We start from the raw sequence: 60,948 nt of genomic DNA, 5'->3' as shown, positions 1-60,948 counted from the left end.
AAAAGTTAACTCTTTCTTAGAGTTCCTATAGCAGGTAACAATAGGTAACTTCCTCAAACCCGCGATGATCCATGGAAAGTAGGCAACCTTAATATCTATAGAATTATAAAAAAATACAGCTTCATGAGTAGTAAATTGCATCCTCATGTATGTTTTCAATGTGCATGGTCATGTTCTAAGTGACTGTGTGTGTGTGAATGTGTTAATATTGAATTAAAACAAGGAAGAAGTGAAAAGTTGAATGGTGTCTGTTCTGTTAATTTGGGTAAGTTCTTCTTTATAAGCTATATTTACTGGATGCATTTAGTTTACCCTGATAAATCCGATAGGGGCCTCAGTCATTAATGGCACAACATCTAACCCCCAATATGACCTGCCTATGAGGCATAAATAGAAGATCATATGAAATAACAAACTTAACTGGATCAGTTTCAATAAATATTGTGTTATCATCATAACCTTTAGCCAAATCTTGTGGACACACGCAAATAGTAAATGGAATAAAGTTTCATATGGGTGTGTGGGTATCTTTAGTGAGTAAAGTTTCATGACCTTATAGAGCAGCCAGTTTTGCTGGGCTGGCAAAATGTTCTTAATAAAACCAGAAGCGCAGAGCCTTCACCCTCACTGATAGGCATGTCAAGTAGTGGTAAGTTGCTTTAGGTTTAAGTGTCTGTATTTTTCTGTAAGTTGTACTTTGATGGCAGCCTTAGAATAAGCAGCACAGCTACTAATACAGAGTGAATATGTTAATATTAGAAACATATATGGATTAGCATTTAAACATGATTAGGACAGAAGTGTTTACATGCTTGGAAGAAGAATCTGCAGACATAATGAAGTCGTGCAGATTACTAATTTGTTAAACGGTAGAACACGATGAAAGAACTGAATCTATTTAGCCTAAAACAAAGAAGATTTTTAAAAAGCAGATATAAATAGATAAACACATAGATGTATCTCACATTTTTATAATTAATTTATTAAACATTTGCAAAATAAATTAGATTTTTAAGAGAATGATATTTTGAATTTATAAAATAATGAAAACTCTTTCAATACATTAAAACAAAAAATAAAAGTATATATATATAATATATAGCAAATTATTGAATTTGTGGAGTAAAACTGCAGGTTGACGAGACAAGAAGAGGTAAGTAATTAAGTTTAGCAACTGACTTTCAGTTCTCTGTTCATATGCAGCCTATTCATATAAAGATGTTCAAAATGCAGAAACTCTGAAACTTTGCTTGATTCTGAATTTAAATAAGTATGCCAAAGCCATATTCATAGCTTTACAATTGTATATGAAACTTCTGGGATTCATCTCTGCCAGGGAATGTTAAGTTAGAAAAAAATATGTATCATTTTTCTTTTTTTTAATCTATAAAAATTTCACTCATGAAAAATGATCTAGACAGCATTCAGAATTGGGCAGACACATGGCAAATGACATTTAATAGAGAAAGGTGTAAAGTATTGCACGCAGGCAATAAAAATGTGCATTATAAATATCATATGGGAGATACTGAAATTGAAGAAGGGAACTATGAAAAAGACCTTGACTCAGGAATGTCTTCATCTAGACAATGTGGGGAAGCTATAAAAAAGGCCAACAAGATGATCGGATATATTGTGAGAACTGTTGAATTTAAATCAAAGGAAGTAATGTTACAATGCATTAGTAAGACCTCACCTAGAATATTGTGTTCAGTTCTGGTCACCTTGTTACAAAAAGGATATTGCTGCTCTAGAGTTCAAAGAAGAGCAACCAGAATTATCCCGGGTTTAATGTCGTATGCTAAAATAATTGAATCTATTCGGCGATCTGATTCAAACATTCGAAATCCTAAAAGGTATTGACAATGTCGACCCAAGGGACTTTTTTGACCTGAAAAAAGAAACAAGGACCAGGGGTTGCAAATGGAGATTAGATAAAGGGGCATTTAAAACAGAAAATAAGAGACACTTTTTTACACAGAGAATTGTGAGGGTCTGGAACCAACTCCCCAGTAATGTTGTTGAAGCTGACACCCTGGGATCCTTCAAGAAGCTGCTTGATGAGATTCTGGGATCAATAAGCTACTAACAACCAAACGAGCAAGATGGGCCGAATGGCCTCCTCTCGTTTGTATCCTTTCTTATGTTCTTATGTTCAATATTAAGTCCCTTGGTTGATGATGTTAATATTAATTGGGATTTATAACACTGCCGTGTTGTCTTCATTTCAGTGGTCTACTGGACTCCAGTGAAAACCTCTGTTGAGAGTTATCTACAGTGACCGGGAGTTTTAGTCACTGAATAAATGCTTAGGGAAGTCCAGAACGCGCAAGATAAAAAAAAAATTATAACAGGATGAATAAATTGCTTTTCTCTTTTTATTTGCAGTACTGTGGACTATTAAAATCATCATCTTCCTGCATGTGTTGTGAAGGAAGGTAAGGAATATTGGTAAAATCTGCCTTGTGAATGATATCATTATTATTATGATTTATTTCTTGGCAGACGCCCCTGTCCAGGGCGACTTACAATTGTTACAAGATATCATATTATACATTATTTCACATTATACAGATATCACATAATTTTATACATACAATTACCCATTTATACAGTTGGGTTTTTACTGGAGCAATCTAGGTAAAGTACCTTGCTCAAGGGTACAGCAGCAGTGTTCCCCCACCTGGGACAGAACCCACAACCCACCGGTCAAGAGTCCAGAGCCCTAACCACTACTCCACACTGCTGCCCTAATAAGATCATTGGTGAGCCTGTTCCAGTTCTATACCCCCCACCCCGCCCATTTGGTAATTGGATCGTACATTTTTGTGATCGTACATCACTTTAATGCCACATGTTCTTGGAGTCCTTGGGTGGCTGAAGGCATGTTAGCCACTGTGACGATCTAAGTCGTTGATGTACAATTGAATTAACTTGTTACACCAGCTGTACTCTGTACTCCAGATATAATAATGACCAACATATTCAGTTTACTGTTTTCATTATGCATTCCCACAGTAAACCGTCATCATGAGTACGGACGCAGAGATGCAGATATACGGGGAGGCGGCCATCTACCTCCGGAAGCCCGAGAAGGAAAGAATTGAGGCACAAAGCAAACCCTTTGATGCAAAAACTGCCTGCTACGTAGCAGATGCCAAAGAGATGTACTTAAAAGGTGTTATCCAGAGTAAAGAAGGTGGCAAAGTCACTGTAAAAACTCTGGAAGGACAAGTAAGTCACATTAGAGTAAAAACAGCATCTTCTTATGTCTTAGATTTCTGTTATTTACTACTGCATTGTATAAAAAAGGGTAACCTGCTCTTTCCCATTATTTGGGTAGCATGCAATTTCTTTATACTAGAGAAATGCTTCCAATTACGTGGATAACCTTATTTTTTTTTATAGTTTTCTAACATTGACATTTTGTTTAAAAATACATGCAAATTGCATATTAGTGAGGATATACCCCAATATTCTGAGTACCAGCAATTATAATATCTTGATATGAAACACATAAAAATAGTTATAAATGTACATAGGCATTTACTCCAATTGTGTTGTAAATATGTATGATGTATTAAACCCTTGCCTTTCAAAAACTTTTGTTTCTCAGGATTTAAGTTTTTCCTTTTTTTGCATTTCAGACCGTCACTGTTAAAGAAGATGACGTCTACCCTATGAACCCTCCCAAGTATGATAAAATTGAGGACATGGCCATGATGACCCACCTCAGTGAACCAACTGTGCTGTATAACCTCAAAGAGCGTTATGCCGCATGGATGATCTACGTAAGAGTGTTCATACAAAATAAATAAATACAATCAAAAGACTATTTTCTTATGAATGAACTGTATGTAATATTCCATTGTACAATTTCAGACTTACTCTGGGCTGTTTTGTGCTACTGTGAATCCATACAAGTGGCTTCCAGTGTACGACCAGTCTTGTGTTAATGCATACAGAGGCAAGAAGCGTATGGAAGCTCCACCACACATCTTCTCTGTCTCTGACAATGCCTATCAGTTCATGCTTACTGGTAAGTATTTCAAAAACAAGCTGATTTTATCTGGGGTAAGTACATTAAATTAATTCCATCTGTTTCTATATCTCATGCCTTTTAGTGTAGTAATGGATCTTATATCATGCAGTTCTGATCCTAAATGGAATGAGTTATGAAAAGCATTGTTTTTGTAAATTCTAATATCATGACAGGGGAAAGAAATTAAAATATGGACATTGATTTACTGTGACCCCACACTGGATCTGTTACTCATTATTATCAGTTAAACTAAATAATAATTCAGATACCATCTTTAATCAAATTCTTAATATAATTACCTTTACAGATCGTGAAAACCAGTCAGTCCTGATCACGTAAGTATGGGTATAATTACAAACATTATTAAAACATAAACCTCTCAAGAAATATCATCTTAACATGTTTTTCTGTTTTATTTAGTGGAGAATCTGGTGCAGGAAAGACTGTGAACACCAAACGTGTCATCCAGTACTTTGCGACAATCGCAGTGGCTGGTGGTGAGAAGAAGAAAGAGCCGGCTCCTGGAAAAATCCAGGTTGGAAACTACTGCCATTGACATCAAATAGTACGGAACATTCAATGGGTTCCAGTTCCATTATCTAACTCTAGGATTGTGTCTTATACAGGGAACCCTGGAGGATCAGATCATTTCAGCTAACCCTCTGCTGGAAGCTTTTGGTAATGCCAAAACTGTGAGAAATGACAACTCGTCTCGCTTTGTAAGTGCCAACCCTTTTGTTTCCATTATATTACTACATGTTAGGACTTTCTTAAACCATTAACCGCGTATTAGCATATTTATGTGATTTAATTTTATTTTCATTAAGGGTAAATTTATCAGAATTCACTTCGGAGCAACAGGAAAACTGGCTTCTGCTGATATTGAGACCTGTAAGTTTATTTTTTTTCTACTGTAGTATATCTTTTACATCTGTGTCTCATTTTTGGACATTTCAAATTCTGACTGTAATACTTATTCATCACAGACTTGCTGGAAAAATCCAGAGTCACGTTTCAGTTGAAAGAAGAAAGGAGCTACCATATCTTCTATCAGATCATGACCAACCACAAGCCAGAGCTTATTGGTAGGTGAAACGAAATCATTCTGTTAACTGGCTGATTGATCTGTCTGTCTTGAAATAATCAATTTTGTGTTGCTGTTGCTGTTCTTCCTTCCAGACATGCTTCTCATTACCACCAACCCCTATGATTTCCCTATGATCAGTCAAGGGCAGATCACCGTCGCCAGCATTGATGACAAAGAGGAGTTGGATGCCACAGATGTAAGTTCCATCAACTAGCTTTGTTTAATGATTTTGTTACCCTTTTATGTGCCTAATGTTCTTTTTATTATCCAGTCTGCCATTGACATTCTTGGATTCACCAATGAAGAGAAAATGGGCATCTACAAACTAACTGGTGCGGTGATGCACTATGGTAACATGAAGTTCAAGCAGAAGCAGCGTGAGGAGCAGGCTGAACCAGATGGCACTGAAGGTAACTTTGATTTACAAGCACAGGCAATATGTGTGCTTTAAATCATACTTAAAAGCATTTGCTATTCTTATCATATCTATCTTAATTCATGTTAATTTTCATATAGCAGTAAACTGAATATGCATTATTTTTCATTGACATTATGTTCTATATAATTACTTCCTATGTTGTGATCACAATATTAAAGAAAGCACTGCTTGTTCCTGCTCATAGATGTACCATATTTGGCGTAAGATCATTTGTTACACATTTCAATACATCAATATGTAACTACAACATCAATTTATATATTAAAATGGATTTAGGATCTAAACTGCAAAGTACAGAAAATATAATATCTTCTGTTTCACTGGTTGATAAAGTCAGTTATCTAGTGGGTCTAAACTCAGCCGACTTGCTGCAAGCCTTATGCTAGCCGAGAGTGAAAGATATCGCTATTGCTTTATTCGTGTACTTGATGGAACATTCATTTGTATCATGAGCCTTTGGATGAAAAGTAAAACCGAGGTCCTATTGTAAGTGACTTTGCAGCAGCAGTAGTTGTGATGCATAGTTCTCACCCTGGTCTCTTGTAAGTCACTTTGGATAAAAGCATCTGCTAAATGACTAATTAATAATAATAATAATAATAATAATAATAATAATAATAATAATAATAATAATAATAATAGAAAGTTGGAAACTAAAACAACCTGACTGATTACTGAACAGGTGTGATTCTCTACAAATGCCCTACACAGCCCAAAACATTTACACCACAAAACATTCAGCTTACATGACAGTTAAAAAGAGTTTGAGAAACACATGGGCTATCAGCTATGAAATACAGATGTAGATATTCTAACGATATCAACCCATTTAAACATCGAAGATTACCAGATGTCATTAACATGATTCTGTGTTTTATTTCAGTGGCTGATAAAGTCAGTTATCTGTTGGGACTGAACTCAGCTGATTTGCTGAAAGCCTTGTGCTTCCCGAGAGTGAAAGTGGGGAATGAATATGTGACCAAGGGGCAGACTGTCCCCCAGGTAATGTGTTTGCTCTCAACCTCCATGCACATTGCACAGAATTCAACTTCATATTATATTCATTTAACAATTAATCTTTCATCTTTTATTAGGTAAATCATGCTGTTGGTGCTCTCTCTAAATCTGTCTATGAGAAATTGTTCTTGTGGATGGTTATCCGTATCAACGAGATGCTGGCTACAAAGCAGACAAGACAATTCTACATTGGAGTCCTGGATATTGCAGGGTTTGAGATCTTTGATGTAAGTTTAATTTGTCATACTGCTGATATATTTTTTACTACTTTGTTTTATTATTGCTATTGTTAATATTCAAATATTTCATACATGTATTTAGTACAATAGCTTGGAGCAGCTGTGCATCAACTTCACCAATGAAAAACTGCAACAGTTCTTCAATCATACCATGTTTGTACTGGAACAAGAAGAGTACAAGAAAGAAGGGATTATTTGGGAGTTCATTGACTTTGGTATGGACTTGGCTGCTTGCATTGAGCTTATTGAAAAGGTTTGTAAAAACATAATCATCTTTGCACCATCCTTGGCCTCTCGCTATACTATTTCTAACATTTACATCTTAATTTCCACTAGCCTATGGGAATATTCTCCATCCTTGAAGAGGAGTGCATGTTCCCCAAGGCCTCAGACACTTCTTTCAAGAACAAGCTGTATGACCAGCACCTTGGCAAGAGCAACGCCTTCCAGAAACCTAAACCCGCCAAAGGGAAAGCTGAGGCCCACTTCTCCCTGGTGCACTATGCTGGCACTGTGGACTACAACATCACCGGCTGGCTGGACAAGAACAAGGACCCACTGAACGACACTGTAGTGGGGCTGTACCAGAAATCATCCGTGAAACTCCTGGCCAACCTTTATGCCACTTTTCCAGCTGCAGGTGCTTGAAAAATGCCATACCTTCATTCACCTTTGAAATCACATTATGTGTGACTCATTTCATTACAGTAACACTTTCAATTATTATACTGAATGTTCATTGCTGTTTAGGGCTTTGAGTGGTTTTCCTTTTTGACAGAGGCTAAATGCTATTGTTATTCATAATATCTAAATGTGTTTCAATGCATCTTAGAAAAACAGCATTATTACCCCTCTTTTCAGGTAGACACTTGTTCATTTCAAGCACCCCCCTAGAAATAGGAACAGATGCTAGGAATCAATCTTGGAGTATTAAAGATTGTTTTAGAATCATTTTTATTTTATCAGTCTGAAGATTATTCTTTGTATTTAAAGAGGCTGCTGCTGCAAAGGGGGGTGGAAAGAAGAAGAAGGGTGGCTCCTTTCAAACAGTGTCAGCTCTTTTCAGGGTATGTGTTTTTGCTTTCTCTTCTGCAGTCTTGTCAGTTTATTTCTGATCCTCCCACCATTTAAAGTCTGTGCTAGTTATTAAATTACAAATGTTAAATATATCATATATTTGTCACTCTATAGGAGAACTTGAACAAACTGATGACCAACTTAAGAAGTACCCATCCACACTTTGTGCGTTGCTTAATTCCCAATGAGACAAAGACTCCAGGTAATTATAATATGATCATGTATGTCTGTGACAGGTATCATGATTTGAAAATAAGTTTGTGACACACTTCTAATTCTAATTGTAGGTTTAATGGAAAACTTCTTGGTTATCCACCAGCTGAGATGCAATGGTGTGCTAGAAGGTATCAGAATTTGCAGAAAGGGATTTCCAAGCAGAATCTTATATGGTGACTTCAAGCAAAGGTATCAACACCATTGAGTTTACCCTCTCATTAATATGTTTTCTTTCTTTTACATTTGTCTGTGCAGCTATTAAACTTGTATAATCACATGTATTTGCTATTTTTGACAGATACAAAGTGTTAAATGCAAGTGTTATACCTGAGGGTCAGTTCATGGACAACAAGAAAGCATCAGAGAAGCTTTTGGGATCAATTGATGTAAATCACGAGGAGTATAAATTTGGCCACACTAAGGTTAGTACACATAATATGTCTTTACAATTAGCATCACCTTGAGAATAGTATTGGATAGTGTAACAGGGTTGAAGCCCTGCACATGTAAATGGTGTGTTTGTGTCTGTAAATAAAGATTGTGTATTTTGTATTTAAGGTTGGCAGGGACAGGGTTAATTCCATCCCTGCCAAATACAGATGTGAAATTTGGCCATGTCTTGATTTGATAATTGATCATCAGTCATGTCCCAGCCACATGGTACAAAATGGATTCCAAATCCTGTGTTTGCAGGAGGGTTCAGTGAAGGTGAATGCCCAGCCTGAACAGGAGGCATTTAAAAGGGGAACTTCCAGTGAAGCTTGGATAGTAGGGATTTGTTTTGTTTAAGCCTTTTATTGTGGTCCTTGTTCTTGTTCTTGTGTTTATTTGTTTTTGCTTGTTTCATTAATAAAAGTGTGTTGAGAGCCCCCTTGAGATTCAGACTCGGGAAGCTGTAGTGCAATTGCTAATATGCATGTTTATTAATGAACAAACAAAAACACAGGAACAAGATCAAAATAGGTTTAAACAAAACAACTCTCTTCTTTCCAGGCTGGGCTGTGCCTTGACTGGAATTTCTCTTTGTTGTTTTCCATCTGCAGGGCTTCCGACCTGTCACATAGAGTAACAATTCATTTAAAGGTCAATGTAAACCACATTACACTTATGAAAATCAATCATTTTCAAGATAGAGACTCTTTGTTTATTACCTGATTAAGTGAACTCCCTTCTCTTAATTGAATGCTGTGCCATGCTGAGACAAAACCATATTTTACCTTAAATCTCTTGAATACAGGTCTTCTTTAAAGCTGGTTTGCTGGGTGTACTTGAGGAGATGCGAGATGAAAAATTGGCCGCACTCGTCACTAGTACCCAGGCTCTCTGTCGTGGGTTTCTGATGAGAAGGGAATTCCAAAAGATGATGGAAAGGAGGTGAATGAAGAAATACTGTAACCTCGGAATAATTGCAAAAACATTTGAACTGCTTGATATATTTGAGTTACTGAGCAAATTGTAAACATTTAGAACAGTTCTGAATCCCACACCACTTCAGGAGATAATTTTAAAAAATAAATAAATAAATAACTTTCCAGATCAATGCAATTATGTAATCTGACTGCAAGCAGGGCTTAACAGGTATTAATATTACAGTCATGACTACAGCACCCCTTGTTTCTCAATAGAATCAAAAATCAGTTTATCTAACGGTTCCCCATGCTTGTTTTTTAAAATTTAGTAGTGATCTTGTTCACAACAGCCTAGCTTAAGAAGTAGCCAGATCGTGCATTGTATTATTCATATTGCATGTAGTATTGAGTCAGCATGTGCACTTACATAAAATAATTATAGAAGTAGTCTAGAACTGAAGTTATTACCTTGTTCTTGTATTATAGGGAGTCAATTTTCACCATCCAGTACAACATTCGTTCATTCATGAATGTGAAACACTGGCCATGGATGAAGCTCTACTTCAAGATCAAGCCACTCCTGAAGAGTGCAGAATCTGAAAAGGAAATGGCCAACATGAAGGAAGAATTTGAAAAGTGCAAAGAAAATCTGGCCAAAGCAGAAGCAAAACGAAAGGAGCTTGAGGAGAAAATGAATTCTGTGATGCAGGAAAAGAATGACCTGCTGCTTCAAGTCCAGTCGGTACGAGTCTGTTTTGTACTATGGCTTTTTAGTCCACATACATGATGTTACTTTCGATGTCTAATTTAGTCACAACCTAGAGAAATGAATGATGTACTAGATTTAAAGTGTCTTCTTATGCATTAAATAAGTACACTTTATGGACAGGAGCCCGCTATCTGAAGACTGTGGAGACCCATAAAAAGTATTAAGTCACTCAATTAAGTGAAGACAGGTTATAATTGAACTTTATTAACTACTTTATATACTTTCTCTTAATGTAATTCAAGCACTTCCATTAGCAACATAGGCCACAAACGTGCAGTTTTGAAAGAAACACATTATAGCACACAGGAATTTTCTATTTAAAACATGAAGCTGGAAGCTCTCAGTTTCTAAGCCGTATTCTCTGGTTATCTGTTTGCACTTCCTGGGTCATTTCACCTCAATAGTGTTTTCTGGGCTAAAACAAGTTACAGGCTGAAAGCATGTCAATCAATAGGGGCAGCCGCTGATTGGTTATTTACAGGAAAGAAGCCAGTGAAGATGAGAAAATATACATTAGAAAACAAAATTCAATTGTTGAGACAGTGAATCCCAATCTCTAGCAAAGATGCTCTCTGTGGATTTAATAAAGTGTCTTCTGTTACAGTTGCCTACTATTAAATGGGTGGCAATGTTTGCATCAGCATGATCCCATTATTAGTGCCATGTAGTGACTCAGTATTTAAAGCACAGAAATGAAGATTCATTTTTGGAAGTGGGGAATGGGCCCATTTTAACTGATATCTCAGGAGATTGCTGGGGATGAGAGCACCACAAATAACTTCGCTGTTGCTAATCATTTCAGGTATTCTCAGTATTGTGCAAATGTGCTGCACTAAATAAGTTATGCATTCAAATCTACATTTGTTGATAACAATACTTTGACAATGTCTTAACAGGAATCGGAAAGTCGCTCTGATGTTGAAGAAAGATGTGAAGGGCTTATCAAAAACAAAATCCAGCTTGAGGCTAAAGTTAAAGAGATTACTGAGAGATTGGAAGATGAGGAGGAAATGAATGCTGAGCTGACTGCCAAGAAAAGAAAACTGGAAGATGAGTGCAGTGAGCTCAAGAAAGACATTGATGACCTAGAGCTTACATTGGCCAAAGTTGAGAAGGAGAAGCATGCCACGGAAAATAAGGTTAGGATTTTAACAAATGACATAAAATTATTTGTTGAAAAAACTGGACAGCAAATACATCCATTTGTTTGGTTTCTAACCCTTTCATATAGGTTAAAAACCTTACTGAAGAAATGGCTGCTCAGGATGAAAGTCTTGCAAAATTAACCAAGGAAAAGAAAGCCCTCCAAGAGGCACACCAACAGACCCTTGATGACCTGCAAGCAGAGGAGGACAAAGTCAACACTCTGACCAAAGCAAAGACTAAGCTGGAACAACAAGTGGACGATGTGAGTGAAGCCGACGGTGCAGACTCTCAATGGGGTTTAATTTAATAAAACATATTAATATAATATAATTTGCTATTTCTTTCATTTAGCTTGAAGGTTCATTGGAGCAAGAAAAGAAACTCCGTATGGACCTTGAGAGAGCCAAAAGAAAGCTTGAGGGTGATCTGAAACTAGCCCAGGAATCCATAATGGATCTGGAAAATGACAAGCAGCAATCAGATGAGAAGATAAAGAAGTAAGATTGTATTTTGTAAAATGTATATCCTAAATAAACTTTGGATGTTTAAAAAAATAACCATGTAATATATATATATTCATTTTACATATACATATTTAAACTTTACAGGAAGGACTTTGAAACAAGTCAACTGCTGAGCAAAATTGAAGATGAACAAGCTTTGGGTGCTCAACTTCAAAAGAAGATTAAGGAGCTACAGGTATTTTGCGGAAATCAAAATCTTTTAATTCACAGATGAGAAATGATTATAAATGTTTAATTCATCTGCTAATTCATTTTTATTTTCTAGGCGCGCATTGAAGAACTTGAAGAAGAAATTGAGGCCGAACGAGCTGCTCGGGCAAAGATTGAAAAGCAGAGAGCTGATCTTTCCAGGGAACTTGAAGAGATCAGTGAAAGGCTTGAGGAAGCCGGCGGTGCAACTTCAGCTCAGATTGAAATGAACAAGAAACGTGAAGCTGAGTTTCAGAAGCTCAGACGTGACCTAGAGGAGTCCACTCTGCAGCATGAAGCTACTGCCTCTGCTCTTCGCAAAAAGCAAGCCGACAGCGTGGCGGAACTGGGAGAACAGATTGACAACCTCCAGCGTGTGAAACAGAAGCTTGAGAAAGAAAAGAGTGAATATAAAATGGAACTTGATGACCTCTCCAGCAACATGGAATCTGTAGCCAAATCCAAGGTAAACAACACAAGTGTGTGATCTCAATATACAATAAAGAATTGAGTTCTTGTACACATCTTTTTCAACTTTTAATTAAAGGCAAACCTGGAAAAGATGTGTCGTTCTCTGGAGGACCAATATAGTGAAATTAAGACGAAGAACGATGAGAATATCCGTCAGATCAATGACATCAGTGCTCAAAGAGCCCGTCTCCTGACAGAGAATGGTATGCTTTTACTGCAGTTACTGCATGATGTTATTCTACATGTTGTAAAGGAAGGACTGTTTTTAAATAGCTATGAATATTTTTACTTCAGGTGAATTCTCTCGCCAACTGGAAGAGAAAGAATCTTTAATTTCTCAGCTCACAAGAGGAAAACAGGCTTTCACTCAGCAAATTGAGGAGCTCAAGAGGCACATTGAGGAAGAAACAAAAGTAATACATGTCTCCTTCCTTTTTATATACAGTGTTTTTGTCTTTTAAATGTAATGTGTAACATTCCCATAATTCTTTAAAGGCCAAGACTGCCCTGGCTCATGGTGTGCAATCTGCCCGCCATGACTGTGACCTGCTTCGTGAGCAATATGAGGAGGAGCAGGAAGCCAAGGCTGAGCTGCAGCGTGCAATGTCAAAGGCTAACAGTGAGGTGGCTCAGTGGAGATCAAAATATGAAACTGATGCTATCCAGCGCACGGAGGAGCTTGAAGAAGCAAAGTAAATAATCATAGTTAACTTACAACTTTATATTCATTTAAATTCTATCATTCTTTAACCGTTTTCTGTACTTGAACACTTTTCCCAGGAAAAAGCTAGCACAACGTCTTCAAGATGCTGAGGAACACATTGAGGCTGTGAACTCAAAGTGTGCCTCTCTGGAAAAAACAAAACTGAGACTCCAGAGTGAAGTGGAAGATCTCATGGTTGATGTAGAAAGAGCAAATGCACAAGCCTCTGCTCTTGACAAGAAGCAGAGAAACTTTGACAAGGTACCAAAAAGATGTTTATCACAAAGGCAGCTATAGAGGGATAAGATATTGTCTGCTGTTGACCATCAGTTTTCCACAAATACATAATGACAGCTGGAGGATTGATTGTTCTCACACATACGTTGATGAGTAGATTAATGTGTTTTACAGGCACGAATGATCATTAATGCCCAGTAAAACAGACAATGAGTTATCTCTTAAATCTAGAAAGGTTCCCCTTATACATGTATTTAAAAGACTCTCACACTAATCACTTCACTCTGCAGGTGTGATTGAATAGTTTTCCATTTAGTTTAATTGTGTACCTGTTTGTTTCACTGGCCAACGTGCTGTTTTAGAATTAGCATGAACTTCTTGATTGTTTTAGGTTGTTAAGAATGATGACAAACTAAAAAATCAAAAACTCTGTGTACTTGGAGAACCGCAACCCCCCTCCTCCTGAAAACAAAGAACATTCATATTGTTATTGTAAACCTGTTGCAATCCCAGAGCTGAATTAGTTTGCTGAATTCAAAGGAGTTGACATAGTTAACCCGAATCAATACTTTAAGCATGGTACAGTAACAAGGACAAGCGACTTAGTCGGAAAATAAGCAGAAATAGACTTAGGACTGTGTATTAAAAAATAAAACTGATAAACAAAATTATCCAAGTCAAATATATGTTTATTTGTACAGCTTAGAAATAATAATTTTAAATGAATGGAGTTATAGGCCACAGGATACAGCGAGATCAACTGACTCCGAGAAATACATTCAATGCAGTTTTATAACTTTCAACACACGCGCTTGTAGTGACATCATTTATGACCCTTCCTTCCTCTATTTTTGCACACTTGGCCCCTATTGCATTCCTGGCTCAAACTCTCCAAATATCTATGTAATATATATATATAACAACTTCAGACAGAGAGTGGTGAGGGGATGGCATGGACTACCTAGTCATGTTGTTGAGGCAGAATCATTTGGATCCTTTAAGACCAAACTTGACAAAGTTCTGAGATCAATCAGCTACTAGGACTATTAACAGAAATCTATTGATGTATATTTATGACACATATTCATTCAGGTTCTAGCTGACTGGAAGCAGAAATTTGAAGAAGGCCAGGCAGAGCTGGAGGCTGCACTGAAAGAGACTCGCTCTCTCAGCACTGAACTTTTCAAGATGAAGAACTCCTATGAAGAAGTTTTGGACCACCTTGAAACCCTTAAACGGGAGAACAAGAACTTACAGCGTGAGTCCCAACTTCAACACCCTGTCGTGGTCATCGAAGGTTATAAGATTCCAAGGAAATGTATAGAATGCTGTGAAAATCCCCATTTCTGAAGGAATAATGTAAATATTTTTAGCACTTACAAAGAGATACAGCAAAGGTTTGCTTTACTTATGCACTACCGGTAAATGATTGAACACATTGCATAGAGCTGCATGATTTAAATATTTCAAATTTAATTAACTGTATCAAAGATAAAAAATATGTATATCTTCTGGAATTTAGCATTTACTGTTGTTCTAGTAAGTATTTAACTACTGTATGTAAGAATATTCGTTGTATAATGACTGTAAAGAAAAATGATCATTTTGAATGCGAAGCTGTTCCTTTTTAGATTTATTGGTGATGCGATGAGGTTTGGTGAACTTCACACTTTCAAGAAGCCTGGAATCTTGTATGGTACTAATTGTGTGAGGATATTGGATGATGAGACAACATGTAGAGACAACAATATTAACTGCTGCTGTTTTAAGTAAAATCTGTGATATTTGTGAATCACAGAACATGCCAGAAACTAAGCTTAAGACTACACTGTTTTCTTAAACTTCAGGGCAGTTTCCTAACAGCAGCTTGAGAATAGTACAACTTATTATCATGTCAACACAATGACCCTCTACACAATAACCTTCAAGTCAATTAAATAAATCTCCCTTTGAATTCAATAGGATTTGTTTGTGCTTGATACTCTATGAAATGCTGAATACACTCCTAACTATAAACACTGTTAACTGAATTTGGTTTATAGCGTGACATTTCATATAAGCAAAGCATGCGTAGGCTTTTATGACATGTAATTCTCTATAAACCACACGAGTCCTGAGTTTGGTATCAAACAGTGCAAATAACATGTTTTGACAACTGAATATCATTTACCATTTTTAAACAATTTGTTACTCAGTGTCCTGCACTAAAAACTGTAGTGTGTCATTCCCGGCTGTAGGAGCCAGCAGCGTTATAGTCGACACATGTTTTACAGTGCTCTGATGTGCTCAGAACCTGCAATCAATCTGATATTATATATTAAAACCACCCAGTTAAATCTTGGATTCTGATATTAACAACATTCTTCATCTTCTTTATCTTGTAGAGGAGATCTCTGATCTGACTGAACAGATTGGTGAGGGTGGGAAGGTTATTCATGAGCTGGAGAAGTCAAAGAAGCAGATTGAAACTGAAAAGTCAGAAATCCAAACCGCCTTGGAGGAAGCAGAGGTAATTCTTTAAAAACACACACCTTCTCATCTCCATTTTCATTATCTCTATACTAAGGCAAAGGTATTTAGTTTAAAACACACACACATATATAGGAATAGGCTGTATGACCGTTAAAGAACTGAAATAGTGTCCATTGAATAATCCCAACAACTGACCATTTAAAAGGTGTCTCTTGCCAACTATTAGTAACTTTACATCACAAATGTATGGAGGACAATCTGATGTTTTACCAGCAGGAATTCAGGTCTGCCTGTCCACATGAGATCTACAGTTTTGATTTATCTATCAAAATTGGCAATTGTTGAGTCCTCCCAAAGCAATCATCCCATAACTCAAAACCAGTATTTCATGATCACCTGGTAACCAAAACAACAATGGCTATCACCCCAGATATAAAATAATAGATCACATGGTGGTGTGTTTAATACAGGTGTACCAACTGTCATATTTTCTGAGACATTACCTTTAAGAAATTAGACATTGTTAGGTATTAATTAAATGGAATATAACCTATTAATTACTCAACACAAAACAATGCTCGGTCGCCCTCGTTTACAATTATTGGGTATAAATCAGTAACAGTCAGTGTGATTTAATATAGAACCTGTCATGATCAAACCTATTCATATTTTCCAAGTTATTATTTGTTTTACCTTTGTTTATTCGTTTGATATGAAATCATTTTGATTTCACCTTTTCCTCAGAAATATGTCATACATGCATTGCATTGTGGGGTTGTAGTCCTAGGCAAGATGTAATCTCTGATTAAACTCAAAGAAGAAATACATATCCCAGTTTCCACAGCTCTAGCTCTTCAGTTAGGGCTACAGAAAGCTCATGTTTACATGACGAATCAGTTATTTGCTAGTCTTGCAACATATATTCATTCTGTTTACTGCCATGTAAAAATGTCAGCACACAGGATTAGAGAAAATGTTGCTTCAAAACGTATTTTAAATCCTCAGAGCGGAATGTAATTGCCATGGATTGTTACTCAATTGTAAAGGTGAGAGAAAGGCAACATGTTTAGTTTTAAAATCAACATTTATTAATATATGTGTTGGTAATTACATGGAAAATACAAGTATAGCCACACCCCTACTGTTTAACATGTGCAAATGCAAGAATGGGTGAATGATGCTTACATTCAAAGAACTGAAATAGAGTCCATTGAAATATCCCAGAAATTGAGCATTAATAAAGGTTAGTTAGTTTTTTATGGAGGACAATCTGACAAATGTTTTATAAACAGGGATTTGGGTCCACAGGTCTGCATAAGGACTACAATTTAAAACACAGACACAACAAATAGAATGTGAGTCTGGTAAACTATATTAAATTAGAGTGGGCATATCGGAGTGCTCCCAAAGCAAGCATACCATAATAAAACACTACCAGTATACATTTCATGATCGCCTAGCAACTACAACAATACATATTTTACAAAGCTGTGCAAGGTAAAGCAGAGTATGAAACATTAAAAAATTATCATCAGGAAAAGGTAGCTTGTTAGGTGTGATTGTCATTTCCAATCATATGCTCACTATTATCACATCTGTTTGCATGTGCTACTGTTAAACAAATATTTTTCAAGTAACCAACGCTGTTGGAACACATTTAAAAAATATATCCCTGCACCACATTGGTATAGGAGCAGTCTCATGTAAGTACAATTATTTTAAATTAAATATTGTATAATTGGTGATGACTTCAGCATGATGTCTTGTTTTCACATACGATATTGCAAAACAATCTTTTTTCTTACCTTAGAAATGTTAATGATTCAGTGATAACAAAAGCTACTGTAGCTGAACCAATGTATTTCCTTCAATTGGAGTAATGTAAACACAGACATGTTTATAACAACTTTTACAATGCTTATTTTTTTATTTCTCTTTTTTTTAATTAAAAAAAATGTATAGGCCTCATTGGAGCATGAAGAGTCAAAGATTCTTCGCGTCCAGCTTGAGCTGAACCAGGTGAAGTCTGAGGTTGACAGAAAGATTGCAGAGAAAGACGAGGAGCTTGAACAGCTGAAGAGAAACAGTCAGAGAGTGATCGACTCTATGCAGAGCACTCTCGACTCTGAGATTAGGAGCCGCAACGATGCCCTGAGAGTGAAGAAGAAGATGGAGGGAGATCTGAATGAAATGGAAATTCAGCTGAGTCACTCCAACCGCCAAGCAGCTGAAGCTCAGAAACAACTGAGGAACGTCCAAGGTCAACTCAAGGTGCGGACTATTTCTGTCATTGCAGCTATTAAAGTACACTTCCATTGTATTAAAAATGTTCCTAATGATTTTACTGATTTCTGTGTTTTGCCCAGGATGCCCAACTGCACCTTGACGATGCTCTCCGAGGACAGGAAGACATGAAGGAACAGCTTGCCATGGTGGAACGCAGGAACACCCTGATGCAGGCTGAAATTGAAGAGATGAGGGCTGTCCTGGAACAGACAGAGAGAGGCCGCAAAGTGGCTGAACAGGAGCTCCTTGATGCCAGTGAGCGTGTGCAGCTGCTGCACTCCCAGGTTGGAAGATTTTGTTTCCCACCTAGTTTTTAAATTCTTGTTCTTTTTATATTTATCAGTTTTCTTCAACTTACAACCTTTACCTTGACAGAATACCAGTCTCATCAACACCAAGAAGAAGCTTGAGAATGATATTTCTCAGCTGCAAGGTGAGGTAGAGGATGCCATCCAGGAAGCAAGAAATGCAGAAGAAAAAGCCAAGAAATCTATTACTGATGTGAGTCACAGCGTCTGTCCGTATGTCTGTCTGCCTCTCCAATTGTGACCAAGCTATTCAACACACCAGTGTAAGGTATACATTTCTGATTATAGTGTTCAGGGTCAGAGCTCTACCATCAAGCTATTGAGGTTAGCACCAGTAGCTAAATCCCTTACAATCCCCCCACTCCTACTGCTGCTACAGTTCTAAATAACTTGAATCCATTCATCTACTTTCTTCAATTATCAGGCTGCCATGATGGCAGAGGAGCTCAAGAAGGAACAGGACACCAGCTCTCATCTGGAGAGAATGAAGAAGAACATGGAGCAGACAGTGAAGGACCTGACCCACCGTCTGGATGAGGCTGAGCAGCTGGCCATGAAGGGTGGAAAGAAACAGCTCCAGAAACTGGAGAGCAGGGTGAGCTGAACATACAGACTAATAATTCCCTTGTACAAGAAACTGAACTGGGTTTAATATTTACAATAATTTCCAGGTGCGCGAGCTGGAAAATGAGCTTGAAGCCGAGCAAAGACGTAGTGCTGAGTCAGTTAAAGGAGTCCGGAAATATGAAAGAAGAGCCAAGGAGCTCTCCTACCAGGTAATACACCAGCTTCTGAAAGTTCTAATGAAGTATCAGCATTCATAGGGTATTGTGCATTATTATTATTATTATTCTTATTATTATTATTATTATTATTATTATTATTATTATTATTATTATTATTATTATTATAACTACTGCTGCTATAATCATACATGGTGAACGATAAGATTCCTATACACTTCAGTGTTTTACAGTCTTATACACGGTGGTGGAACGCAGCCTCTGTATAATAAGATTGCTCATGTATAATAAGGGTTGTGATAAAACTGCAAGCCTCAGTTGTTTTAAAGACAAACTCTACCACCAGTACATGAACACAAACAAACACTGTCAATCCAAAACAAACAACAGTGGCCTGTGATTTTAAGTTGTATCTGCAGAAGACAGAGGGAATTTGTGGAAGAGCAGAATACTGCAAGCACTCTTAAAAAAAATAATAAGCAACAGAATTTTACCTACAGATTACCTCAGCCACATGCCCTCTGTGGGATGTTAGCTGGTTTAGAGTGATGGCTCTCTGAAAGCAGAGGCTCTTGAGTGACACGGAAATCATCCAACTCCACCCTCCAAAAAAGTCAAGTGCAATAAAACATAATAATACATGTAGTTTTCTCAGGTTTCTGGTGACACTGATAAATCACTTGCGCTAGTTCCCTTTTATTATGTATTTCTTATATATGTCACCTGAAACCCTCGACAGAATTGCAGACTGATAATTAGGGCTTCTGTTTTTCAGTTTTCAAACATTTCATTTTTTCATTTTTTTTTTGGGGGGGGGGAGCTTTCCCTTTTATTTACTGTTTGAAATTATTGTTTTTGGTTACTATGGTTTTTTCTTTCTATCACAATATGTATAGTAACTAGACAGCACTTGCACACTCAATTGTACCTTCTTTTCTTTATTTGGATTTCACCACAATTTGCAATTCTGTTTTAAATTCCACAATCATGTAAATACAATGTGTACTGTAATATATATTATAGATTATATTATATTATATATATCTCGTGAGCAAGAACATTTCATTGTAAATCTCATCAGCGTGTTACAATCCTCCAATAAAATGTAGGAATTTGCTGCCACTTGGTATCTGGGTGGGTTTAAACTATTCAGAATGAATCAATGCGAAATACAAGTCAGTAAGGACATTGCCCAACTGCACTGGTGTAGGTATTTTACAGTGTTTATTGGATATACACCAATATAATGTTTTTGTATCTGTCGTGTTTTATTGTTTTTTATCATTTCAAGCCAGAATTCAGAAGCTCAAATAATGCACAGTTGGAAGTACATAATAATAATAATAATAATAATAATAATAATAATAATAATAATAATAATAATAATAATAATAATAATAATAATAATAATAATTCTTTATTTTATTATCTGCAGGCTGAAGAAGACAAGAAGAATGTGTTCAGACTCCAGGATCTGGTTGATAAGCTGCAACTGAAAGTGAAGGCTTACAAGAGGCAGGCTGAGGAAGCTGTAAGTCACTCTTTTTTTGTTTTGATATATCCCCTTATTTTAGGACATTGTTGTTTTCTTGAATTACTAACCTTAACCCTTTGCAGACATATCATTATAACTTTTATCTAATTAAATCAATGAAATATGCATGCAATGTTTTTTTTTTTTAAAACATAAAATACTTCAGCAGACTTCAGACAATCCACCAAAAAGACTTAGTTGGGTCAATAAACCATGGTGATATTTTTAAACTATTTAATATTAAAATCTAAATCAAATCAATGCAGGGTAGGGGTCCCCGAGTGGCTCACCTTGTAAGAAGCGCAGTCGCATGGTGTGCAGGGTGAGTCATACAGTGCAGGTTTGCTTCCTGGCTGTGCGAAGTAGGCTGATCTCCGAAGGGAGCGTCGCATTGGCTCTGGCGCTCCCGAGGATTCGGATGGCAAAATCGGCACAGACTATTTCTCCTCATTGCACCATAGCGAACCCTGTTGGCCAGGTGCCCGAGTTGAGAGCGGACACCTGCAGGGCTGGCCTTTATCCTTCAGAGGTCGGTAGCTTGCTGACATCTGCTCTCAAGTTCATGGGTGAAAAAGGAAGCTGGCTTTGTCGTGGGATCGGCAGACACCCCCTGAGCCTTCAGGTCGCTTGAGCCTTGTGGGGAATTTCTGCAGTGAGGGGGAAAAGCGATTGGACATTCCACATTGGGAGAAAATCAGGGGTAAAATATTAATTGGACACACTAAATAATAAGAAAACAATAAATAAATAAATAAACATAAATAAAAAATATATTCAATTCTTTATGATTCTAGTTACTGAGGGTTGTGGCTACCACTGGTAATAGTACAGTATTTAGGTAGGAGATCACTAAATTGCATTTATGAGACAAGGAAAATTGTTCAGTAATTATTTGCATTTTTTTTAACTTTCTTTTCAAATTCAAAATAGGTACTCGTAGAGTATCCTTCATCAGAGATTGAAAATGTAATTTTCTTAATACTCTTCAGACCTTTAGCATTTTAGAAAGGCAGGCGGACCTGAAAAGGGTAGAAATCTTCACGGTCTGCAAAGGGTTAAACCCCTATTTGATTAGGGGTTTAAACCCTTTTCAGCTGTTTTAAAGAGCGTTGATTAGTTTAATAATGTTTAACTTGAAAGCATTTTTTAACAAACCATTCTTAAAGTTTCAAAATAGTCTTTAAAATTTTATGATAAGTGTGATTCCTTTTTCTTAGGAATTTATTTACTTGTATGTCAAAACATATTCAACATTTAAAATGGCAGCTTTACCTACTAGTTAATTTGATTTTAAGAAACTGAATTCAAATGGATACACTCAGTGTTCATTTACACTGGCTAGTGCATATTGTTCTTATCAAGTTATGTTTCCAATTGCTCCGGCACGCTCCTGAGAATGTGTTATAAACAGAAAACATGATCCATGGCTTTTGTGATGCAAATAAACTGATAATTAAATCTGTCCATGTGGATATGCACAGTCACAAGATCTGACAGTAACACATTACTTTTCATTGTAATTCAACCCCTGATGTATTTAATAGGCACTGGCCCTCACAAGTAAAACAAATGTTCATGTTCATTGTATTTGCCTTTCAGGAGGAACAAGTCAACACCCACCTGTCTAGGTTCAGGAAGGTGCAGCACGAGCTTGAGGAGAGTGAGGAGCGCGCTGATATCGCTGAATCCCAGGTCAACAAGCTGAGGACTAAAACCCGTGATGTGGGAAAGGTAAGTTAAAAGATGAAATTACAGTGGTCGGGATGTCACACACAGTTTCTGGACTACAGTCTCACTACACCACCATGTTTTATGATATGAGATATCTAAACAATTACTGATTACTCAAAGGAGTAGCCGAAACACAGTTTACATCTCAGAACTCTATTCTTGAGTGTAGTGTTACACACTATATAAAGTAACCTGTAACCTAACAGAGGTGTGCCTCAGGGTGCATACTATGAACAGGGTCCATGCCTGACTGTATAGTCTTTGCTGTCAGGTAGTGACACAAAAGGATTTGTCTGTTACACAATAACAAACAAAGCTGGCATAAACAGTGAACTCTGGAACAGTAACACAATTAAAATCATTAGCAAAGGTAGTACTGCAAATGAAATATGATTTATAAACAACCATTTATGCTTTATACTTTACCAAATAGAACTAGCCTGCTGTATTATGGTCAACACTCAAAAATGAAATCTGTCCTGTTGTTTCTTGAAGTAAAATAAGACTCTTAAAAACTTGTAACAAACTTGAAATGTATTTTTGTTTACGACTGTAAGTCGCCCTGGATAAGGGCGTCTGATAAGAAATAAATAAATAAATAAATAAATAAATAAATAAATAAATAAATAATAATAATAATAATAATAATAATAATAATAATAATAATAATAATAATAATAAGTAACAAATGAATCACAGTGTTTTCTGAATGCAAGGTGGATGCGTCAATCAGACAGACATTGTTACTATAATCAATTATCAAGCCAGTAATAATGTTACATTTTTTATTGTGATAGCAGTTATTTAACTAATGTCTTAGACATACAATATACGATATGAGGCGTTGTGTAAATGCTGTATACAGTTTGCAACAGTCCTGTGTTATGTTCTAGCATGTTTCAGGTTTTTAATTACTAGTTCAACAGTAAATCTGTGTTTGTGTTTTTCCTCAGTATTTAATGATGCATTTATTTATTTTTCAAAAGGTTAAAGAAGCAGCAGAGTAGAAGAGCAGCAGAAGACTCAAGCTGAAATGTAGAGAGATTCATAAAATATGAATTTCACAGTGAACTAGTTCCTGTAATAGCGCTGGTAGTTTATAGTGTTGAAACAGTAATTGATTATTGTGATGTTATCGATCATGTTTTTGCATTGATTATTTTATTGCGTTGAGACATTATTATCGATAATCATATTATCATCTGTTACCCAATAGGATACATTAGTGGGTAACAGTAGCTCTGCATTGAAGCAGTAAGCATCATTGAACTTCTTTGTGAGGCGCAAATGTCCTAAAAGGCAAGGGTAACATTATTATCTTTAGAAAAGACCTGGAAAGCATTTTTTGAAACAATGTTTTCTTTTTTATTGTGTAGCCTACATTTTGAAATTTGAAAAGCTACCAAAGAAACTTAAATCTGGTTGTGTTATTTTTGCTAAACAAGTTAGCAATAACATGACACGTTACAAGAAGTGTTATTTATTTTATTTAATCAGCTGATAATCATGATTATTGTTATAATTTACAGCCGATAATCGAGAACAGAAAATGTCATTATTGTCCAGCACTAGTAGTTTTGAGAATAAATGTGGCATGCAAGCATCTACTCAGGCTTTGTGGTGTGTGTTTTTTTTCTGCTAGTCTTTATTCTGCACATGAATTATTTTCTTTACTTATCGACAGTTTTGGACGAGCCGCTCAATATGAGAAATATTTTGTTATTAAAGAGTACATTTGATGATAAAATCTATTGCTGCACACATCAACTAAATAGACTACATAGACTACAAACTGGTAGCCATGCAGACTCCTGCCTCACTTACTTTAACAGGGAATCGAAGAAAACTCAATATTTGAGCAGCTGCACTCAGACCTACTTGGAACAATTGCAGACATCACAAAAAAGAGAGGGGACTTTGATAGGGTAGCTGATTCAGGAAATCACACCAACACTGAATGAGCTCAAGGATGTCTGCTTACATTTATCTCCTAAAGATTGCAACGATGTGTTATCCAGTATAAAAAAGAAATGCATCCAGCAAGGCTGCTTTTAGAATGAGGCTTAAAGCCTACCTCCTTGTCTCAGGGCATTTATCTGAAGTAGTCATTTCATTTCTCAGTCAGGGTCAATTAACTGATCACCCCCAATCTACATTGCACAGGAAATTCTTTCTAAAATCCTTGTGCATACTGGCTGATTGCAACCTATTCACGAGACTGGGCACTTCTATATCCAGCATTCATCCCCATTATTAAACAATAACCAGCAAACGTTATACCAGGATTCTTGCTATCCCATCAAATTCCCTTTAAAAATAACATAAACCTGTTAAGTATGTTAATAATAGTACCCAGAACAGAGGTGTGTCTCATTTAACCTATACAATTATTGAGTACCAATCAATCAAACAGCACCTTCTCTGACAGCAGGGCTACTATTATTGTAAGCTTGAACTACTGGAGCTGGAAGTCATTTAGGTAGACCAGAAGCCTCTTCAAAAAGATATTAAATCAATCAATCAATCAATCAATCAATCAATCTTTATTTTTGTACAGCGGCTTAAACGAGGTCCACCACAAAGAGCCTGTAACAGGGCCAGGAGCTCTGTACACGAAGAGGGGGCAGGGCAAAGCCCTGCCATAAAATATATTTTCACTGCCAGAAGGGGAGGAGCCCCTGCCGCCTTTGCCGCCAGAAGGGAAGGAGCCCCCGTCGCCTTTGCCACCTGGAGGAGAGGAGCAGGAGCTGCCTCTGTCACCACCACGAGAAGGACCAGGACAGGATGCTGGTGGTCCTCTGCAGCCCCTATATATGGCGCACGGGGGAAAGCCACCTGGCCGGAGTGGCCACAAAGCGGGCTAACCCCAGCACCACCAATAGTCCTGACTTAAAAAGTCGATATACCGCATGTTAAAAGTTTAATCTGTAAAACACATAAATTTACTACCCCGGGCAATGATCCAGGGGGGAGGATACCATTAGAGACTAAATAATTCATGAGCAGCTAACCATCATACCCCTTTGAATTATGGTCCAAAAAGTATACCCCTTGTATAGGGGACACCTGTACCTTTCAAAAAACGTTGCTTTACATTCCCATAACCCGACAGTGCTATCCATATGCAGACTGAAAAGATCATTAACACTAGAAGGACCAGAGATATACTCATACCTAGAAGCCCAGCAGCAGTCTTTCTGACGGCTTGTGACAGGCTGGCTGTAGGGGTGACATCAGACCAGAAAGGAGTACACAGACAGACAGTTTTGGGGATGAAACCGAGATGCAATGGCTGCGCTCAGTGTGTTTAATAAGGCTGCTGGGGTTGGTGGCCTCCAGAACTCCCCCCTTTCTTCAAAGCCGGCAGTTCCCTTTTGTGGGACTTCAGCCACAGTACTTCCAGCAGCAAAAGTCTCCTGACCTCCCCCACAATCTCCAGCAGTGACACTGCTTCAGGGGTTGGTGGTCTCTGGACATCTTCCCCCTTCTTCGTGGCCGGCAGCTCCCCTTGGTGGGGTTCCGGCCACCATACTTCCTGCTGCCATGCAGGGCTGGCAGCAACCCCAGGCGACGCAGAGCAACAGGCAGCCCCAGGCACTGTGGAGCAACAGGCAGCCCCAGGCGACACAGAGCAACAGGCAGCCCCAGGCGATGTGGAGCAACAGGCAGCCCCAGGCGATGCGGAGCAACAGGCAACCCCAGGCAATGCGGAGCAACAGGCAGCCCTAGGCATTGCGGAGCAACAGGCAACCCCAGGCGATGCGGAGCAACAGGCAACCCCAGGAGATGCGGAGCAACAGGCAACCCCAGGCAATGCAAGGCAGGCATCCTTGGGCGAAGCGAGGTTGGCATCCTTGGGCGAAGTGAGGCAGTCATCCTTGGGCGAAGCGAGGCTGGCATCCTTGGGCGAAGCGAGGCTGGCATCCTTGGGCGAAGTGAGACAGGCATCTGGGGCGGTGCGAGGCAGGCATCTGGGGCGGTGCGAGGCAGGCATCCTTGGGCAGTGCGAGACAGGCATCCTTGGGGGTTCGAGGCAGACATCCCCGGGCGGGGACTTGAAGGCACCCCCGGGCAGTGACGTGAAGGCATCCTCGGGTGGTGGCCAACTCAGCTGTAGTTCTTCTCCCTCAGGTGGTGGAGGTAGCTCCAGCTCCTTTGGTGGTGTAGTGAGAGCAGCAAGCAGTCCTCCCACATTGGTGGAGACGGAACTAGCAGATATTCACCCTCTGCTGGTGGAGCTGGCGGAGGCAGAAACAGCTCCTGCTGCTCTGCTCCTGCCGGTGGAGGCAGAGGCAGCTCCTGCTGCTTTGCTCCTGGTGGTGGAGGTGAGGAAAGCAGAGGCAGCTCTGCTCCTGGTGGAGGTGGGAGCAGCGTGTAGTTACCTGGCGACGGAGGTGGGAGTAAGGCGTGTAGTCTCCTGGCGACGGAGGTGGGAGCAGCGTGTAGTCTCCTGGCAACAGAGGTGGGAGCAGCGTGTAGTCTCCCTCTCTTGCAGGGGACTGGTGCGGCGCTCCCTCTCTTGTAGGGGACTGGTGTGGCTCTCCCTCTCTTGCAGGGGATGGGAGCGACTCTCCCTCTCATGCAGGGGACAGGTGCGGTTCTCCCTCTGTCTCGGAAAGGGAAACCAGCAGGCATTCTTTCTCTGCTGGTGGAGATGGGGACAGCAGGCATTCATCTTCTGCTGGTGGAGATGGGGACAGCAGACATTTTTCCTCTGCTGGTGGAAATGGGGACAGCAGGCATTCTTCCTCTGCTGGAGACCCTGCTACCTGGGCTGCTGTTATGTTTATAGCTGCCTCCAGGTAGCTGAGGACCAACTCCACACCTTCCTCCAAGGTGTTTGGGGTGTGTTCCCTCTCATATGCCTCCCATCGCTCCCTGTCCATCAGCCACAGGACCTGGATGGCTATGGGTATAGACTGGGCCGCCAGCCCAGCATTGTCCAGGATGCAGTCCCGCAGCCTGATGGCGTCTTCTGCCATTGCCCCCTTTTTTCCCGCAGTACTCTTTCTGGACTGAGTCCTGGAGGCACTGTTGTCCCGGTTCTGACACCACGTGTGACAGGCTGGCTGTAGGGGTGACATCACACCAGAAAGGAGTACACAGACAGAAAGTACTGGGGTTGAAACTGAGACGCAATGGTTGCGCTCAGTGTTTAATAAACAAACACAAATAAAAGGTTGAGCAAAACACAGGACACGGCACGACACAGGCCAGAATAAATAGACAAACAAAATGGATTAACACTAAACAAACAGTGGATGAACAGACAAACAAACACAGTGAGTCGAAACAACTTATATTTACTTTATTATACTTTTATTTACTCCTTCTCCACACCAGTTCTCCACTCACCAAACACACAACCCTGAGTGAGTGCTTTGTGCATCTATATATACTGTTGTGCCGGGATTCAATTAATAATTAATTATTCACTTGAATCCCAGCACGTGAACTAATTCTGTGCAACCCCATGCTCACATATTACATACTTTAAATGCACATGAAGTGCAAACCCTGTGACTAAATACAATTATACATTTTAAACACTTGTGCTCATTACCCACATTATACCCCATGTACCAACTAGAAAACAAAAAAACAGAAGGGAGACCACATCAAAACAAGGGCAACAACTTAGATAAGACAACTATTAAATGTATTTATCTAAATGTTAGAAGTCTCAGAAACAAAATTTTAGAACTTGAAGATACTGCACTAACAAGTAACTACAATGTGATAGGTGTTACAGAAACTTGGTTGTCTGAGAGTGATGGAGACGAATATAATATTAGTGGGTACACACTATATAGGAAAGACAGGCAGGACAGAAGAGGCGGAGGGGTAGCGCTATACATAAGAAATAGTCTTGAAGCCCAGGTGTTAAATCAGGACAAAGAAAACATTGCAGAATCAATATGGGTCAGAATAATGGACACAAATTCAAAGGGCATAATAACAGGAGCATGCTATAGACCGCCAAATTCAGACGCTTGACATTCAAAATGCGTGTAGAAAAGGAGAAGACATACTAATAGGGGATTTCAACTTTCCCAGTATAAAATGGGAGAACCTGGTGGGGAGCATGACGGACGAAATTGAAATGGTGGAAATGACAAATGACTGCTTCCTAACGTAATTTGTCAAGGCACTGACTAGAGGGGAGGCATGCCTTAGTCTTTTCAAATAATGAAGACAGAATAACTAAAACAGAGGTCAGAGAGCCATTGGCAAACTCAGACCACAATATGGTCTCATTTGAAGTATTTTTTAAAACCCCAAAAGTAATGACTAAAGCTAAGGTTTACAATTTTAGAAAAGCAAACTATGAAGGTGTGAAACAGAGACTAGTAGAAGTAGATTGGAGTAAAATAGAGAAAACATCCACAGAAAAAGGATGGCTGTTTTTTTTAAAAAATGCAGTACTAGAGGCGCAAAACAATTACATCCCAAAAGTAGACAAATCTAAATCTATAGATCAATTTTAAAAAATAGTCAGCGAAAAAAGGCACTTTACAGAGCGTTTAAAAGGGACCAAAAACAAAATTCACAGAAAGAGTACATGGAACTGCAAACACAAGTCAAAAAGGAAGTTAGAAAGGCCAAGAGAGAGATAGAAATGAACATTGCAATATTATAACAGCAAGAGAATATTCAAAGAAGAGGTTAAATGTCTAAGAGACACAAATGGCAAAATCATAGATGAAGAAAAAAAAATAGCAAATATATTAAATGATTACTTTTCACAGGTTTTTACAAAGGAGGACACGGACAACATGCCCCACATGTTGACCTGTTCCTATCCAGTTTTAACCCTTTGTGGTCCATTGTCGGACCTGGTCCGACATTGCAATTATTCCTATCAGTTCCATTGTCAGACTCTGTCCAACATCATTATAGAAATGCAAAACACGGGTTTCTAGTTGTTTTTTCTCTGGAAAAAGCCGAGAAAACCATTCAATGGCCGAGTGGGAGCGACAGGAGCCGAGACAAGTCCAAAAAAAAAAAAAAAGGCGTATCTCATGAATAGTCATACATGGCCCTGGTATCAGATAACGGGGCAGTCATAAGTAAACAAGCTGGCTGACAGTGCATCAGCGCACACAGAACACGGACATTTGCAGAGCTTTTTTGAGATGTTATAGTAATAAAATAATGACTTGGATCGCATTATTGAGGAGTTTGGTGATAAAACGAGTGATCAGGAGATGATTGATCGGTATGTACGACTATTATTATTATTATTATTTATTTCTTACATATGTGGAAGCTATAGCAAACGAAAGGGTGGGGCGGGGCTGGAGATGCCTAGTGAGTGCTTTGTTGTTATGCAGGGCCTTTTAAACCCGTTTGACTGTGAAAAAAATACTTTTAAACAGCGCGTCTAAAATTAACTGCGCGTGTGAAAATAAATTGGACCTGACACGCCTGACGTGCATTTAATAAATGGACTGCAAAGGGTTAACTTTTGTTTTTGTTGTGAGAACACTTTATTACTTTCTTTTGAAGGACATTTATTCATTTTATGCAAGTTAAGTTACTCACCTCTTTTTTTGTTTGTATTGCACGGAGCACTGTGATTGAGGAGAAGCAGGAGTGTGACGTCATCAGCCCGTGCCTTATATAGACATTTCCTGTTAGATTTTGGGAAATGTAGTTTTTTGAGCCAGTGCTAGTGCCAATTGGATATTGGGTGTGTCTGATTGGTTTTGAGCAGGAATAGGAGTGGCCAACTGGGTTTATAAGCAGCACAGCATGAATTGGGAGAGGGACACACCAGGATACAGAAGGAGACACACCAGGATACAGAGGGAGATGGATGTCAGGATACAGAGGATGAGAATTGGGGAGAAGAATTATGGTGCACCATGGGATTGCTGATTGAAGTACTGGAATACTGGAGTACTGGAACTGGAACTGGAACTGGGATTATTGTTTGAGGCTGCATTGGATTGTGACTGCTACCTAGATAAATGGGTGTATTAAGCAAATCATTGGGTAATGGAAATTGCGGTATGATTTTATAATTGTCAGCAACCCTAGTTGTTACAGTGGTCCCTGGTGCACCCTTTCTACCTATTTTTTTATTGATTCTGATTGGAAGTGTTTCTATTCTTTGTGGGATTTTAGATATGTTTTTAATTCACTTCCTTTATATTGCCATTGTTTTAATCTGGCAAGGTGTGTCATTGAGAAGAACTAAGTGCTGTTGGAACAGATTATTGCTGCTGTGTTTCCTTTCCTTCCCTTTTCTCCAGCACATGTTAATGGGGGATTGTCCCGGTTGTGGTACAGAAGACAGGGATTTTGTGGAGCTGGGAAGACGTTGTTTACCTGCCCCTGGGGACTCGAGTGGAGATTGAGTGAATTGAAGCGATAGCTCTTTGGCTATTACTGGAGGGTTTCACTAATTATTTTGTTACTTTGCTCCTTAGTCACTGTAGTGGGGGGGTTTATTTTGCTACTTTACGCCCTAGCCACCAACGTGGGTGTTATGTTTTGGGTTTTTATTTTGTGATTTTAACTTATTGGTTTATTGTGCTGTTTTAATAAACTGTTTTATACCGTGCAATTTGTGACTGCCTCTTGGTGTGGTCAGCATCTGTGCTGGTTCTCAACTTGTCACATTTTAAAACAAACCTGTGTAAGCTTGTTTAAAATTTGGGTCCTGGTGCCTGACCATCACCACGTGGCGTAGTTGGCTACTGGTAAACCAAAAGTTTACTATAAATAACATATCAGATTAAGCAGCCTCGTGCTTTGACGACTGGTGACACTAGGAAGCAGTCATTTGTCATTTCCACCATTTCAATTTAGTCCGTCGTGCTCCCCACCAGGTTTTCCCATTTTATATGGGGAAGTTGAAATCCCCCATTAGTATGGCTTCTCTTTTGCTACATGCATTTCTAATGTCATTGTATAACAGATTATTTTGCTCGGCGTCTGAATTTGGCAGGCTATAGCATGCTCCTGTTATTATGCCCTTCGAATTTTTGTCCATTATTCTGACCCATATTGATTCGGTGTTGTTTTCTTTGTCCAGATTTAACACCTGGGCTTCAAGACTATTTCTTATGTATAACGCTGACCCTCTGCCTCTTCTGTCCTGCCTGTCTTTCCTATACAGTGTATACCCACTAATATTATATTCATCTCCATCACTCTCAGACATCCAAGTTTCTACAACACCTATCACATCGTAGTTATTTGTGAGTGCAGTAGCTTCAAGTTCTAACATTATGTTTCTGAGTCTTCTAGCATTTAGATAAATACATTTAATGGATGTCTTACCTGAGTTGTTGCCCTTGTTTTGATGTGGTCTCTGTTCAGTTTTTTTTGTTTTCTCCCCCCTTCCTTTCTAGTTTAAATGCTTCTGGACCTCCTAAAGGATCCTTGGTCCGAGCAGATTGGTTCCCTTTTTGTTTAAGTACAGTCCGTCCTGCCTATATAGATAGTCCTTGTTGTAGAATGTGCACCAATGTTCAAGAAAGATGAAGCCTTCCTGTGTGCACCATGATTTCAACCATGCATTTTGTTTTTGTATTTCCAGCTGTCCATATGGTCCTTTGCAAGGTGCCGGCAGTATCCAAGAAAATACCACAGTTTGGTCTTGTCTTTTAATTTCCTTCCTAGCTCTCTGAATTTGTTTTGCAGGGATCTTGGCCTGTCTCTTCCAATGTTGTTTGTACCGATGTGGACGCCTACTACCTGGTCGTCTCCTGTTTGTTCTAGGAGCCTGTCCACGTTCTCAGTTATGTGCTTGACAGAGGCTCCTGGGAGGCAGCACACTATTGTAGTAAAGGGGTCCAAACTGCGAACTGAACTTGCTGTATTTCTCAATATGGAGTCCCCAACAATCATGACCTCCCTTCTGTTTGCTGCCTGGTCAGCACTGTTTATAGGGTCCTGGATGTTGTTCCTTTCATTCTCTTGATGTTGGTTTTGGTCATCTAAATTTTGAAGTGGCTCAAATTTGGATGTCTGGATTTCTGGTGGTTGTGTTTGACGAAGTTTCTTTTTTTCCCTGCTTCTGCCTATCTGAACCCAGCTGTTTCGACTCTCTTCGATCTCCCTGGTGGCTTTCAGTCTGCTAGGGGTGCAGACTTCCATGAATTGTGGGTGTTCCAGCTCCTCAAGCTGTCTCATTTCCTGCAGCTCCATTTCTAGCATACTTACTAGTTTAAGCAAGTCCTGGATCGTGCGGCACTTTACACACACTTGGTTGAGCTCTGCCGGGTTTTCTCGAATTTCCCACATCATGCAGGTTTCACAGATTACTGGCTTGAAGACCATGTTAATTTTGTTCTTTTTTGGAAGTTTAGTTTAGCTTCTGCAGCTGTCAACCTGCTTTCAAACTGCTTCTAACTACTCTGAACTTTTCCACGACTGTACTTCTCCCACCGTGTTGCCCCACATGCTGTCGCTGGGAAGACTGGCTGGCTTTTGTTTATCTGTGTTGTGCTGCTGGCTCCGCCCCTCCCCCTTGTCTCAGAACGGCGGTGAATTTGTATCAGCTGCTCTGAGTTTCAGCTTGTTATCAGATTAAAGCAATTAAAGATGTAATTTAACCCTTAGCGGTCCATTTATTCAGCGTGTCTCAGGTGCATCAGGTCCAATTTATTTTCACATGCGCAGTTTATTTTAGACGCGCTGTTTAAAAATATTTTTTTCACAGTAAAACAGGTTTAAAAGGCACTGCATGCATATCAACAGGACACTCAGTACTGCATCTCCAGCCCTGCCCCACCCCTCGTTCACTGTATTTTTTACATACCTCCTCATAGTAGTGCATACCGATAAATCATCTCCTGATCACTCGTTTTATCACCAAACCCTCAATAATGCAATCCAAGTCATTATTTTATTACTATAACATTTAAAAAAAGCTCTGCAAATGTCTGTGATATTCTTTGATATGTCCTTGTTATCTATATTCATGAGATACGCCTTTTTTCAGGCTTCTTTCGGCTCCTATCGGTCTCACTCGGCCATTGAATGGTTTTCTCAGCTTTTTGATGATGTCGGACAGGGTCCGACATTGGACCGGAAAGGGAAAATTGCAATGTCGGACCAGGTCCGACATAGGACCGCAAAGGGTTAAAGATGTAATTTCTCCTTACTGCTTCTAACTGCTCTGTACTTTTCCATGACTGAACTTCTCCCGCGCTGTCACATCCACACGCTGTCACTGGGAAGACATTTAGACATTTCAGTCGAAGTGTGTAGCTCTGGAATGTCGACGGAGCCAAAGCACCGAGGTGTCAATGCTGTATAACACGAGACACCAAAAAAGAAACCCCAGGGGATTGAGTGTGCTGGTAAAATGCTGAGGCCGTCAAAGCGCCAAAGTGGCGAGTCCTCTAGGTGTCGCAGCACCGAGGCACCGAGCACCAGGGGCCCGAGGGTCTTGAGGGTACTGAGACTACAAAGACCTCGAGGCGTAGAAGCGCTGAGGGGTGGAGTCCTGAAGGCACCAAGGGCATTGAAGCTCTGAGGTACCAAGGCTCTGGGGCAGCATGCCACCGAAGGCAACGCTGCACAGGCTTGAAAAACCTCGAGGCGTCGAGACGCCAAGGCATTTGGCTCTCGAGGCACTGAGGATGCCGAAGCATGGAGGCGCCAAGGCTCTGAGGCACCGAGGACCCGAGGGTACAGCTGACATCATGTCTGGGCTGCTTGCAGTCACACAACCAGGAACAACGCGTAGCTTGTAACGGTGTGGAGCGTAGCCTGCAGAACATGCAGCAAGCTGCAGAGGTTAGAAAGCAGGCTACAATCGCCGAGTGTAGCAGGCTGATGAAGAAATATATATATATTTTTTAAACAAAACACAGTTGAGTATGCATTGCTCAGCCTTCAGTTGCCAAGTTTCTGATTCCTGGTAAGTGTCAAGCCTACTTCCAGCAATTAATTACAAGGGAACTCACAAAAACTCAAAGAAAGAGTTCTAAAGAGTCAATCACAACTGGAAAAAAGAGGTTAGAGTAATACTCACCACTTTACCTACCTGTCTGTGAAAGGAAAAAAAGAAACTGATTCTCCGCTCTGTGACTATTTATTACTTCGGTGAGGCGGGACCAAGGACGTCACTCCAGAGAGGGGCCTATCAGCAGCTTTGATATAAAATGCTCAGCAAATATCTGACAAGCAGGCATATCCCAAAGTATTCAATTTGGCGGTCATCTTCGAACTGAAAGGGAACTGGTATATCTCTGCGAAAACAAAGGTATAGCTCCCTTTCAACTGGTGGCACGAAAGGAATACCTGAGGTATTTTATAGTAAAGTAAGTAGAGATAGTTAATGTTACAATGTTAAAATATATCCAGACCACTAGAGAAAGCTACCATGCTGTATAGACTATAACTCAATATGTGGAGAATGGTAGAGATACCTGTGTGTGAATGTGAGAGCGTGAGAGAGTCAGTCGGCACAGCCAGTAGGTAAAGCACAAACACTTGCGGGTTGCAGGTCTTATTATAGCGGGTCGGGTCGGGTCACGGGTAAGAAAACGGTGTTGCAGCAGGTTACGGGTTCGGGTTGGGTTCTGTAGTAGAGGGTCTGGGTCGGAAGCAGAACACAATAATTCTCAATGTTTTCATACGGCAATTTTGTTTGGCATAATTATTTACATACCACGGTTTTCTTGTCTGGTTCCTCAAAATACTTCCAAACGTGGCTTCCTTTGTATAGAGATGCCATTTTAAATATAGAACAAACTCAGAAAAAAACGCTTGTCATTAACATTATTACCTCGCCTTGGAATTGATAATATACCACGCCTACTAAGGCATAAACACACACAGTGCACCAATAAAGTGCCAGATCGACTGAGAATAAAACCCGCCCAAGTGTCAATCTTTCTGTTGCACCAATTAGAAAAGCTACTTGGAGGCAATTGCCAAACACCTTCCTTTTTATAATATCCACCCTTACTGTGGCACTAGAGCACTCTCATACGCGACGGACTACTGATGATAAATTACTAAAATGAATGCATAAAAATATGCATATGGTGACATTTGTCACGTGACCGGTTATACATGTAGGATATTAAACTTTTTACCACTTCCTCTTTAGAGTTTATACGTTTAAACTTCCCATCCCTATAAACTATGAGTTTCAGGGCTTCGGCATGGGTGACTGTGAGAGTAGGCCCGTCAGATACAAGATAAGTTAGTTATTTTATCAGTTTTGCTGATTTTCTTCCCCACATAATATTATTAAGCATTATTTTTTAGTTATTTTTGAAAACGTTTACCTCAATATTCCACGTGGTTTTCTCTGAATTCCATGTGTGGTTAGACCCTGTTCAGGCTTTGGTTCAGTATCCCAGCAGCACAGTAAACAGCACATAAGAAAAAATATTCTTAATACTTTACACGCAGTGTATGTACCTTAAAATGGTCCTGGTTTGTTGACTGTTTATTTTTAACTAACTATGTTAAACAAGTATTTTTTTAATGAATATTATTTCAGTGCATGTTAGTTGTGTAGGTTTCAGTAGACCCTAACTTACTGTATTTAGTATTATGTGTTAAAATGTATTGGCGAAAGTAATATAACTTGACATCTAGTAGCCAACGTGTTGTTGCTAATCATGTTGTTTGTTCAGTTTTTAGTGTGTTCATAAAGTTTATTCAATGTCTGCTGTTGTATAATGAACTACTGAAATCAAGTTGCTCAATGTGAGCATCCATTCGTTTTATTTTTACAGCTTGTCATTAAAACCATAGGGTAGCTGCTATTGCCACTGATTGAAAACACCATATTGACAGCGTTTCGGGTGCTGTTAAGAGGTGCTGTTATTAACATGCTTAACTAGTTTCATGCTATTTTTATAAATACCTAAGGACTACTGCATGTCAAAGGGAATTTGATGGGCTAGCAAGAACCCTGGTATAAAGTTTGCTGGTCATTGTTTAATAATGGGGATGAATGCTGGGTATAGAAGTGCCCAGTCTCGTGAATAGGTTGCAATCAGCCAGTATGCACAAGGATTTTAGAAAGAATTTCCTGTGCAATGTAGATTGGGGGTGATCAGTTAATTGACCCTGACTGAGAAATGAAATGACTACTTCAGATAAATAAGCTGCCCTGAGACAAGGAGGTAGGCTTTAAGCCTCATTCTAAAAGCAGCCTTGCTGGATGCATTTCTTTTTTATACTGGATAACACATCGTTGCAATCTTTAGGAGATAAATGTAAGCAGACATCCTTGAACTCATTCAGTGTTGGTGTGATTTCCTGAATCAGCTACCCTATCAAAGTCCCCTCTCTTTTTTGTGATGTCTGCAATCGTTCCAAGTAGGTCTGAGTGCAGCTGCTCAAATATTGAGTTTTCTTCGATTCCCTGTTAAAGTAAGTGAGGCAGAAGTCTGCATGGCTACCAGTTTGTAGTCTATGTAGTCTATTTAGTTGATGTGTGCAGCAATAGATTTTATCATCAAATGTACTCTTTAATAACAAAATATTTCTCATATTGAGCGGCTCGTCCAAAACTGTCGATAAGTAAAGAAAATAATTCATGTGCAGAATAAAGACTAGCAGAAAAAAACACACACCACAAAGCCTTGAGTAGATGCTTGCATGCCACATTTATTCTCAAAACTACTAGTGCTGGACAATAATGACATTTTCTGTTCTCGATTATCGGCTGTAAATTATAACAATAATCATGATTATCAGCTGATTAAATAAAATAAATAACACTTCTTGTAACGTGTCATGTTATTGCTAACTTGATTTAAGTTTCTTTGGTAGCTTTTCAAATTTCAAAATGTAGGCTACACAATAAAAAAGAAAACATTGTTTCAAAAAATGCTTTCCAGGTCTTTTCTAAAGATAATAATGTTACCCTTGCCTTTTAGGACATTTACGCCTCACAAAGAAGTTCAGTGATGCTTACTGCTTCAATGCAGAGCTACTGTTACCCACTAATGTATCCTATTGGGTAATGGATGATAATATGATTATCGATAATAATGTCTCAACGCAATAAAATAATCAATGCAAAAACATGATCGATAACATCACAATAATCAATTACTGTTTCAACACTATAAACTACCAGCGCTATTACAGGAACTAGTTCACTGTGAAATTCATATTTTATGAATCTCTCTACATTTCAGCTTGAGTCTTCTGCTGCTCTTCTACTCTGCTGCTTCTTTAACCTTTTGAAAAAGAAATAAATGCATCATTAAATACTGAGGGAAAACACAAACACAGATTTACTGTTGAACTAGTAATTAAAAAACAGAAACATGCTAGAACATAACACAGGACTGTTGCAAACTGTATACAGCATTTACACAACGCCTCATATCGTATATTGTATGTCTAAGACATTAGTTAAATAACTGCTATCACAATAAAAAATGTAACATTATTACTGGCTTGATAATTGATTATAGTAACAATGTCTGTCTGATTGACACATCCACCTTGCATTCAGAAAACACTGTGATTCATTTGTTAATTATTATTGTTATTATTATTATTATTTATTTCTTATCAGACGCCCTTATCCAGGGCGACTTACAACCGTAAACAAAAATACATTTCAAGTTCGTCACAAGTTTTGTATTATTAAGAGTCTTATTTTACTTCAAGAAACAACAGGACAGATTTCATTTTTGAGTGTTGACCATAATACATCAGGCTAGTTCTATTTGGTAAAGTATAAAGCATAAATGGTTGTTTATAAATCATATTTCATTTGCAGTACTACCTTTGCTAATGATTTTAATTGTGTTACTGTTCCAGAGTTCACTGTTTATGACAGTTTTGTTTGTTATTGTGTAACAGACAAATCCTTTTGTGTCACTACCCGACAGCAAAGACTATACAGTCAGGCATGGACCCTGTTCATAGTGTGCACCCTGAGGCACACCTCTGTTAGGTTACAGGTTACTTTATATAGTGTGCAACACTACACTCAAGAATAGAGTTCTGAGATGTAAACTGTGTTTCGGCTACTCCTTTGAGTAATCAGTAATTGTTTAGATATCTCATATCATAAAACATGGTGGTGTAGTGAGACTGTAGTCCAGAAACTGTGTGTGACATCCCTACCACTGAGATTTCATCTTTTAACTTACCTTTCCCACATCACGGGTTTTAGTCCTCAGCTTGTTGACCTGGGATTCAGCGATATCAGCGCGCTCCTCACTCTCCTCAAGCTCGTGCTGCACCTTCCTGAACCTAGACAGGTGGGTGTTGACTTGTTCCTCCTGAAAGGCAAATACAATGAACAGGAACATTTGTTTTACTTGTGAGGGCCAGTGCCTATTAAATACATCAGGGGTTGAATCACAATGAAAAGTAATGTGTAACTGTCAGATCTTGTGACTGTGCATATCCACACGGACAGATTTAATTGTCAGTTTATTTGCATCACCAAAGCCATGGATCATGTTTTCTGTTTATAACACATTCTCAGGAGCGTGCAGGAGCAATTGAAAACATAACTTGATATGAACAATGTGCACTAGCCAGTGTAAATGAACACTGAGTGTATCCATTTGAATTCAGTTTCTTAAAATCAAATGAACTAGTAGGTAAAGCTGCCATTTAAAATGTTGAATATGTTTTGACATGCAAATAAATAAACTGCTAAGAGAAGGGAATCACGTCTATCATAAAACTTTAAAGAATGTTTTGTTAGTGTGCGTTCCAGTAATTTTTGCACTTTGAAGCCGTGGTATACAGTAATCCAAACCATAGCTACTGAAATGCTGCACCACATTAAAAAGTATCTCTATTGGCTTGGGGCTTAGTAAAATGCATTTTGGAATTTTATCCCTGAATTTTTCTCCAATAGATGCTAATTTAGGGCAGCAGTGTGGAGTAGTGGTTAGGGCTCTAGACTCTTGACCGGAGGGTTGTGGGTTCAATCCCCAGTGGGGGACACTGCTGTTGTACCCTTGACAAGGTACTTTACCTGGATTACTCCAATAAAAACCCAACTGTATAAATGGGTAATTGTATGTAAAATAATGTGATATATGTGAAATAATGTATAATGTGATATCTTGTAACAATTGTAAGTCGTCCTGGATAAGGGCATCTGCTAAGAAATAAATAATAATAATAATAATAATTTATATTTGGTTTATAAACATTTTGGGCAATTTAGTGTTAATTCGGTTAAGCTTTGCCTTTTGATCACTGAATCTCCCAGCAGAAAAAAGCAAAAGCTGCTTTATAAAAATTATTTTAAAATATCACCCAAGTCTTTTATGCTAATAAAAAAAAAAAAACACTTTGTATGCAATTACATCATCGATTTAATTGTATCAAAATTATAATGATATGTCTGCAAAGGGCTTAAGGGTAGTAATTCAAGAAAACAACAATGTCCTAAAAAAAGGGAATATATGAAAACAACAAGTGTCACTTACAGCTTCCTCAGCCTGCCTCTTGTAAGTCTTCACTTTCAGTTGCAGCTTATCAACCAGATCCTGAAGTCTGAACACATTCTTCTTGTCTTCTTCAGCCTGCATGCAATAAAATAATAATAATAATAATAATAATAATAATAATAATAATAATAATAATAATAATAATAATAATAAATGTCTAAACCTGATAATGTAAAGCTGAAACTTCATTAGAACTTTCAGAAGCTGGTGTATTACCTGGTAGGTGAGCTCCTTGGCTCTTCTTTCATATTTCCGGACTCCTTTAACTGACTCAGCACTACGTCTTTGCTCGGCTTCAAGCTCATTTTCCAGCTCGCGCACCTGGAAATTATTGCAAATATTAAACCCAGTTCAGTTTCTTGTACAAGGGAATTATTAGTCTGCATGTTCAGCTCACCCTGCTCTCCAGTTTCTGGAGCTGTTTCTTTCCACCCTTCATGGCCAGCTGCTCAGCCTCATCCAGACGGTGGGTCAGGTCCTTCACTGTCTGCTCCATGTTCTTCTTCATTCTCTCCAGATGAGAGCTGGTGTCCTGTTCCTTCTTGAGCTCCTCTGCCATCATGGCAGCCTGATATTTGAATAAAATATATGAATGGAATGAAGTGATTTAGAACTGTAGCAACAGTAGGAGTGGGGGATTGTAAGGGATTTAGCCACTGGTGCTAACCTCAATAGCTTGATGGTAGAGCTCTGACCCTGAACACTATAAATCAGAAATGTATACCTTACACTGGTGTGTTGAATTGCTTGGTCAAAATTGGTGAGACAGACGGACAGACATACGGACAGACACTGCGACTCACATCAGTAATAGATTTCTTGGCTTTTTCTTCTGCATTTCTTGCTTCCTGGATGGCATCCTCTACCTCACCTTGCAGCTGGGAAATGTCATTCTCAAGCTTCTTCTTGGTGTTGATAAGACTGGTATTCTGTCAAGGTAAAGGTTCTAAGTTGACGAAAACTGATAAATATAAAAAGAACAAGAATTCAAATACTAGGTGGGCAACAAAATCTTCCAACCTGAGAGTGCAGCAGCTGCACACGCTCACTGGCATCAAGGAGCTCCTGTTCAGCCACTTTGCGGCCTCTCTCTATCTGTTCCAGGGCAGCCCTCATCTCTTCAATTTCAGCCTGCATCAGGGTGTTCCTGCGTTCCACCATGGCGAGCTGTTCCTTCATGTCTTCCTGTCCTCGGAGAGCATCGTCAAGGTGCAGTTGGGCATCCTGGACAAACAAAGAAATCAGTAAAATCATTAGGAACATTTTTAAGACAATGGAAGTGTTCTTTAATAGCTGCAATGACAGAAACAGTCCGCACCTTGAGTTGACCTTGGACGTTCCTCAGTTGTTTCTGAGCTTCAGCTGCTTGGCGGTTGGAGTGACTCAGCTGAATTTCCATTTCATTCAGATCTCCCTCCATCTTCTTCTTCACTCTCAGGGCATCGTTGCGACTCCTAATTTCAGAGTCAAGAGTGCTCTGCATTGAGTCGATCACTCTCTGACTGTTTCTCTTCAGCTGCTCAAGCTCCTCGTCTTTCTCAGCGATCTTTCTGTCAACCTCAGACTTCACCTGGTTCAGCTCAAGCTGGACGCGAAGAATCTTTGACTCCTCATGCTCCAACGAGGCCTTTAAAAAACATGTATTATAAAAGTTGTTAAAAACATACATTGATGGGGGCTCCCGAGTGGCGCATCTAGTAAAGGCGCTCCTCGCAGGATGTGCCCTATAGCCTGGAGATCGCTGGTTAGAATCCAGGCTATGTCACAGCTGACCGTGACCGGGAGTTCCTAGGGGGCGGCGCACAATTGGCTGAGCGCTGCCCGGGTAGGGAGGGCTTAGGTCGGCAGGGGAATCCACGGCTCACCGCGCATCAGCGACCCCTGTGGCCGATAGGGTGCCTGTGGCTCTGCAGCGGAGCCGCCAGATCTGTGTTGTCCTCCGGCACTATAGGTCTGGTGGCATTGCTGTGGATCTGCAGTGCGAAAAATGACGGCTTGGCAGGAGCACGTTTCGGAGGACGCGTATTCCAGCCTCCGTTTCCCGAGTCGGCGGGGGGGTTGCGAGCGGTGAGCCGGGGATACAGATAATAATTGGGCATGCTAAATTGGGGTGAAAACCGGGGTAAAATAATTGGCGACGACTAAATTTATAAAAAAAAAAATCATACATTGATTCAACTAGTGCTATGCCTGAATTTGCTGTGCCTGTTTTGCACTATCGTACCTAAAAACATGACAGCATGCTGAAGTCATCACCAATTATACCAAGGAAACAATATTTAATTTAAAATAATTGTACTTACACGAGACTGCTCCTATACCAATGTGGTGCAGGGATATATTTTTTAAATGTGTTCCAACAGCATTGGTTACTTGAAAAATATTTGTTTAAAAGTAGCACATGCAAACAGATGTGATAATATTGAGCGTATGATTGGAAATGACAATCACACCTAACAAGCTACCTTTTCCTGATGATAATTTTTTAACGTTTCATACTCTGCTTTACCTTGCACAGCTTTGTAAAATATGTATTGTTGTAGTTGCTAGGCGATCATGAAATGTATACTGGTAGTGTTTTATTATGGTATGCTTGCTTTGGGAGCACTCCGATATGCCCACTCTAATTTAATATAGTTTACCAGACTCACATTCTATTTGTTGTGTCTGTGTTTTAAATTGTAGTCCTTATGCAGACCTGTGGACCCGAATCCCTGTTTATAAAACATTTGTCAGATTGTCCTCCATAAAAAACTAACTAACCTTTATTAATGCTCAATTTCTGGGATATTTCAATGGACTCTATTTCAGTTCTTTGAATGTAAGCATCATTCACCCATTCTTGCATTTGCACATGTTAAACAGTAGGGGTGTGGCTATACTTGTATTTTCCATGTAATTACCAACACATATATTAATAAATGTTGATTTTAAAACTAGGCATGTTGCTTTTCCTTAACCTGTACAATTGAATAACAATCCATGGCAATTACATTCCGCTCTGAGGATTTAAAATACGTTTTGAAGCAACATTTTCTCTCATCCTGTGTGCTGACATTTTTACATGGCAGAAAACAGAATGAATATATGTTGCAAGACTAGCAAATAACTGATTCGTCATGTAAACATGACCTTTCTGTAGCCCTAACTGAAGAGCTAGAACTGTGGAAACTGGGATATGTATTTCTTCGAGTTTAATCAGAGATTACATCTTGCCTAGGACTACAACCCCACAATGCAATGCATGTATGACACATTTCTGAGGAAAAGGTGAAATCAAAATGATTTCATATCAAACTAATAAACAAAGGTAAAACAAATAATAACTTGGAAAATATGAATAGGTTTGATCATGACAGGTTCTATATTAAATCACACTGACTGTTACTGATTTATACCCAATAATTGTAAACGAGGGCGACCGAGCATTGTTTTGTGTTGAGTAATTAATAGGTTATATTCCATTTAATTAATACCTAACAATGTCTAATTTCTTAAAGGTAATGTCTCAGAAAATATGACAGTTGGTACACCTGTATTAAACACACCACCATGTGATCTATTATTTTATATCTGGGGTGATAGCCATTGTTGTTTTGGTTACCAGGTGATCATGAAATACTGGTTTTGAGTTATGGGATGATTGCTTTGGGAGGACTCAACAATTGCCAATTTTGATAGATAAATCAAAATTGTAGATCTCATGTGGACAGGCAGACCTGAATTCCTGCTGGTAAAACATCAGATTGTCCTCCATACATTTGGGAAGTAAAGTTACTAATAGCTGGCAAGAGACACCTTTTAAATGGTCAGTTGTTGGGATTATTCAATGGACACTATTTCAGTTCTTTAACGGTCATACAGCCTATTCCTATATATGTGTGTGTGTTTTAAACTCAATACCTTTGCCTTAGTATAGAGATAATGAAAATGGAGATGAGAAGGTGTGTGTTTTTAAAGAATTACCTCTGCTTCCTCCAAGGCGGTTTGGATTTCTGACTTTTCAGTTTCAATCTGCTTCTTTGACTTCTCCAGCTCATGAATAGCCTTCCCGCCCTCACCAATCTGCTCAGTCAAATCAGAGATCTCCTCTACAAGATGAAGATGATAAATAATGCTGTTAATATCAGAATCCAAGATTTAACTGGGTGGTTTTTATATACAGTATAATATCAGATTGAGTGCAGGTTCTGAGCACATCAGAGAACTGTAAAACACACGCGTGGACTATAACGCTGCTGGCTCCTACAGCCGGGAATGACACACTACAGTTTTTAGTGCAGGACACTGAGTAACAAATTGGTTAAAAATAGTAAATGGTATTCAGATGTCAAAACATGTTATTTGCACTGTTTGATACCAAACTCAGGACTCGTGTGGTTTATAGAGAATTACATACCGTAAAAGCCTACGCAGGCATTGCTGATATGAAATGTCACACTATAAACCAAATTCTTAACAGTGTTTATAGTTAGGAGATAGAAGTCAGGACTCACGCTGCAAGTTCTTGTTCTCCCGTTTGAGGGTTTCAAGTTGGTCCAAAGCTTCTTCATAGGAGTTCTTCATCTTGAAAAGCTCAGTGCTGAGAGAGCGAGCCTCTTTCTGTGCAGCCTCCAGCTCTGCCTGGCCTTCTTCAAATTTCTGCTTCCAGTCAGCTAGAACCTGAATGAATATGTGTCATAAATATACATCAATAGATTTCTGTTAATAGTCCTAGTAGCTGATTGATCTCAGAACTTTGTCAATTTGGTCTTAAAGGATCCAAGTGATTCTTCCTCAACTACATGGCTAGGTAGTCCATGCCATACCCTCACCACTCACTGTCTGAAGAAATGTCTCCTTCTCTTTGTTGTAAGAATTTCATAATAGCTGCATTGAATGTATTTCTCGGAGTCAGTTGATCTCTCTGTAGCCTGGGGCCTATAAACCCATTCATTTAAAATTATTGAATAATTTTGTTTATCAGTTTTAAGAACTTTTCCGAAGCAGCAGAGAGGAGCAGCAACTGGCTGTGGTTGAGATAGAAAGATTCTGGTTGGGGATTTCAAGCACAATAGAAAGAAAGCAACATTAATTCACAGGTGAGTCAGGTGGGCTGAGCTGAGTGGGGGACAGAGGGGGGTGATGCTGGGACGGCAGAGTCACCATCGAGCCCTCTTGAGGTGTCATGGGCTAGTCAACGAAACACAGAGGGTAGAAGTTCCCCACTTGAAGACCCCAGTGAAGTACCCTGCTCAGCTCAGTCCAGACAGTCATGCTGAGGCGCTGGGGAGACCGCACTGTGGTTGATCCCTGGAGCCAGCATCGCAGCTGTTGTGTGTGCTGATATGCTGGGGAGGCAAAATAAGCTGATTCCTGGAGCCAGCATTACACTTCAGCCATCAACACCAGGCAGAAGGATATCATCAGATGGAAGGAAACACAAATGGATGGAGATGCAGATGGATCACATTAATTTACTGTAAAGCTACATCTTAGTTGGTGCTTATCTTGGTGAGAGCCAAGATCAAATCAGCATGAAATTTTAACAACTTCTCTCATGGAAATCATTCATTTAAAATTATTATTTCTAAGCTATACAAACAAACATATATTTGACTTGGATAATTATGTTTATCAGTTTTATTTTTCCCTACACAGTCCTAAGTCTATTTCTGCTTATTTTCCAACTAAGTCTCTGGTCCTGGTTACTGTACCGTGCTTAAAGTATTGATTCGGGTTAACTATGTCAAATCCTTTTAATTCAGCAAACTAATTCAGCTGTGGGATTGCAACAGGTTTACAATAACAATATGAATGTTCTTTGTTTTCAGGAGGAGGGGGGTTGCGGTTCTTCAAGTACACAGAGTTTTTGATTTTTTAGTTTGTCATCATTCTTAACAACCTAAAACAATCAAGAAGTTCATGCTCCTTCTAAAACAGCACGTTAGCCAGTGAAACAAATGGGTACACAATTATACTAAATGGAAAACTATTCAATCACACCTGCAGAGTGAAGTGATTAGTGTGAGAGTCTTTTAAATACATGTACAAGGAGATAATTTATTGATTTAAGAGAGAACCTATTGTCTGTTTTACTGGGCATTAATGATCATTCGTGCCTGTAAAACACATTAATCAATTCATCACAGTATGTGTGAGAACTATCAATCCTCCAGCTGTCATTATGTATTTGTGGAAAACAGATGGTCAACAGCAGACAATATCTTATCCCTATATAGCTGCCTTTGTAATAAACATCTTTCGGGTACCTTGTCAAAGTTTCTCTGCTTCTTGTCGAGAGCAGAGGCTTGTGCATTTGCTCTTTCTACATCAACCATGAGATCTTCAACTTCACCCTGGAGTCTCAGTTTTGTTTTTTCCAGAGAGGCACACTTTGAGTTCACAGCCTCAATGTGTTCCTCAGCATCTTGAAGGCGCTGTGCTAGCTTTTTCCTGGGAAAAGTAAAGAAAGGGTTAAAAGAATGAAAGAATTTAAATGAAGATAAAGCTGTAAGTTAACTATGACTATTTACTTTGCTTCTTCAAGCTCCTCCGTGCGCTGGATAGCATCAGTTTCGTATTTTGATCTCCACTGAGCCACCTCACTGTTAGCCTTTGACATTGCACGCTGCAGCTCAGCCTTGGCTTCCTGCTCCTCCTCATATTGCTCACGAAGCAGGTCACAGTCATGGCGGGCAGATTGCACACTATGAGCCAGGGCAGTCTTGGCCTAGAATGACAGAAATGTTACCAATTAAATTTAAAAACAGTGCAAGACAAAAACACTGTATATAGAAAGGAAGGAGACATGTATTACTTTTGTTTCTTCCTCAATTTGCCTCTTGAGCTCCTCAATTTGCTGAGTGAAAGCCTGTTTTCCTCTTGTGAGCTGAGAAATTAAAGATTCTTTCTCTTCCAGTTGGCGGGAGAATTCACCTGAAGCAAAAATATTCATAGCTATTTAAAAACAGTCCTTCCTTTACAACATGTAGAATAACATCATGCAGTAACTGCAGTAAAAGCATACCATTCTCTGTCAGGAGACGGGCTCTTTGAGCACTGATGTCATTGATCTGACGGATATTCTCATCGTTCTTCGTCTTAATTTCACTATATTGGTCCTCCAGAGAACGACACATCTTTTCCAGGTTTGCCTTTAATTAAAAGTTGAAAAAGATTAGTGTACGATAACTCAATTCTTTGTTGTACATTAAGAGCACAAACTTGTGCTATTTACCTTGGATTTGGCTACAGATTCCATGTTGCTGGAGAGGTCATCAAGTTCCATTTTATATTCACTCTTTTCTTTCTCAAGCTTCTGTTTCACACGCTGGAGGTTGTCAATCTGTTCTCCCAGTTCCGCCACGCTGTCGGCTTGCTTTTTGCGAAGAGCAGCGGCAGTAGCTTCATGCTGCAGAGTGGACTCCTCCAGGTCTCGTCTGAGTTTCTGAAACTCAGCTTCACGTTTCTTGTTCATTTCAATCTGAGCTGAAGTTGCACCGCCGGCTTCCTCAAGCCTTTCACTGATCTCTTCAAGTTCCCTGGAAAGATCAGCTCTCTGCTTTTCAATCTTTGCCCGAGACGCTCGTTCGGCCTCGATTTCTTCTTCAAGTTCTTCAATGCGCGCCTAGAAAATAAAAAATGAATTAGCAGATGAATTAAACATTTATAATCATTTCTCATCTGTGAATTAAAAGATTTTGATTTCCGCAAAATACCTGTAGCTCCTTAATCTTCTTTTGAAGTTGAGCACCCAAAGCTTGTTCATCTTCAATTTTGCTCAGCAGTTGACTTGTTTCAAAGTCCTTCCTGTAAAGTTTAAATATGTATATGTAAAATGAATATATATATTACATGGTTATTTTGTTAAACATCCAAAGTTTATTTAGGATATACATTTTACAAAATACAATCTTACTTCTTTATCTTCTCATCTGATTGCTGCTTGTCATTTTCCAGATCCATTATGGATTCCTGGGCTAGTTTCAGATCACCCTCAAGCTTTCTTTTGGCTCTCTCAAGGTCCATACGGAGTTTCTTTTCTTGCTCCAATGAACCTTCAAGCTAAATGAAAGAAATAGCAAATTATATTATATTAATATGTTTTATTAAATTAAACCCCATTGAGAGAGTCTGCACCGTCGGCTTCACTCACATCGTCCACTTGTTGTTCCAGCTTAGTCTTTGCTTTGGTCAGAGTGTTGACTTTGTCCTCCTCTGCTTGCAGGTCATCAAGGGTCTGTTGGTGTGCCTCTTGGAGGGCTTTCTTTTCCTTGGTTAATTTTGCAAGACTTTCATCCTGAGCAGCCATTTCTTCAGTAAGGTTTTTAACCTATATGAAAGGGTTAGAAACCAAACAAATGGATGTATTTGCTGTCCAGTTTTTTCAACAAATAATTTTATGTCATTTGTTAAAATCCTAACCTTATTTTCCGTGGCATGCTTCTCCTTCTCAACTTTGGCCAATGTAAGCTCTAGGTCATCAATGTCTTTCTTGAGCTCACTGCACTCATCTTCCAGTTTCCTCTTCTTGGCAGTCAGCTCAGCATTCATTTCCTCCTCATCTTCCAATCTCTCAGTAATCTCTTTAACTTTAGCCTCAAGCTGGATTTTGTTTTTGATAAGCCCCTCACATCTTTCTTCAACATCAGAGCGACTTTCCGATTCCTGTTAAGACATTGTCAAAGTATTGTTATCAACAAATGTAGATTTGAATGCATAACTTATTTAGTGCAGCACGTTTGCACAATACTGAGAATACCTGAAATGATTAGCAACAGCGAAGTTATTTGTGGTGCTCTCATCCCCAGCAATCTCCTGAGATATCAGTTAAAATGGGCCCATTCCCCACTTCCAAAAATGAATCTTCATTTCTGTGCTTTAAATACTGAGTCACTACATGGCACTAATAATGGGATCATGCTGATGCAAACATTGCCACCCATTTAATAGTAGGCAACTGTAACAGAAGACACTTTATTAAATCCACAGAGAGCATCTTTGCTAGAGATTGGGATTCACTGTCTCAACAATTGAATTTTGTTTTCTAATGTATATTTTCTCATCTTCACTGGCTTCTTTCCTGTAAATAACCAATCAGCGGCTGCCCCTATTGATTGACATGCTTTCAGCCTGTAACTTGTTTTAGCCCAGAAAACACTATAGAGGTGAAATGACCCAGGAAGTGCAAACAGATAACCAGAGAATACGGCTTAGAAACTGAGAGCTTCCAGCTTCATGTTTTAAATAGAAAATTCCTGTGTGCTATAATGTGTTTCTTTCAAAACTGCACATTTGTGGCCTATGTTGCTAATGGAAGTGCTTGAATTACATTAAGAGAAAGTATATAAAGTAGTTAATAAAGTTCAATTATAACCTGTCTTCACTTAATTGAGTAACTATTAATCAATACTGTACGGTGGGGCCCATTGTGACTTAATACGTTTTATGGGTCTCCACAGTCTTCAGATAGCGGGCTCCTGTCCATAAAGTGTACTTATTTAATCCATAAGAAGACACTTTAAATCTAGTACATCATTCATTTCTCTAGGTTGTGACTAAATTGGACATCGAAAGTAACATCATGTATGTGGACTAAAAAGCCATCGTACCGACTGGACTTGAAGCTGCAGGTCATTCTTTTCCTGCATCACAGAATTCATTTTCTCCTCAAGCTCCTTTCGTTTTGCTTCTGCTTTGGCCAGATTTTCTTTGCACTTTTCAAATTCTTCCTTCATGTTGGCCATTTCCTTTTCAGATTCGGCGCTCTTCAGGAGTGGCTTGATCTTGAAGTAGAGCTTCATCCATGGCCAGTGTTTCACATTCATGAATGAACGAATGTTGTACTGGATGGTGAAAATGGACTCCCTACAATACAAGAACAAGGTAATAACTTCAGTTCTAGACTACTTATATTATTATTTTATGTAAGTGCACATGCTGACTCAATACTACATGCAATATGAATAATACAATGCACCATATGGCTACTTCTTAAGCTAGGCTGTTGTGAACAAGATCACTACTAAATTTTAAAAAACAAGCATGGGGAACCGTTAGATAAACTGATTTTTGATTCTATTGAGAAACAAGGGGTGCTGTAGTCATGACTGTAATATTAATACCTGTTAAGCCCTGCTTGCAGTCAGATTACATAATTGCATTCATCTGGAAAGTTATTTATTTTTTTTTTTTTTTTAATTATCTCCTGAAGTGGTGTGGGATTCAGAACTGTTCTAAATGTTTACAATTTGCTCAGTAACTCAAATATATCAAGCAGTTCAAATGTTTTTGCAATTATTCTGAGGTTACAGTATTTCTTCATTCACCTCCTTTCCATCATCTTTTGGAATTCCCTTCTCATCAGAAACCCACGACAGAGAGCCTGGGTACTAGTGACGAGTGCGGCCAATTTTTCATCTCGCATCTCCTCAAGTACACCCAGCAAACCAGCTTTAAAGAAGACCTGTATTCAAGAGATTTAAGGTAAAATATGGTTTTGTCTCAGCATGGCACAGCATTCAATTAAGAGAAGGGAGTTCACTTAATCAGGTAATAAACAAAGAGTCTCTATCTTGAAAATGATTGATTTTCATAAGTGTAATGTGGTTTACATTGACCTTTAAATGAATTGTTACTCTATGTGACAGGTCGGAAGCCCTGCAGATGGAAAACAACAAAGAGAAATTCCAGTCAAGGCACAGCCCAGCCTGGAAAGAAGAGAGTTGTTTTGTTTAAACCTATTTTGATCTTGTTCCTGTGTTTTTGTTTGTTCATTAATAAACATGCATATCAGCAATTGCACTACAGCTTCCTGAGTCTGAATCTCAAGGGGGCTCTCAACACACTTTTATTAATGAAACAAGCAAAAACAAATAAACACAAGAACAAGAACAAGGACCACAATAAAAGGCTTAAACAAAACAAATCCCTACTATCCAAGCTTCACTGGAAGTTCCCCTTTTAAATGCCTCCTGTTCAGGCTGGGCATTCACCTTCACTGAACCCTCCTGCAAACACAGGATTTGGAATCCATTTTGTACCATGTGGCTGGGACATGATTCATGATCAATTATCAAATCAAGACATGGCCAAATTTCACATCTGTATTTGGCAGGGATGGAATTAACCCTGTCCCTGCCAACCTTAAATACAAAATACACAATCTTTATTTACAGACACAAACACACCATTTACATGTGCAGGGCTTCAACCCTGTTACACTATCCAATACTATTCTCAAGGTGATGCTAATTGTAAAGACATATTATGTGTACTAACCTTAGTGTGGCCAAATTTATACTCCTCGTGATTTACATCAATTGATCCCAAAAGCTTCTCTGATGCTTTCTTGTTGTCCATGAACTGACCCTCAGGTATAACACTTGCATTTAACACTTTGTATCTGTCAAAAATAGCAAATACATGTGATTATACAAGTTTAATAGCTGCACAGACAAATGTAAAAGAAAGAAAACATATTAATGAGAGGGTAAACTCAATGGTGTTGATACCTTTGCTTGAAGTCACCATATAAGATTCTGCTTGGAAATCCCTTTCTGCAAATTCTGATACCTTCTAGCACACCATTGCATCTCAGCTGGTGGATGACCAAGAAGTTTTCCATTAAACCTAAAATTACAATTAGAAGTGTGTCACAAACTTATTTTCAAATCATGATACCTGTCACAAACATATATGATCAGAACAGAATAGGAGGCAATTTTTTACACAGAGAATTGTGAGGGTCTGGAACCAATTCCCCAGTAATGTTGTTGAAGCTGACACCCTGGGATCCTTTAAGAAGCTGCTTGATGAGATTCTGGGATTAATAAGCGACTAACAACCAAACAAGCAAGATGGGCTGAATGGCCTCCTCTTGTTTGAAAACTTTCTAATGTTCTACTTATGTTCTTATGATCATATTATAATTACCTGGAGTCTTTGACTCATTGGGAATTAGGCAACGCACAAAGTGTGGATGGGTACTTCTTAAGTTGGACATCAGTTTGTTCAAGTTCTCCTGTAGAGTGACAAATATATGATACATTTAACATTTGTAATTTACATAACTAGCACAGACTTTAAATGGTGGGAGGAACAGAAATAAACTGACAAGACTGCAGAAGAGAAAGCAAAAACACATACCCTGAAAAGAGCTGACACTGTTTGAAAGGAGCCACCCTTCTTCTTCTTTCCACCCCCCTTTGCAGCAGCAGCCTCTTTAAATACAAAGAATAATCTTCAGACTGATAAAATAAAAATGATTCTAAAACAATCTTTAATACTCCAAGGTTGATTCCTAGCATCTGTTCCTATTTCTAGGGGGTGCTTGAAATGAACAAGTGTCTACCTGAAAAGAGGGGTAATAATGCTGTTTTTCTAAGATGCATTGAAACACATTTAGATATTATGAATAACAATAGCATTTAGCCTCTGTCAAAAAGGAAAACCACTCAAAGCCCTAAACAGCAATGAACATTCAGTATAATAAGTGAAAGTGTTACTGTAATGAAATGAGTCACACATAATGTGATTTCAAAGGTGAATGAAGGTATGGCATTTTTCAAGCACCTGCAGCTGGAAAAGCGGCATAAAGGTTGGCCAGGAGTTTCACGGATGATTTCTGGTACAGCCCCACTACAGTGTCGTTCAGTGGGTCCTTGTTCTTGTCCAGCCAGCCGGTGATGTTGTAGTCCACAGTGCCAGCATAGTGCACCAGGGAGAAGTGGGCCTCAACTTTCCCTTTGGCGGGTTTAGGTTTCTCAAAGGCGTTGCTCTTGCCAAGGTGCTGGTCATACAGCTTGTTCTTGAAAGAAGTGTCTGAGGCCTTGGGGAACATGCACTCCTCTTCAAGGATGGAGAATATTCCCATAGGCTAGTGGAAATTAAGATGTAAATGTTAGAAATAGAATAGCGAGAGGCCAAGGATGGTGCAAAGATGATTATGTTTTTACAAACCTTTTCAATAAGCTCAATGCAAGCAGCCAAGTCCATACCAAAGTCAATGAACTCCCAAATAATCCCTTCTTTCTTGTACTCTTCTTGTTCCAGTACAAACATGGTATGATTGAAGAACTGTTGCAGTTTTTCATTGGTGAAGTTGATGCACAGCTGCTCCAAGCTATTGTACTAAATACATGTATGAAATATATGAATATTAACAATAGCAATAATAAAACAAAGTAGTAAAAAATATATAAGCAGTATGGCAAATTAAACTTACATCAAAGATCTCAAATCCTGCAATATCCAGGACTCCAATGTAGAATTGTCTTGTCTGCTTTGTAGCTAGCATCTCATTGATACGGATAACCATCCACAAGAACAATTTCTCATAGACAGATTTAGACAGCGCGCCAACAGAATTATTGACCTAATAAAAGATACAAGATTAATTGTTAAATGAAAATAATATGAAGTTGAATTGTGTGCAGTGTGCATGGAGGTTGAGAGCAAACACATTACCTGGGGGACAGTCTGCCCCTTGGTCACATACTCATTCCCCACTTTCACTCTCGGGAAGCACAAGGATTTCAGCAAGTCAGCTGAGTTCAATCCCAACAGATAGCTGACTTTATCAGCCACTGAAACCAAACACAAGATGTTATATTTTCTGTACTTTGTAGCTTAGAGCCTAAATTCATTGTAATCTATAAATTATTAGAAAGGTTATATCTTATTGTCTTGAAATGTATAACATGTTGTCTTACCCAAATATGCTACATGTATAAAGTAGAAATAAGTAGTGCTGTCTTTAACCTCTTCAGTGCTAGTGGGCGTACGGCATACTCCCAAAAAATGTCCTCAAACTGCTAGGGGGTGTAGGGCATACGTCCTAAAATAAATCTCACTGTAGCGCCGACTGTGAGCATCAGATCATTTCAATTTTTTTACAGAGTGTAGAAGGATTTAAGCTCTCAAAATATTTAAATGGTGTATCTTTCACATCATTTAAAAAGTGCATGATTGACGTGTAAACTGCCCTGTATATATGATTTCTCTGTGTTATTCAATATCAGATGCAGAAGTCAAACAAGCAAACAAAAATGTCTGTATTATATTTTTTATAGTGCTTTTATTGGTGCAACTTTTGAGTTTAGGGGACCTAAGGACATTTTTCTAGCAAACTTTCATTCTAGCTAACTTACAATCAATAGTTATTTTCAGAACTGACACAATTATGCATATTCAATTTACTGCTATATGAAAATCAAAAGAAATTAAAATAGCTATGATAAGAATAGCAAATGTTTTAAAGTATGATTTAAAGCACACATATTGTCTCTACTTGTACATCCAAATTACCTTCAGTGCCATCTGGTTCAGCCTGCTCCTCACGCTGCTTCTGCTTGAACTTCATGTTACCGTAGTGCATCACCGCACCAGTTAGTTTGTAGATGCCCATTTTCTCTTCATTTGTGAACCCAAGAATGTCAATGGCAGACTGGATAATAAAAACAACATTATGCACATAAAAGGGTAACAAAATCATTAAACAAAGCTAGTTGATGGAACTTACATCTGTGGCATCCAACTCCTCTTTGTCATCAATGCTGGCAACGGTGATCTGCCCTTGACTGATCATAGGGAAATCATAGGGGTTGGTGGTAATGAGAAGCATGTCTGGAAGGAAGAAGAGCAGCAAACACATAATAGATTATTTTGAGACAGACAGATCAATCAGCCAGTTAACAGAATGATTTCGTTTCACCTACCAATAAGCTCTGGCTTGTGGTTGGTCATGATCTGATAGAAGATATGGTAGCTCCTTTCTTCTTTCAACTGAAACGTGACTCTGGATTTTTCCAGCAAGTCTGTGATGAATAAGTATTACAGTCAGAATTTGAAATGTCCAAAAATGAGACACAGATGTAAAAGATATACTACAGTAGAAAAAAATAAACTTACAGGTCTCAATATCAGCAGAAGCCAGTTTTCCTGTTGCTCCGAAGTGAATTCTGATAAATTTACCCTTAATGAAAATAAAATTAAATCATATAAATATGCTAATACATGGTTAATGGTTTAAGAAAGTCCTAACATGTAGTAATATAATGGAAACAAAAGCGTTGTCACTTACAAAGCGAGACGAGTTGTCATTTCTCACAGTTTTGGCATTACCAAAAGCTTCCAGCAGAGGGTTAGCTGAAATAATCTGATCCTCCAGGGTTCCCTATATAAGACACAATCCAAGAGTTAGATAATGGAACTGGAACTCGTTGAATGTTCTGTACTATTTGATGTCAATGACAATAGTTTCCAACCTGGATTTTTCCAGGAGCCGGCTCTTTCTTCTTCTCACCACCAGCCACTGCGATTGTCGCAAAGTACTGGATGACACGTTTGGTGTTCACAGTCTTTCCTGCACCAGATTCTCCACTAAATAAAACAGAAACACATAAGATGATATTTCTGGAGAGGTTTATATTTTAATAATGTTTGTAATTATACCCATACTTACGTGATCAGGACTGACTGGTTTTCACGATCTGTAAAGGTAATTATATTAAGAATTTGATTAAAGACGGTATCTGAATTATTATTTAGTTTAACTGATAATAATGAGTTACAGATCCAGTGTGGGGTCACAGTAAATCAATGTCCATATTTTAATTTCTTTCCCCTGTCATGATATTAGAATTTACAAAAACAATGCTTTTCATAACTCATTCCATTTAGGATCAGAACTGCATGATATCAGATCCATTACTACACCAAAAGGCATGAGATATAGAAACAGATGGAATGAATTTAATGTACTTACCAGTAAGCATGAACTGATAGGCATTGTCAGAGACAGAGAAGATGTGTGGGGGAGCCTCCATACGCTTCTTGCCTCTGTATGCATTAACACAAGACTGGTCGTACACTGGAAGCCACTTGTATGGATTCACAGTAGCACAAAACAGTCCTGAGTAAGTCTGAAATTGTACAATGGAATATTACATACAGTTCATTCATAAGAAAATAGTCTTTTGATTGTATTTATTTATTTTGTATGAACACTCTTACGTAGATCATCCATGCGGCATAACGCTCTTTGAGGTTATACAGCACAGTTGGTTCACTGAGGTGGGTCATCATGGCCATGTCCTCAATTTTATCATACTTGGGAGGGTTCATAGGGTAGACGTCATCTTCTTTAACAGTGACGGTCTGAAATGCAAAAAAAGGACAAACTTAAATCCTGAGAAACAAAAGTTTTTGAAAGGCAAGGGTTTAATACATCATACATATTTACAACACAATTGGAGTAAATGCCTATGTACATTTATAACTATTTTTATGTGTTTCATATCAAGATATTATAATTGCTGGTACTCAGAATATTGGGGTATATCCTCACTAATATGCAATTTGCATGTTTTTAAATAAAATGTAAATGTTAGAAAACTAATTAAAAATACTACGGTTATCCAGGTAATTGGAAGCATTTATCTAGCATAAAGAAAGTGCATGCTACCCAAATAATGGGAAAGAGCAGGTTACCCTTTTTTATACAATGCAGTAGTAAATAACAGAAATCTAAGCCATAAGAAGATGCTGTTTTTACTCTAATGTGACTTACTTGTCCTTCCAGAGTTTTTACAGTGACTTTGCCACCTTCTTTACTCTGGATAACACCTTTTAAGTACATCTCTTTGGCATCTGCTACGTAGCAGGCGGTTTTTGCATCAAAGGGTTTGCTTTGCGCCTCAATTCTTTCCCTCTCGGGTTTCCGGAGGTAGATGGCCGCCGCCCCGTATATCTCCATCTCTGCGTCCGTACTCATGATGACGGTTTACTGTGGGAATGCATAATGAAAACAGTAAACTGAACATGTTGGTCATTATTATATTATATCTGGAGTACAGTAATGTAAAACCCAGTGATCCATGGCAAGCTGGTGTAACGAGTTAATTCAATTGTACATCAACGACTTAGATTGTGGGATGATTAGCAAATGTGGCATATTTCCAGATGACACAAAGCTTGTCACAGTGGCTAACATGCCTTCAGCCACTCAAGGAATCCAAGAACATGTGGCATTAAAGTGATGAATGCCAGTCACAAAAATGGAAGATCCAATTACCAAATGGGCGGGATGGGGGGGGGTATAGAACTGGAACAGGCTCACCAACAGAAAGACCATGGTGTTGTTATTGACTCATCACAGCTGATCTTATCAATGATATCATTCACAAGGCAGATTTTACAAATATTCCTTACCTTCCTTCACAACACGCGCAGGAAGATGGTAATTTTGATACCCACAGCACTGCAAATAAAAAAGAGAAAAGCAATTTATTCTTCCTGTTTTTTTTTTTATCTTGCTCTTTCTGGACTCCCCTAAGCATTTATTCAGTGCACTAATACTGACTCCCTGTCACTGTAGATAACACTCAATAGAGGTTTTCACTGGACTCCACTAGACCACTGAAATGAAGACAACACAACACGCTAGTGATATGAAACCCAATTAAAACACACATGTCTGTGTGAAATGTTTAGAATATGGCCATAAAAAACAGTATTATTCTGACATTAGTTGTAGTATTGATAAGTATAGCAATAATGCATATATTTAAAATGTCTAGTAACGAAATTCATAACACAAGTCTAATCCACAATGAGCTGCCCTATCCTTACAAAGAACAATAAAGGAAATCAGAACAACAAATATGGTTGTTGAATTAGCAGTTCTGCAATGTTGTGGGATTATATTAGCAGTAATATCTAGAGATTAAAACACCATTTAAAGAAATAACACAATTTGATGTAAATAAATTAATATATAAAAATGATATAGATAAAAAGAATAAAAGAATACACATTTTTTTCTTCTTCAGATTCTTCTTCCAAGCATGTAAACACTTCTGTCTGAATGATGTTTAAATGCTAATCCATGTATTGTTCTAGTATTAATACAGTCACTCTGTATTATTAGCTGTGCTGCTTATTCTAAGGCTGACATCAAAGTAGAACAACTTGCAGATAATACAGACACTTAAACCTAAAGCTACTTACCACTACTTGACACGCCTATCAGTGAGGGTGAAGGCTCTGTGCTTCTGATTTTATTAAGAACATTTTGCCAGCCCAGCAAAACTGACTTCTGTATAAGGTCATGAAACTTTACTCACTAAAGATACCCGCAAACCCATAACGAACTGTCTGCTCTACAAGGTCATGAAACTTCATTTGATTTATTGATTGGCATCTGTCCACAACATGTGGCTAAAGGTTATGATGATAACACAAAATTTATTGAAACTGATCCAGTTAAGCTTGTTATCCCATATGATCTTCTATTTATGCCTCATAGACAGGTCATATTGGGAGTTAGACGTTATGCAATTAATGACTGAGGCCCCTGTCAGGTTAGACTAAATGCATCCATGTGGCAGGGCAAAAGCCCTAAAATGTAAATAGTGTGTGTGGAAATGGAAGGTTGACAGGGTTGGGGTTAATTAGACCCCTGCCAACAATCACAGGTGTAGCCATTCTCCAATTAGGTAACTGAGTGCTAATTGGAGAATGGCTACACCTGTATACAAGGGGTGCAAAATCCTTTGTTTGGAAAGAGAGGGGGTTTGGTGAGTTTGGACCAGTGTTTTTGTAGAAACTGAGCAGTGAAGGCAAATGCCCAGCCAACTGGTGCTTATTATTATTATTATTATTATTATTATTATTATTATTATTATTATTATTATTTGTTTAGCCTTTTATTCTGGCCCTCATGTCCCGTTTGTTTGATTCCTGTTTGTGTAATAAATGTGAACTTTAGCGATTGAACTGCAGCTTCCTGACTCTGTCTGCTTCCTTTTAATAACACCTTGCGCTATCCTGTCAAAATCCGCTAAAAATAGTTTAGAAAGCAGAACTTATCAAAATTAACAGAACAGACACCATTCAATTCTTCACTTCTGTATTGTTTATTAAATATTAAACACATTCACACACACACACACACAATGATTTAGCTCATGATCATGCACATTGCAAACATGAGGATGCAATTACTACTCATGAAGCTGTATTTTTTTAATTCTATAGATATTAGGGTTGCCACCTCTCCATGGATCATCACAGGTTTGAGGAAGGTGTCCAGGTATTCCAATATGCCATTCCAGGCATTTTATTAGCTTCCACATCAATATAGATTACTAAAGCAACAAATGTCAGTACCATAAATTGAGATACAACATTAGATGCACAATATTAATAGTTTTTCAATACTATAGTAGTAATATTACCAAAGTTACCTATTGTTACCTGATATAGGATTTCTAAAAAGAGTTCAAACTTTTACCTTACTTTGGCAACTTGGCCTCAAGCTTTGTGTGAATGCGAGAAAGTGTCACATGTGCGCGGCTTAATGGGAATATTAGTCCAGCAGGTGGAGACTCATTAGAAAATAAGAAAGTTTACAAATGAGAGGAGGCCATTTGGCCCATCTTGCTCATTTGGTTATTCATAGCTTATTGATCCCAGAATCTCATCAAGCAGCTTCTTGTAGGATCCCAAGGTGTCAGCTTCAACAACATTACTGGGGAGTTGGTTCCAGACTCCCACAATTATGTGTAAAAAAGTGCCTCCTATTTTCTGTTCTGCATGCCCCTTTATCTAATCTCCATTTGTAACCCCTGGTCCTTGTTTCTTTTTTCAGGTCGGAAAAGTCCCCTGGGTCGACATTGTCTATACCTTTTAAAATTTTGAATGTTTGAATCAGATCGCTGCTTAGTCTTTTTTGCTCAAGATTGAATAGATTCAATTACGTTAGCCTGTCCACATACAACATGCCTTTTAAACCCGGGATAATTCTGGTTGCCCTTCTTCACACTCTTTCTAGATCAGCAATATCCTTTTTGTAGCGAGATGACCAGAATGGAACACAATATTCTAGATGAGGTCTTACTAATGCAATTTAAAGTTTTAACATGACTTCCCTTGATTTAAATTCAACACTTTTCACAATATATCCATGCATCTTGTTGGCCTTTTTTATAGCTTCCCCACATTGTCTAGATGAAGACATTTCTGAGTCAACATAAACTCCTAGGTCTTTTTCAAAGATTCCTTCTTCAATTTCAGTATCTCCCATATGGTATTTATGATGCACATTGTTATTGTCTGCGTGCAGTACCTTACACTTTTCTTTATTAAATGTCATTTGCTATGTGTCTTCCCAGGTCTGAATGCTGTTTAGATCATTTTGAATTACCTTTGCTGCTGCATCAGTGTTTGCCACTCCTCCTATTTTTGTTTTGGCTGCAAATTTAACAAGTTTGCTTACTATACCAGAATCTAAATCATTAATGTAGATTAGGAATAGCAGAGGACCTAATACTGATCCCTGTGGTACACCACTGGTTACCTCGCTCCATTTCGAGGTTTCTCCTCTAATCAGTACTTTCTGTTTTCTACTTGTTAACCACTCCCTAATCCATGTGCATGCATTTCCTTGAATCCATACTGCATTCTATTTGAGAATTAATCTTTTACACTGGACTTTGTCAAAAGCTTTCTGGAAATCTAAATAAACCATGTCGTATGCTTTGCAATTATCCAGTTTAAAAGTGAGCGGGGAATGGAAAGAAAGGGGGTTCCTAGCTTTGATCTGTGTAACACCCAAGGAGCGCTCAATGTGAGAATGAACAGGCTGGGAGAAGCCGAGCATCTTAAATCTCCATGGAGGTAAACAAGAATTGAGAAACGGTAAGTAGAGAACAAATAATAACAGAATTGTGGAAACAACAGGGTTTGTACCGCCTGCTGACTGAATAGGAATCCGATCTATACGGTGTGGAACGCCTCGTTAGGAGGATAGCTTCAGCCTAAACATTTGTTTTGATGGAGAAAGTGAAATGTGTGAGTCTATAGCGGTTGCTGGTAGTGGCGGCTCTTTGTTATGTGTAAATAAGTGTATATAAACCTGGACGGCCGAGCGTCACTTGAAAGTTAGCCTCCATCTCTGATAAA

The 60,948-nt window shown here is 38.7% G+C and overlaps 2 protein-coding genes across 2 annotated transcripts; one reads left to right on the top strand and one right to left on the bottom strand.

Moving 5' to 3' along the window:
- The first annotated feature begins 612 nt into the window (after positions 1-612).
- LOC117407751 (myosin heavy chain, fast skeletal muscle-like) lies at positions 613-24,186 on the top strand. The gene is made up of 41 exons (XM_059017659.1): positions 613-649; positions 2,389-2,438; positions 3,019-3,234; positions 3,648-3,791; positions 3,883-4,039; positions 4,350-4,377; positions 4,463-4,577; positions 4,669-4,761; positions 4,870-4,933; positions 5,029-5,127; positions 5,222-5,325; positions 5,401-5,539; positions 6,452-6,570; positions 6,663-6,812; positions 6,907-7,077; positions 7,161-7,464; positions 7,818-7,891; positions 8,016-8,103; positions 8,189-8,306; positions 8,416-8,539; positions 9,355-9,491; positions 9,953-10,208; positions 11,132-11,374; positions 11,467-11,643; positions 11,733-11,878; positions 11,990-12,080; positions 12,171-12,560; positions 12,642-12,768; positions 12,860-12,978; positions 13,061-13,257; positions 13,346-13,529; positions 14,598-14,763; positions 15,890-16,014; positions 17,940-18,248; positions 18,344-18,547; positions 18,639-18,764; positions 18,996-19,166; positions 19,243-19,347; positions 20,750-20,845; positions 22,448-22,579; positions 23,566-24,186. Exons 3-41 carry the CDS (start codon positions 3,031-3,033, stop codon positions 23,584-23,586), a joined length of 5,817 nt encoding a protein of 1,938 aa, XP_058873642.1. The 5' UTR covers positions 613-649; positions 2,389-2,438; positions 3,019-3,030; the 3' UTR covers positions 23,587-24,186.
- A 12,968-nt stretch (positions 24,187-37,154) lies between these two features.
- On the bottom strand, positions 37,155-57,243 carry LOC131724874 (myosin heavy chain, fast skeletal muscle-like). Its single transcript, XM_059017860.1, has 40 exons — positions 57,196-57,243; positions 56,555-56,770; positions 55,999-56,142; positions 55,751-55,907; positions 55,448-55,475; positions 55,251-55,365; positions 55,067-55,159; positions 54,895-54,958; positions 54,702-54,800; positions 54,506-54,609; positions 54,292-54,430; positions 53,406-53,570; positions 53,210-53,361; positions 52,945-53,115; positions 52,558-52,861; positions 52,132-52,205; positions 51,919-52,006; positions 51,498-51,615; positions 51,265-51,388; positions 50,313-50,449; positions 49,596-49,851; positions 48,409-48,651; positions 48,140-48,316; positions 47,903-48,048; positions 47,703-47,793; positions 47,222-47,611; positions 47,012-47,138; positions 46,802-46,920; positions 46,518-46,714; positions 46,254-46,437; positions 44,499-44,664; positions 43,969-44,093; positions 41,321-41,629; positions 41,023-41,226; positions 40,806-40,931; positions 40,400-40,570; positions 40,219-40,323; positions 39,982-40,077; positions 38,680-38,811; positions 37,155-37,752 (listed from the first exon to the last, which is right to left on the bottom strand). Exons 2-40 carry the CDS (start codon positions 56,756-56,758, stop codon positions 37,732-37,734), a joined length of 5,865 nt encoding a protein of 1,954 aa, XP_058873843.1. The 5' UTR covers positions 56,759-56,770; positions 57,196-57,243; the 3' UTR covers positions 37,155-37,731.
- Between the last annotated feature and the right edge of the window lie 3,705 nt (positions 57,244-60,948).

Source organism: Acipenser ruthenus, chromosome 57, assembly GCF_902713425.1.
Source record: "Acipenser ruthenus chromosome 57, fAciRut3.2 maternal haplotype, whole genome shotgun sequence".
In the NCBI taxonomy this organism is placed as follows: Eukaryota; Metazoa; Chordata; class Actinopteri; order Acipenseriformes; family Acipenseridae; genus Acipenser; species Acipenser ruthenus.
Note: the sequence above shows the minus strand (reverse complement) of the source record. Positions and strands in the feature narration are given on the sequence as shown.

What these genes read in the sequence shown, in the direction of transcription:
- LOC117407751 (XM_059017659.1), top strand. Translation starts at nt 3,031, where the DNA reads ATGAGTACGGACGCAGAGATGCAGATATACGGGGAGGCGGCCATCTAC. An exon ending in CCACAAGCCAGAGCTTATTG is followed by an intron (nt 5,128 to 5,221) that starts GTAGGTGAAACG and finishes TCTTCCTTCCAG; the next exon opens with ACATGCTTCTCATTACCACC. An exon ending in CCAAGAAATCTATTACTGAT is followed by an intron (nt 18,765 to 18,995) that starts GTGAGTCACAGC and finishes TTCAATTATCAG; the next exon opens with GCTGCCATGATGGCAGAGGA.
- LOC131724874 (XM_059017860.1), bottom strand. Translation starts at nt 56,758, where the DNA reads ATGAGTACGGACGCAGAGATGGAGATATACGGGGCGGCGGCCATCTAC. An exon ending in CTATCAGTTCATGCTTACTG is followed by an intron (nt 55,476 to 55,750) that starts GTAAGTACATTA and finishes TTACCTTTACAG; the next exon opens with ATCGTGAAAACCAGTCAGTC. An exon ending in TGGAACAACAAGTGGACGAT is followed by an intron (nt 48,049 to 48,139) that starts GTGAGTGAAGCC and finishes TCTTTCATTTAG; the next exon opens with CTTGAAGGTTCATTGGAGCA.